Source organism: Salvia miltiorrhiza, chromosome 2 (assembly GCF_028751815.1).
Source record: "Salvia miltiorrhiza cultivar Shanhuang (shh) chromosome 2, IMPLAD_Smil_shh, whole genome shotgun sequence".
NCBI lineage: Eukaryota > Viridiplantae > Streptophyta > Magnoliopsida > Lamiales > Lamiaceae > Salvia > Salvia miltiorrhiza.
The window spans coordinates 49,392,670-49,461,614 of NC_080388.1; the positions used below are offsets into that span (position 1 = coordinate 49,392,670).

General features: G+C 38.5%; 5 protein-coding genes and 1 long non-coding RNA gene across 7 annotated transcripts; 3 read left to right on the forward strand and 3 right to left on the reverse strand.

Annotated features, from left to right (window-relative positions):
* Positions 1 to 1,625: 1,625 nt before the first annotated feature.
* On the reverse strand, positions 1,626 to 3,933 carry LOC131009655 (protein FAR1-RELATED SEQUENCE 5-like). The gene is made up of 5 exons (XM_057937067.1): positions 3,455 to 3,933; positions 3,187 to 3,291; positions 2,581 to 2,815; positions 1,951 to 2,496; positions 1,626 to 1,850 (listed from the first exon to the last, which is right to left on the reverse strand). Exons 1-5 carry the CDS (start codon positions 3,931 to 3,933, stop codon positions 1,626 to 1,628), a joined length of 1,590 nt encoding a protein of 529 aa, XP_057793050.1.
* An 11,085-nt stretch (positions 3,934 to 15,018) lies between these two features.
* LOC131011936 (probable CoA ligase CCL8) lies at positions 15,019 to 39,612 on the forward strand. 2 transcript variants are annotated; one of them, XM_057939840.1, is made up of 18 exons: positions 15,019 to 15,330; positions 29,713 to 29,882; positions 30,172 to 30,345; positions 30,624 to 30,780; positions 30,857 to 30,945; positions 31,240 to 31,308; positions 31,422 to 31,475; positions 31,593 to 31,700; positions 31,780 to 31,878; positions 31,971 to 32,063; positions 32,160 to 32,237; positions 32,315 to 32,413; positions 32,512 to 32,602; positions 32,901 to 32,963; positions 33,073 to 33,252; positions 33,357 to 33,400; positions 33,473 to 33,534; positions 39,013 to 39,612. In XM_057939840.1, the coding sequence occupies exons 2-15, from the start codon at positions 29,733 to 29,735 to the stop codon at positions 33,153 to 33,155; spliced, it is 1,407 nt and encodes a 468-aa protein (XP_057795823.1). In that variant the 5' UTR covers positions 15,019 to 15,330; positions 29,713 to 29,732; the 3' UTR covers positions 33,156 to 33,252; positions 33,357 to 33,400; positions 33,473 to 33,534; positions 39,013 to 39,612. The 2 variants fall into 2 exon arrangements, with proteins under 2 accessions (XP_057795823.1, XP_057795824.1); XM_057939841.1 differs by lacking the exon at positions 15,019 to 15,330 and adding an exon at positions 15,367 to 15,539.
* On the forward strand, positions 18,848 to 22,773 carry LOC131009656 (uncharacterized). The gene is made up of 3 exons (XM_057937068.1): positions 18,848 to 21,820; positions 21,925 to 22,369; positions 22,472 to 22,773. The coding sequence occupies exons 1-3, from the start codon at positions 18,848 to 18,850 to the stop codon at positions 22,771 to 22,773; spliced, it is 3,720 nt and encodes a 1,239-aa protein (XP_057793051.1).
* Positions 23,357 to 27,592, reverse strand: LOC131011935 (uncharacterized). Its single transcript, XM_057939839.1, has 5 exons — positions 27,082 to 27,592; positions 26,856 to 26,929; positions 24,477 to 26,739; positions 24,325 to 24,399; positions 23,357 to 24,232 (listed from the first exon to the last, which is right to left on the reverse strand). Exons 3-5 carry the CDS (start codon positions 26,388 to 26,390, stop codon positions 23,468 to 23,470), a joined length of 2,754 nt encoding a protein of 917 aa, XP_057795822.1. The 5' UTR covers positions 26,391 to 26,739; positions 26,856 to 26,929; positions 27,082 to 27,592; the 3' UTR covers positions 23,357 to 23,467.
* On the reverse strand, positions 35,526 to 40,958 carry LOC131011937 (cytochrome c-type biogenesis CcmH-like mitochondrial protein). Its single transcript, XM_057939842.1, has 4 exons — positions 40,880 to 40,958; positions 36,285 to 36,451; positions 35,950 to 36,081; positions 35,526 to 35,858 (listed from the first exon to the last, which is right to left on the reverse strand). The coding sequence occupies exons 2-4, from the start codon at positions 36,423 to 36,425 to the stop codon at positions 35,673 to 35,675; spliced, it is 459 nt and encodes a 152-aa protein (XP_057795825.1). The 5' UTR covers positions 36,426 to 36,451; positions 40,880 to 40,958; the 3' UTR covers positions 35,526 to 35,672.
* A 16,276-nt stretch (positions 40,959 to 57,234) lies between these two features.
* Positions 57,235 to 58,102, forward strand: LOC131011938 (uncharacterized). The gene is made up of 2 exons (XR_009097141.1): positions 57,235 to 57,313; positions 57,826 to 58,102. It is a non-coding gene; the product is annotated as an uncharacterized LOC131011938 (long non-coding RNA).
* The last annotated feature ends 10,843 nt before the right edge of the window (positions 58,103 to 68,945 follow it).

A 68,945-nucleotide genomic window follows, 5' to 3' on the forward strand; every position in this document is an offset into this window, starting at 1 on the left:
ACGTCTTCTGGTTCTGTAGACTGATTGTGTACGACCTAATGACATGTCTGATGATGAGCGGCAATATAAATTCAATGACATCATGAGATCTTAATTAAAATTAAACAGTGAAAATCCATTAAATCTCATAGATATGGTTAGTACTTAATACATGTTGAACTTAATAGTTAAAAAAATAAACTGTACAAATTTTATATGATTGATCATGGTTTTATTGTGTGCAGTTTTTCTTTCTTGTGTATGCTGAAGGGTTATACTTTGCAATATCCGTTGATACAAAGAAGAAACGAATTTTTGTGCTGGATAGTACAGTAGACTTAGCTGGCAACAACGATTCAAACAAATATGATAAAGTTTCCAGCAGAATAGTAAGGCTTATTGAAATATACTTACTTCTTGATTTTTGTGTATAATGCCCTATATTAATTCCCGCAAATTTGTATGTTTCAGGTTTTGCATTTAACACGTTATATGAAAGGCTTAAAGGAGCAATACAAGGCGAACACAGTATCCAAATCAAAGATGCACATTGTGAAGATGAAGTGGACTGACAAGTTGAACTTCGAGCATACTGGGGTTTACCTCATGAGGAATCTCGAAACCTTCATGGGTGACACTACAACAGATTGGAGATGCATGTCTATAGTTTCGACCAAGAAGCAACTTCATAGGCTGCGTATACGCTATTGTGCTGCTATATTAAGTTGGTCCGGGAATAACATACATGACAGGATCACAAATGAGACGTCAGATAATTACGAAAAAGTTTGCAAGAAAAATGGAATAAATGTCGAATTGTTGTTGCTTGGTTAAGAAAAAAACATTACGAAACAGGATTAACAATTTTATTTCCCTGAGCTTTAAACTATCAACAATTTAATTCTAATGTCTTTTGGTGTGGATATTTTTGATATTATATCTCAGTACTTGACACGAAATTATTGTTCATTTTCTGTAAAATTATTATTCTATTAGTTATAACTGATTGTAACTATCTCTTTTTTAACGTTGGAAACTATATACCACAAATGATGCGGTATAAAATTTAACTTGTATTAAAAACTAATACTTATTTAGCGGATCTTTGGATTTTTTAGTGTTCAAAAAACTCATGGTCATTAAAAATACTAGTTATGCTTTTAATTAATTATTAATTTGGCTATAATTAAAATTAAGGTTGTACTGAATATGAACAAATATATTCATGTTGCTTCCAGCGGTGAAAACAAAAAATTCTAATACAACATCAAAATTAAACTATAACATCAAATCATTTAAATAAGTTCATAAGATATATAATGTGAGTTCATTAAATTATGAGCGATACTTAAATAATATTCGTCTTCTTTGAACAACATACCAAATTAAACTATAACATCAAATCATTTTAAAAAGTTCCATCTGAAATATATAAATAATCCAAATAAAGGTCCAGAAAAAAACTATGAACTAATAACTTTTTATTTGGTCGTCCATTTGACATATATTAATAATCTAAATAAAGGTCGACAAAAAACATAGAGACTAAACGATTTATGAATCGTTACAAATTTTTCCAAAAAGCATGAACACGTTCTGGATTAAACATAAAAACAAAGAGTAAGAACACAGAAGGAACACCTTCACTAAGAACATGCATCCTTAGTTGGACAATTCCTTGAATCGTGATGCCCTTTGGTGTTACATTTCCTGCAAAGTCTTAAAGGTCTATCTGCAAGAAGAAATGCCTTTTCTTTATCAGACTTCCTTCGACCACCAGCCCCGCTGCCCTTTGTCTTTGCCACATCAGGTGGTAAAACTGTTGGACTTTCAATCGGCGCTGAACCATAAAACTGACTAAATCTCCTCTCCTTCGAATTCAATGAATTGTTGCTACAACCAAGTTGGGCAAATTTTTGTTTAAGTTCCATTAGATCAGAGTAAAATTGTTTGGCCAACTATTGGTCATACCTGTAAAAATCCAATAATTTCGCCAACAACCTTCAGAAATCGAAAATCACCAGATGGTGGAAATTCAGAGCTCATGTTTGGCTGTACAAACTGATCTTCACCCGGGTAAATTACGCTATACTTGCACCAACGCTTGACAATATACTTTTGAGGAATCTTATCAAACTTCATATTTTTCAAAACAAGAAAGATATGCTTGCAAATCGTACCTTTACGGATGAACAATTTACAATTGCACACCAGGTAGTCTTCATCATGTATGTGACGAACAATGAATTCCCCGTCTAGGTTATCCTCAACCTCGTATATTTTGTCATCGCCATCCATATATATCTTGCGAAACTCGCATCCAATCAATGAGGCTTGAATCTCCTCTTGAACCTCTTTGAACACTGAATTCGTGTAGACAGCTGCAGCATGTTCCTCAAGCTTGAGCTTGGTATGAATCCTAGGGGAACGAGTCTTATCCGCCAAAGTCAACTTATGATAATTGTGACGTTGAGCATCGACGACACTAGCAATAGTTAGTATATAGCAACACAAGGTCTGAATTTTTGTTCAGGAATCGTTTGAAGAGCTGTTTTCACTCTCAGATAACGAGGTGGTTCGAAACAAACCGCTCATATTTACGTCTATGAAATATGCCGGAATCCAGTACATGCGATCCTCATACATGTCAGAAAGCCATCTATTAGAAGCAAGATCGTATTCCTCTATCATATCTTTCCAGTTTTCTTCGAATACCTCAGGGTCATCATGATCAGACCAAACTATTTTGTCATACTTGGATCTGAAATTAGAATCGTCCCTCAGTCTCAAAGGCAGTTTCTCCGTAACCTTAATGTTTGTGTGCCACATGCAAAACCTGAAACATTGATAATATCGACGTAAATATACAGTACACGTGCATGGTTAATGTTTTAATAAAGAATAACATTTGATTATTTAATCAAACGATGAGTATGGAGTTCAACAAAACATGAATAAAGTTCAATCTTATTGTTTCGGGGACATGTACCATTGAATATCACGCACTTATTATTACAATGAGTATGGAGTTCAACAAAACATGAAGAAAGTTCATTACATATGAGACCTCAAAAATCTTACTATTACAATACCTGTGACGTGTCTCTTTTCCATGTTGCCGCAACTGCTTTCTTCAGTCTCGGGTCTTGATCTGTTATTAACACACGAGGTGCATGTCCCATAATCTCTAGAAATTTTTCTAGATACCATGAGTAGGAGTCCATATCTTCACGGGATATCAGAACCGCGCCAAATGAGATGCATTTACCGTAGTTGTCTATCCCAGTGAATGCAGTGAATATAAGTTTGTACCTATAAACAAATGATAGCTGAGCTTAATAAGTACGAATAGATTCGGTGCGTAGCCATAAAAACTTGTGATCTAACTAACAATATAACCTTCTAAACACACATAAATATAAAAAATGAAAATAAAATTAAGATTATAATCAACTGTCTAATATGATCTATTTACCTATTTGTGCAGTAAGTAGCATCAAATGAAAGAGCTTCACCAAATAACTTATAGTTCTTAACTGCGAGTTCATCGATCCAAATCAAACGTCGCATTTTTTGTTGTTCATCAATATCATGAAAATATCTGAAACCTAATCCCAACTCCTGTTTGTTGAAAAATGCTTCCAACAACATGTGTGCATCCGAGTCCTTTAAGTTTACTTTCAAGTCTCGAACGTAATTCTTGAAGTCATTGCTAGTACATCCCACCTCTTCATAACTGCCGACTATTTCTCTGTACATTCGAAAAGTACGCATCAGACCAATATTCGCCTTTATACCAGACACAATGAGCATCTGAGGAATTTTCCCAACTTCCCTATTGCTAGGCATCAAATGACGAGTGGGACCAGGAACCATCAAATGGGTGTGACCTTCCATAAAGAACCGTATATAGTAACGTCCACCGGTTGTAATTTGGAGCTTCACTTTGGCCATACAATTAGCGCGGCAAGATGTAGTGCCCAATCGCACTTCAAAACCACATGCCTTTGCATAATTCTTGTAAAACGCAACGCCTTCATCTAAGGTATCGAACGTTTTTCCAACATGTGGTTTGATGGACTCGTTGCATGGAGGGAAGTGATGTTCAGAATTCGTAATCGTTGAATATTTTGAAAATTTCGAGTAAGGTTCATTACAGAAGCGAAAAAAATCAACAAAATAGGAAAAAAGTTCGACAAAGTTATGAATGATAAATGAAAAATGCACATAAAATTATTGTCATTCACGATTCTGAGACATGCAAAAAACAACTAAAAAAAAACATAAGTGATGGATCGATAATATCCGTGTTCCTTCAACAACACAACAAATTAAACTACAACATCAAACAAAATAGGAATGTTATATATCATGTTGATCTTCTCTAAACATACCTTGACTATCCATTGAATCTCCAGTATTACAATTGGATTCTAACATGATACTGAGAAATCTCTTGAAAGCAAAGTGTGATTAACAAATCTGTTGCGGCGACGGTATTGAAACATGTTAATACCTAGGTTTTACATAAAGTGATTAAAAGATATACTCTTAATCCATAACTTCCAAAAATACAAAAATTATATCCCATCAAATTAGCTACGTAAATTGTATTGTGAATATTCAAAAGTCTATAGTACCCTTAAACTAAATATAAACGACAGATGGATTGAATGCCTTGAAACCGTTGGATCTTAATATTTCAAAGGCTATGATTAATTCTCACTTCTCAAATTATTTGTACTTCACAATTGAACTCTTGCCTATATATATATATATATATATATATATATATATAGGGAAAAGTTCTATAGAAACACAAAGTTAGACAGAGAAAGGAGACGAAATATCGTGCGTTGATTTGTAGAACATATGTTATCATTGATGGATGTTTATTGAACATGAACCAGTTGAATGTAGAACATGACTAGTTGACTGTCTGGATCGAAGAAGAAGGGGACGACGGCAATTCTCACCGTTCGCCGAGGGAGATGGGGTCATTGATGGTGATAATCGAGAAGGCGCCAGAGGCTGCTGCCCGTTCTGATGAGAGAGCGAAGGAGATGGAGGCGGTGGAAGACGGGAGGGCGGCGGTGACAGTGAGCCTAGGGGCTGAGCAGAGTAGTTCATCAGAATAAGAATAACGAACCTGCCCTTGAACATGCGTCATTGACGATGAGGTTGGTCCTGCGAGACAACATTCGCCGGAGAGGAGGAAGGGGCCGGGGCGGTAGAATTGGGGATATAAGGTTTTACAGAGGGAGAAGAAGATAGAGACGATGGAGAGGAGGAAGGGAATGTGAGATATAGAGAGAGAGAGAGAGAGAGAGAGAGAGACGAAGGAGAGAGAATGAGTAATTTTAGGGATTGCAAATCTTTCCAAATTTTGTTCATAGTGTTTTTACCTTGTTAACCTTTTGAACGAATTATACATTAAATTAAGCCAACAAATGATTAAATTAATTATAATAACTTTTAATCTGGTTCCTTGATCGAATCTCATCTAACGAACTAGAATCTGTCTCCTTTCTCTATATAGGGGACTGTTTCTATTGAATTGAACCCTATATATATATTTGAGCAAATAAATAGAAGAAAATATTTTCCGGATTTTAGAAATTGTCATGGATGATTATACGATTTTCTATATTCTCTATTTTTATTTTTCTTATGTCCTTATTTTAATCATTTTTATCCATATATTCTTCAATCCTATATCTAATTTATAGTAGTCTATGACTACTAGAGAATATATATATATATATATATATATATATATATATATATAGATTGCATATTTTTTAAGTGCACAGTTTCTTTTGTTGACTAAATCCTAACCATTAGATCTAATATTTAAAAGGTCAAGATTAGGTTCCTAGTTCTCATTTTAACATAGGTTTTTATTAGAACCTCTTCCTATATATATATATAGGGAGAGGTTCAAATAAGAACCACTAAATAAAATTAGAACAGAGAACCATTTTAAACCGTTCGATCATCAAGATCTACGGTGGATGCATCATCTTGGTGGATGAATGCAGATCCTGGGTTCGAATCCTGAAGGGAGCAAAAAATTTATTATTTTCGAATGCATTAAATTTAATAGCGAATGCATTAATTTATATAGTAGATGCATTGATTTTAATGGTTCTTATGTTCTCACGATAAGTGTGGTTCTCACTATAACCGCACCCTATATATATCTATATATAGAATGGCTAAAATAAGAGCATTTCTGAAGATATAAAATAAGAATCATTTTCAGCCCTTAGATCATCAAGATCTACGGTTGATTCGTAATCATGTTGGATGGATTTATAGTCCTGAGTTCGAATCCCAAAGGTAGCAAAAATTTATTTTTCACAATTCATACCTTTATACAACGAATTCAAACGTGTTCTACATAAAATTCATACATTAAAAATTGCTCTTATTTCTTATTTTAAGATGTTATCTCACGGTAGCCCATCCCTATATATATATATATATAAGGATTAGATATAACGGTAAATATTTCTTTAAACCTCAAATTATGTTCACACAATCAATTATATCTTGAACTATTGAAAAATATTTTTTAAGACTTAAACTATCGATTTTGTATTAATTGTACCCTTCGTCCATTTTTCACTCTTTAAATTTTCAATTAATAAAGCATATAATGATGTTGTTTTATGGAGTATAAAGCATGTTAAAAAATGATTGATTTTGAATAATCATAGCATCCGGCGAGCCACGTCAAATTTTCAGAGCAAAAAAAAATAGACGAGTGGTGCAATTGATACAAAATTAATAATTCAAGGTTTGTAAAAAATAATCTATAATTAAGGATATAATTGATAGTGTAAAAATAATTTGAGGTTTAAAGTAATACTAGCATTTGCACACCGTGCAATGCACGGGAAACTTTGTACTTTTATATTTATATAAAATTGATATCAACTCAATTATCATATTTATAAATATAATTAAAAAATAGTTTTAACTTAATATATTTGAAATGTATATTGAAAAAAATAAAAAAATTACAATAATAAAAATTGATATAATGAAAAGAAAAAAAATTACAATATACTCCCTCTGTCCCATGAAGCAAGATCAAGTTTTCTTTTTGGTCTGTCCCACAAAGCAAGACCAGTTTGTAAAAGTAGCAAAAAATTTACTCTTTATTCACCTTTTTCACTTTTTCACTTTTTCACATACCACACTTAACACACAAAATACAAATTTCTTAATTCTCGTGCCGAAAAGAACTTGATCTTGCTTCATGGGACGGAGGGAGTATATTGCATATTGCATTCAATCCAGAAGTACTTCTTAAGGATAGAGATATTTTGGAGTAACTAACGAGATGATTATTCGTGTAAATTTTGTCGAGATTATTAACCAATTAGTGATTTATATTTTATTTATTTATATACTGATGAGGACTGAAATATGCACCAGCGCTGTGCTAAACATAAGGAGAATATTTCTAGTTATATTTGTTATTGTGGTTATTTCTAATATTTGATACAGGATTGCCCTGACTCTCGGCTTGGCTCAGCTCGGCCCCGCTCGGCCCCGCTTTCCAGCTCTGATGGTTCAATTTCAAGATGTAGATTAGAATAATGGGGCTTGGGCTTGATTCATTGGGCTAATGGGCTTTAGGGGTCTAATGGGCCCAATGGCCTTAAGTTTATGTTCATGCTTATAAATAGGGCCTTGAGGCATAGATTAAGGGGGGATAGTCATTATTTTAGCTCACAACTTGTAAAATGTACAACTCTCTCTCGATTATAGTGGAAAACGCCGTCTGTGGGAAAGGATCGGAGCTGCGTCGTGAGTTCCGACGAGCTTACATAAAAAATTGGGAGAGTTATTGTTCATCGCCAGTTACTGTTCATCGAAGTCAAATTACTGTTCATCGTTTCAATTTCAAAGAAAAAAAAAGATGGGAAAAATTATTTGGCCGGCTGATTTCTTTCCTAAGATCCGGCGACAATGGAGGCTGATGTTCTGGTTTCCAGATCCCGGCACAGGGATGCCCGATTTTGCGATTCCAGTTTTTAGATCGGGATATGGGTTTATGTTCTTTGATTCATCAGATTTTCAAGCAACCATATGGCTTTCGGTCCTATTCATCTCCAAGAGAAAGGAAAAGAAAAGAGAAGGGGAATTTCTACACAAAATCAGAAGCTCGATTCATCACTCCCTCTGGATCTAAATCTCAGAAAACTCCATCGCCGATCTCAGCTCCACCGTTGGTTGCAGGGTCTCCATTTCTCAAGCAGCATGTTGCACCCTGCCGCCGCCGTCGCTGCACTCATCTCTAGCTTCCGGCCTTCAAGAGGGTCCGATCGAAAATCCAGTCGCAGCCCAACGATCGCTGCCCCAACAACAATCGAAGCTCGCCGTTTTCCTTCACCATCTCCAATTCAGATCCAAGCGAAGCTAAGTTATTTATCTCTCTCCGAATTCAGTCCCTCTATGAGCTAATTAGGGAAAAGATGAACTAGTCTTGGAAAGTGTTGTATGCGGGCATATAGGTTCTCTCAAATGCTTGTGAGACTAAAACGATTATTACATGTTTTTCTTGATTTGAAGAAGGGGCTCCAGAACATTGTTTTCAGTTTATGATGTTAATCGTTGATATTTATGAGGAATACTTATGATCTCTGGGGAATTTTGTGTGTTGCTTAATTGCTCAAATTCAAGGGATTTTATATGTATTAATGGTGGGATGGATTTTCGGGTTTATGGTTTGATTATTATGCTTTTATTCACTCTATTAGAGCTCAAAGAAGTAGGGAACATTGCAGGATTGTTCAAGTATCAAGTAATTCTTGGGGTTGGTTGTAATTTGCTGAGTTCGTGCCTTTATTTTTTCCCATGAAATTGACTCAGAAATACGAGAATTATTTATTTTGGTCCTTCACTTCTCGCCCGATATTTTGGGAATCTTCGTGGGAACATATGTTTCCAATTCATTCTATCTCAGGGGTGGAAAATCGGGTACCCGCGGGTACCCTACCCGCAAAATGCGGGTACCCGCGGGACGAAAACCGCCGAAAATGGCACCCTCACCCGACCCTCTTCCCCGATGCGGGTACCCGAATACCCGCAGCGGATACCCGCTGCGGGTATGAGGGTACCCTCACAGTCCCGCGATTTTTTTTTTAATTGTAATTTTGCGGGTTTTTGGTCCCGCTGGAGGGTATTTTGTCCCGCGAGAGGGTATTTCGTCCCGCATTTCACAAAAAAAATTGAAGGTTATAACAGTGAAGCAAATCTTCAACAGAGAATTGAAGATTATAATTTAATCTAGATTGTAGAAGGCTAGAAGCAGACAAGCACTCTAACAGGGAGCATCGAGAAGATACAAGAGAGAGAACAGAGATGATACATGGGATGAATTAGTGTGTAATGATGTCACAAACCACTTCATTATTTGTTTACAAGAGGGAGACTTGATAGCAATTACACTGCAGGCGCTTAATTAACCAAAGAACTGATGCTTTCATCTTTTTTATTTTCCTCATTTCAATATCCATGCATAACGACATTCTGCACATAGTGAAAGACCAGGCAAAGTGAAGTAATTCTATATCTCAAATTAGTAAATTTCGTCCACTTCTACAAACTATTACAAGGAGAATTGTCCTTTGTATGAAGATGACAGAACTCAAACCAACTGAAATGGCTTCTTTCACATTACCTGGTAAATTTAAATTCAGAAAAAATAAAGGATTTCCTCATGAATAAGCAATAAATAAGCCATTTCTCTCATTGCCATTTCTTAATTAAAATAATTCTTCACTCATTCCTGCATCTTAAATAATTCAAGTAAACTGAGAAATTACCTTAGTTCTGCGTTCTGCCGGAGACGGGAAGAGGCGGGCAGCGCCGGTGGGCGGTGGTGGCGACCGCGCGAAGGAAGAAAGCGTCGAGGGGGTGGCGACGTGCGAGCGCGAGGCAACGGAGACGGGCGGGCGCGATGCAGCGTACTCTCAGGCGCAGCCGCGCAGCAGTCAGCACAGCAGCGTACTCTCAGCGGCGGCGACGGGCCGGCGCGGGGCAGCGGCGCCGGCGGCGAAGTCGAGAAGGGAGAGAGTCGAGAGCCAATTTCAGGTCAGCAGGAGGCAGCGGCCAGGCCCAGCAGGAACGAAATAGACTAAAACTTAGGGCTAGGAGAGTTTTGGGGGTTTAATTCCTAAAATCCTAAATAAAATTATTAATTTTAATTTTATAATGTTAAATCTGCGGGTAATGCGGGTATCCGCGGGTATACCCGAGGGTACCCTCTACCCGCAATTTTTGAGGATACGATACCCGCACCCGACCCTCCACCCGAATTTTGCGGGTATCGGGTACCCGATACCCGCGCGGGTATCGGGACGGGTGAGGGTATACCCGATACCCGCAACCCGATTTTCCACCCCTACTCCATATAAGATGTATTTAAGAACAGTCTCAGGAACTCATTTATTGTTGTAGTGCTTTTGCTAATTATCTAAGCATGATAGGGATTTGGGAAATATTCTATTTCTTTACTTGGGCAAAACCATGACTTATATGGTCTTTGATGGGATTTATGTAATCACAACATCATCTTGGAAGCTGTACAACTTCTGCATATGTGCTTAGACTTGAAATATGATATTATTAATAAACGAAGTTGCACACCTTCTGCATATGTGCTAGGGCTTGAAATGCAACTTGAATTATGTTACTTGAGAATTGTAGTTATGCTAACTTTCTCACAATCATCACAAGCATGAGCACAAAAACACACACACCTGACATGTTCATGCAGAGCATTGCACACGTCACCAGAGAGGGAGTAGGGTGTATACCCATAATCCACAATTTACAAATTCAAAATTGCTGCTTAGCAAGACAAGGGAGAAACAAATTCAAAATTGCTGCTTAGCAAGTCAAGGGAAAAACAAATATCAAGGGCAGATCAGAGGTCACTATTTAACCGTAAGCCACGAAAGTTGGTTGCGCCATCCGGGCCCTCCATGCTCCGTGCAGGGTGTTCTCTTAACTGTAAGCCACGAAAGTTGGTTGTGCCATCCGGGCCCTCCATGCTCCGTGCAGGGTGTTCTCTTAACCGTAAGCCACGAAAGTTGGTTGTGCCATCCGGGCCCTCCATGCTCCGTGCAGGGTGTTCTCCTAACCGTAAGCCACGAAAGTTGGTTGCGCCATCCGGGCCCTCCATGCTCCGTGCAGGGTGTTCTCCTAACCGTAAGCTACGAAAGTTGGTTGCGCCATCCGGGCCCTCCATGCTCCGTGCAGGGTGTTCTCCTAGCCGTAAGCCACGAAAGTTGGTTGCGCCATCCGGGCCCTCCATGCTCCGTGCAGGGTGTTCTCCTAGCCGTAAGCCACGAAAGTTGGTTGCGCCATCCGGGCCCTCCATGCTCCGTGCAGGGTGTTCTCTTAACCGTAAGCCACGAAAGTTGGTTGTGCCATCCGGGCCCTCCATGCTCCGTGCAGGGTGTTCTTTTAATCGTAAGCCGCGAAAGTTGGTTGCACCCCTCGGGTCCTCCATGCTCCGCGCAGAGGGTTACTGTTTAATCGTAAGCCGCGAAAGTTGGTTGCACCCCCCGGGTCTTCCATGCTCCGCGCAGAGTATTCAAGCTTGGATGGGAAGCAGCAAAGGAATGCATACAAAGGAGGGAAGCAGCAGAGGAATGCTCTGCCACCGTCCGTGACCCCAATGCTCTGCCACCGTCCGTGATCCCAATGCTCTGCCGCCGTCCGTGATTCTTATGCTCTGCCACCGTCCGTGACCCCAATGCTCTGCCACTGTCCGTGACCCCAATGCTCTGCCACCGTCCGTGATCCCAATGCTCTGCCGCCGTCCGTGATTCCTATGCTCTGCCACCGTCCGTGACCTCAATGCTCTGCCACCGTCCGTGACTCCAATGCTCTGCCACCGTCCGTGATCCCAATGCTCTGCCGCCGTCCGTGATTCCTATGCTCTGCCACCGTCCGTGATCCCAATGCTCTGTCGGGATTTCAATCCTCTGCCGGGATTTCAATCCTCTGTCGGGATTTCAATCCTCTGCCGGGATTTCAATCCTCTGTCGGGATTTCAATGCTCTGCCATGATTTCAATGCTCTGCCGGGATTTCAATCCTTAGCCGGGATTTCAATGCTCTGCCGGGATTTCAATGCTCTGTCGGGATTTCAATCCTCTGCCGGGATTTCAATGCTCTGCCGGGATTTCAATGCTCTGCCATGATTTCAATGCTCTGCCGGGATTTCAATCCTCAGCCGGGATTTCAATGCTCTGCCGGGATTTCAATCCTCTGTCGGGATTTCAATGCTCTGCCATGATTTCAATGCTCTGCCAGGATTTCAATCCTCTGCCGGGATTTCAATGCTCTGCCGGGATTTCAATCATCTGCCGGGATTTCAAATTTCTGCTGGGATTTCAATCCTCTGCCGGGATTTCAATGCTCTGCCGGGATTTCAATCCTCTGTCGGGATTTCAATGCTCTGCCATGATTTCAATGCTCTGCCGGGATTTCAATCATCTGCCGGGATTTCAATGCTCTTCCGGGATTTCAATCCTCTGTCTGGATTTCAATGCTCTGCCGGGATTTCAATCCTCTGTCGGGATTTCAATCCTCTGCCGGGATTTCAATGCTCTGCCGGGATTTCAATCCTCTGTCGGGATTTCAATGCTCTGCCATGATTTCAATGCTCTGCCGGGATTTCAATCCTCTGTCGGGATTTCAATCCTCTGTCGGGATTTCAATGCTCTGCCGGGATTTCAGTCCCCTGCCAGGATTTCAATGCTCTGCCGGGATTTCAATCCCCTGCCGGGATGTCAATCCTTTGCCGCTGGTTTTCTTACACGTGGATTATCTATTGGTCCTCTCACGCGCTGGATTTCTTACGCGCTCAACAACAGGGTATATTGTTCAGACTCGACAAATATTTATGATGGGATTTCTCACATGATCAGAGTATCGTATTTCTCAACTTCAACATGGGTCTTCCTATGTCATTCGGGTATTCTTGCAATGGTCTTCTGATTCATCCAACACAAAGCATTTATATTGTTTATCTATGCCAAATATTCAATATGGGGTATTCTCAGCGCTGGTCTTCTTATGCGCCCAAAGAAATGGAAATTATTTATCTTTGTCAACATTCAACAAACAAGAAGGAAATCTAACTTGGAACTACAGTTCCAAAGTCAAGGGGAAAATGCTTATCTTTGATTTTTTACAATATTAAAACTCTTATGTCTTCATGATTTGCAGGGATTAAGGAAAACAGCACAGCGCTGGCTTTAACAAGACTTCGCTGGCTGAACACGAAGAATACCGATTCAACCAGACCAGGGGGGGAGTAGCTGATGAGGACTGAAATATGCACCAACGCTGTGCTAAACATAACGGGAATATTTCTAGTTATATTTGTTATTGTGGTTATTTCTAATATTTGATACAGGATTGCCCTGACTCTCGGCTTGGCTCAGCTCAGCCCCGCTCGGCCCCGCTTTCCAGCTCTGATGGTTCAATTTCAAGATGTAGATTAGAATAATGGGGCTTGGGCTTGATTCATTGGGCTAATGGGCTTTAGGGGTCTAATGGGCCCAATGGCCTTAAGTTTATGTTCATGCTTATAAATAGGGCCTTGAGGCATAGATTAAGGGGGGATAGTCATTATTTTAGCTCACAACTTGTAAAATGTACAACTCTCTCTCGATTATAGTGGAAAACCCCCGTGGACGTAGGTCTTCTCGACCGAACCACGTAAATCCGGTGTCGTTTATTGCTTTCTAGTTTACCGTATTATTTCTCGTTTCACCATATACATATTTTATAAATTTAAATAAATTCAAGAAATTAATTGGTATTACACACACACACACACTAACACACACACACATATATATATATATATATATATATGGGTTTGGGATGATAATAATATTAATATCATCACATATATAATTAAAAAATGGAATACTCCTATGTAGCATCACCATATTTTTGCATTTTTATCTTATCTTATTTCTAAAAAAAAATAAAAATATATTTATTAATTCTTATTTATCTAAATCTTCTCATCCCACATTGATTTTTTTATTAAAATTTATCAATTGAAATACTAAATAAATTGATATAATATAATTTGAATCTCGTATCAATTTTTTTAAGCCTTAGACGAGATGATTCTCAAAACTTAGTTATGGTCTTTCAAACTTCAAACAAGATGATGCTTACTAGCCAGTTTTATTCTTTCAAACTCCAAACGAAATGATGCTTGAAATTCAGTTATTCTATTTTAAGCTCCAAGTGAGATGATGCACATAACTATGTTATGGTTTTTCAAGCTCCATACAAGATGATGTTTAGAAGTTAGTTATAGTATTTTAAACTCCAAATGAGATGATGCACATAATCATATTATGGTTTTTCAAGCTTCATACAATATGATATTTAAAAGTTAGTTATGATCTTATAAGCTTCAGATTGTATAATCTCACAAATCAGTCCTGGTCTTTCAAGCTCCTAATGAAAATAATGTTTAGAAGTAAGTTATGATATTTAAAGTATCAAATAGTTATGTTCAAACGATTGATGCATAAAAGTCAGATATATTGTTTCAGGGTCCAGACGAGACGAGATAATCCTCAAAAGTTTGGCGTTCAAAAGTTAAATATTGTCTTTCGAGTTCTTGATGATCCTCTGATCTTATAGAGTTGAGATGGGATGATGCTTATATGGCATACGAGATCTTAAATTAATTTTTATCTGTCAATATAAAAAAAATTGTACAAAATTTATATAAAAGAGTATTTCTATTATTCTAGCAAAAAATGAACATTTAATTGACGAATATAGTTGAAATTAATATAACGTAAACTCTATTACATCAAGTTAAATTAATTAAAAATAATTTAAATAATTTAAATCAAAATTTAATGTCTCGTCGAATTTCGACGGGTTATACACTAGTTAACCGAGTAAAATTTACTGCTTTTCGACCTAAAGCCAAAGCCCTCACAAACTGCCACTTCAAAACCTCATTTTCGAAAACGCAAGCTTTCCCCTTCACGAAATCAAGGACCCGTCACCAAAGATTCAAGATTGAAGAAGCCCACGTAGCCGTCGGCAAGAATGGAGTGGGACGCCATGTACTATTAAAATACTTAAATGATATTTTCCTTAATATTCAGACCACCTAATTAGATGGGCGTATTTAAGACAACCAACCACATGGTCCGATTGAGCGCCAGCTCTTGCCCTTGCTCTGCCTAATCACCTGTCCGATTCTTGCATTCTTTGACTTCTTTTCCTCTTAAAGTTTCAAACTTTTCCTCTCAGGCTCGCTTGCTTTCTTCTGGTAATCCTTCTTTGCCTTTTATCTAGCCTTTTCTTGATAGTGGATGACATTTGATCAGTGATAGTTGTGCCTCAAAAGCATAATTGAGAATTGAGAGGATTATTTCATTCTTGATTGTTTCAGCCCTTTTTGTGTTGTGGGATTTTGTTTCTCTGGTTGAGGGAGTTGAGATAGGTGCTGCTTGGAGTTGCAAGGGATTTCAGATATAGGTGGATGTTGTTGTAGCTTTTGATTCATGCAGTGAGAATTTTGCATTTAGAGGTGTAGGCAATTAAATTTATAGCCTATTAAATCATGCCATGTGGAAATTATAAATTAAATATGAAATTATGTATTTTATTTTATATTTTGGAATTAAATTAAATATTATTCCAAGATTAAATTAATATATAATTAATATTTGATTATGTGGATTTATTGACCAATCAGAAATTGACATGTGGAAAATCTACATAAAATATTAAGTATTTTATGTAGATAAATACAAATATTGAGAAGCCAATCAAATCGCGCCACCACAGCCCTAAAAGCCCAAAATGACAGGCCAAAACCCACAGTCCACTCCATTCTTCACCTATAAATATGGGTCATTTGTGGAGTCAGAAAACACACACAGAAATTATTTGAGAGCTCAAACATTGAAGGAGTAATTCTCTACGACGAAGTCATCTCCAACAATCAAGGCATTCTGCAAAGAAGATCAAAGAGTTCTTCACCAAATTCATCCAAATCAACGTTTGATTCAGAAATAAGGTGGAAGCCCTCTGAATTATCGTTACCAAATCAAATTCAAGTCAATATTCAAGTTCAAGGAGACCAAGAAATTATATTTCCCTCCAAGGATTTGAAGAAGTTAAAGAGGAGAATCAGAGGATTAAAGTAGAGAATCGCAACCCGCAACAAATTCATTTCAATCCATATATTTTGGATTTGTACACATTTTTGTATTTCATTAAATTGAATACAATAAAATTTGTGTTTACAAATTTTGGAACGCCCAGTGGGACTTCTCTACCTCTCATCTCTCCTCTTCACCAACAAGAACTCAAGCAAATTCAAATGGAGAACAAAGCTTCAAGTGCTGCTCTAGACATCACTTTGGAGAATATTGGTGTTATCACGCGAGGGAAAGCTAGGCAATTGGAGGAGATTTCCAAGTCTGCTTCAGCAATGGAGAATCATTCAACCGCGAGTTACTCCCTTGAAGCTCCCGTCATGGTGACAAACGCTTCTACTCTGGAAGAACAAATTGCTGGCCTAGCTAAGCTTGTCGAAAACATGAACAAGCATATAATGGAGCAAGACGTTAAGATTTCAAAGCTCATCTCAGAGAAAGGAGAATGAAGTCGAATACATGAAGAAAAGGATGAGGAGAGCGATGATTCAGAGTCATTTGAGAAGCACCGTGAAGAAAAGACACCTCATAAAAACATTGAAGTCTCTTCCGATGGCTTCATTCAGATTGATCAACTCAAGGAGTTCATTGAAGGAACAATGAAGGCTAGTGGCAGCTCCAAGTCAACCATGACCTACTCTAAGCCTTATACTAAAAGAATTGATCAATTAAAGATGCCTCTTGGTTATCAACCTCCCAAGTTTCAACAATTCGATGGAAAGGGCAATCCTAGACAGCATGTGGCTCATTTTGTTGAAACGTGCAATAACGCTGGCACCTATGGAGATCATTTGGTCAAGCAATTTGTTCGTTCACTTAAGGGAAATGCTTTTGATTGGTATACAGACTTAGAGTCAAGCTCGATTGATAGTTGGGAACAACTGGAGCACGAATTCCTCAACCGCTTTTACAGCACTAGAAGAACTGTCAGCATGGTGGAACTTACCAGTTCTCGTCAATTCAAAGAAGAGCCGGTGATTGACTACATCAATAGGTGGAGAAACCTTTGCCTCAACTGCAAGGATCGATTGTCAGAATCGTCTGCCATTGAAATATGCATTCAAGGGATGCATTGGGGATTACAATACATATTGCGAGGAATTCAGCCAAGAACATTCGAAGAGTTAGCCACTAGAGCTCATGACATGGAATTGAGTATGGCGGCAAGCGGAATTGAAGGACCACCACTTCAAGAGTCCCGCAAATTCAAGGACAAGCAGGAATTCAAGAAGGGAGCTAAGTCTTTTGATAAGGCCCCGAAGAAAGAGTCAATGGCAGTAAAAGCAACCTCTGTCAAATTCTTGAGAAATGATGACAACAAAAATGACAAGCAGAAAATTCCTCAAGACGTGGGGCACAGAAAGCTTACTTTGAAAGAAATGCAGCAAAAACAATATCCTTTTCTAGACTCTGACGTCTCCGGGATATTTGATGACCTACTTAGAGAAGGACTTATTGAATTGCCAGAGATGAAACGGCCGAATGAGGCTGGACAGACAGATGATCTGAAGTACTGTAAATATCATCGACTGGTTGGACATCCCATACATGATTGCTTCATATTCAAGGATAAAGTTATGCAATTGGATCGACAAGGAAAGATATCGCTTGAGGAGGACAACACCACCGCAAATCTTGTCACCGTTGAGTCTAACAATATGGTGGAATATGTGGAAGTCTTGCATGACTCGGTATGCCAAGAGAAAGATCGAGTTGAATCAAATGTTGTTGAAGAGAATGTCTTCGCGATAACATTCTCCGATGAAGATTTGGAACTTGGTGCTGAACCTCACAATAGGCCATTATTTGTAAGTTGTTACACTCATGAGCAAAAAGTAAACAGGATACTCATCGATGGAGGGTCTGCGGTCAATATCTTGCCCTTAAGGACACTTAATGAGTTGGGAATTCAAGTGGGCGAGCTTTCAAGTAGTCGGTTGATGATCCAAGGATTCAACTACGAAGGACAAAGAGCTCTGGGCAGTATAAGGTTAGACTTATTGATTGAAGATATGAACTCAACCGCATTGTTCCAAGTAATTGACGCCAAAGACGTCTTACAACATGCTCCTTGGTCGACCATGGTTGCACGAAAATGGCGTAATCCCTTCAACATTGCATCAATGTTTCAAGTATTGTCGAGATGGCGCAATGAAGAAGATAATTGGTGATCATAAGCCCTTTACAGAAGCTGAATCATATTTGGCCGATGCGAAGTACTATATGAAAAAGGCAAAAGTTGTGAATGATGTCCAAATTGAGAGTTTGAAAAGGCCAGAAGATAGCCATGAGAACAAGCCAGAACTACCCATCACCAAATCTTTAGAAGGACTTACCATGCCATTGACTAAGATTGATGTTGTAAAGCCAATGCCTCCACCACTGGAAGGATTTGTTCGACCAAAACAAAGCGCTGCAATTGAGTATGGAGAACTATCTGATTGTGAAATCACAAAGTGTTTCGGTCCAAAAGCATATGGACTCCTTGTTAAAGCTGGATATGACCCATAGAAAGGCTCCAAGTCAGAATCTCCTACAAAAACCACAAGTAAGAAAGAGCATGATGGTAACACTAGCGAAAGGATGTTGAAAAAGAATGTTCCAGTTGGTTAAAACACGAAGATGGGATTGGGATTCACTCATCAAAACCCCATTCGCATTGCCATCAAAAGAGCAACTACAAACCATATTGTCGAGGGGGAAGTGCCAATTCAGCGAGTATCTGCCTTCAAGAGGCTTCACTATGAAGAGGTCCCGCGAACATCGGTTTTCAAGAGGCTAGGCAAAAAGATGAAGCATGGTGCACCAAAAGGAAATGATGAGTTGCAAATGACTCAAAAGTTACGAAGTCTTGTGCCTTCTCGTATGAAAAGATGCACCACATTGTCGGTTTCTTGTGGAAGAGAATTGAAAGCCAAGATGAAAACTGTTATCTTTACAAAGACAGTCGAAGATGACGAAGATAGAGAGAGTGTGGACTCTTCCAAAACAAGGACTCTTGAGGATGATGAAGATAGAGAGAGTGTGGACTCTTCTAAAACAAGGACTCTTGAGGATGATGAAGATAGGGAAAGTGTGGCATCATCCTATTACATTACCAACATTGCTTCTCTCATGGTTCAAGACAAATCAATCAGGGATGGCATAATTAGATCGAGTGACGTGAAGGGCATAATTCGTGTGAAACGAATGGATGAAACGATAAAGACATGCATAGCCTTTGAAGACCCCAAGCAAAGAAGTGAAGTCGTCTCGTCAAATTATATCACCCTAAGTGAAGAGGTGAACATGGAAGAAGAAGACGCTGAGATGGCTCCTCAGCAGTTTGAAGAAGGCGTTAAGTCCACCATTGATGAGCTAAAAGAGATTAACTTGGGTACCATTGATGAGCCACGACCCACTTTCATTAGTGCATTATTGACAAAAGATGAGGAATGCGCATATGTTGAATTGCTTAAAGAATTTAAAGACATATTTGCATGGTCATACAAAGAAATGCCAGGGTTAAGTCCAAAGATAGTTGTACATCATTTGGCTGTCAAAAGGGATTCACGTCCCGTCAAGCAGACGCAACGACGATTTCGACCCGAGTTGGTGCCGTTAATTGAAGCCGAAGTGAACAAGCTCATTACTGCCGGATTTATCAGAGAAGTCAAGTACCCAACATGGATCTCTAGCATTGTACCAGTACGAAAGAAGAATGGACAGATTAGAGTGTGTGTCGACTTTAGAGATCTAAATGAAGCATGTCCTAAAGACGATTTTCCTCTACCAATTGCTGAGTTAATGATTGATGCGACCACGGGACATGAGGCACTATCTTTTATGGATGGATCATCGGGCTATAATCAAATTCTTATGTCGCCAGAAGATGAAGAATTAACGGCGTTCCGCACTCCCAAAGGAATTTATTGCTACAAAGTTATGCCGTTTGGATTGAAAAATGCTGGTGCCACATACCAAAGAGCCATGCAAAAAATCTTTGATGACATCCTTCACAAAAATATTGAGTGCTATGTGGATGACGTGGTAATGAAGTCTAGAAGACGAAATGACCATTTGCAAGATCTGAGAATAGTCTTTGAGCGGTTGAGGAAGTATCAACTCAAAATGAATCCCTTAAAATGCGCATTTGGAGTGAAGTCTGGAAAATTTCTTGGTTTCATCGTCCGCCACCAAGGCATAGAGATTGAGCAAGCAAAGATCAATGCGATATTGAAAATGCCTGAACCGCGAAACATCCATGACTTGAAAAGTCTTCAAGAAAAATTGGCGTACTTGCGAAGATTCATCTCAAATCTAGCCGGGCGATGTCAACCATTCAGTCGAATCATGAAGAAGGGCATACCCTTTGAGTGGAATGAGTCATGCAGCACTGCTTTCAATAACATCAAAGCATACTTGATGAAACCTCCTGTTCTGGCCGCACCTGTAATAGGACGTCCTTTAATCCTGTATATCGCTGCTCAAGAACGCTCCATGGATGCACTACTCGCACAAGACAATGAAAGCGGGAAAGAAAATGCTCTGTACTACTTAAGTAGGACGATGACACCAAATGAGTTGAACTATTCGCCAATTGAGAAGTTATGTTTGGCTTTGATATTCTCCATCCAAAAACTTAAGCATTACTTCCAAGCTCATACGGTGCGGCTCATCTCCAAGGCAAACCCGTTAAAGTACGTCATGTCGAGACCAGTCTTGTTCGATAGACTTGCAAGATGGTATCTCCAGTTGCAACAATTTGAAATTGTCTACGTCCCTCAAAAAGCGGTAAAGGGGCAAGTATTGGCTGACTTTTTGGCAGATCATCCAATCCCCGCAGAATGGGAATTAACTGACGATCTCCCAGATGAAGACGCACTTGCAATTGAAATCTCCCCACCTTGGACAATGTACTTTGATGGAGCATCTCACCAGGATGGAGCTGGTGCAGGAGTTGTGTTCGTGTCACCAGAAAGACAAGTGTTGCCATATTCTTTCACCTTGACCGAAAATTGTTCAAACAATGTAGCAGAATACCAAGCGCTCATCCTTGGTTTGGAAATGGCAATGGATGCGAAGCAGCTACACTTGAGGGTTTATGGAGACTCCAAATTGGTAGTGAATCAAATCCTTGGATTATATGAAGTCAAGAAACCGAATATGCTCCCATATGTCAAATATGCCCAAAAACTCATTGGACAATTGGGGGATGTCGAACTTGAGCACGTCCCGAGAAGTGAGAATAAACAAGCTGACGCATTGGCGAAACTTGCCTCTACAATAGCCATGGTTGGAGGAGAAGTTGCTATACCAGTTTGCGAAAGTTGGGTCATACCACCTGTCTTCGAAGATGAGGATTGTGAAGAAAATGAAACCAACGCTGTTGAAGTCTTCGAGATAGAAGAAGAAGAAGATTGGCGCCAATTGTTGGTAGATTACCTGAAATACGACAAGTTGCCAAGTGATCCACATAGAAAAGTTGATATTCGGCGACGCGCCACTCGTTTCATATTCTTTAAAGGAACACTTTATAGGAGGTCATTTGATGGAGTCTTCCTAAGGTGCTTAAGCAATGAAGAAGCTGTTAAAGCTATGGAAAAGCGCATTCTGGTATCTGTGGCGCTCACCAATCGGGACCTAAATTACACTTCCGAATCAAAAGAATGGGTTACTATTGGCCAACCATGGTGAAAGACTGCTTGGATTTTGCGCAGAGGTGCCAAGCTTGTCAATTCCATGCAAACCTTATTCACCAGCCACCTGAGCCACTACATCCTACAGTCGCGTCTTGGCCATTTGATGCTTGGGGCATGGATGTTGTTGGCCCGTTGACGAAATCATCAGGGGGACACTTATACATTCTGGTTGCGACTGATTACTTCTCTAAGTGGGCTGAAGCACTACCCCTAAAAGAAGTAAAGAAAGAAACTGTTGCTGATTTCATCAAGACCCGCATCATCTATCGCTACGGAGTTCCCCGATATATCATTACTGATAATGGAACGCCTTTCAGCAATACGTTGATAAATAAACTTTGTGAGAAATTTGGGTTCAAACAGCGAAAGTCATCTATGTATAATGCGCCTGCCAATGGATTAGCGGAAGCTTTCAACAATACCTTGTGCAATTTGTTGAAGAAGGTGGTTGCGAAGACAAAGCGTGATTGGCACGAAAGGATTGGAGAAGCATTATAGGCGTACAGAACAACTCATAGAACTCCAACACAAGCCACTCCTTATTCATTGGTGTATGGTGTGGAAGCTGTCATTCCTCTCGAACAGCAGATTCCCTCGCTAAGGATTGCCATACAAGAAGGCTTGACCGAAGAAGAAAATGCTCGTCTACGCTTGGGAGAGTTAGAAGCATTGGATGAGAAAAGACTGGAAGCTCAACAAAGATTGGAGTGCTATCAAGCTCGATTGTCAAAGGCTTTCAACAAGAAGGTACGACCACGCTCTTTTCAAATTGGAGATTTGGTCCTTGCAGTAAGAAGGCCGATTATCACCACTCGTCGGGTCAGAAACAAGTTTGTATCAAGATGGGATGGCCCATATGTCGTCTAAGAAGTCTACACCAATGGGGCATATAAGCTGCTTTCGGAAGACAATGTGAGAGTTGGACCCATAAATGAGATGTTCTTGAAGCGCTACTATCCCTAAAAAAAAGAAGAAAAAAAAAGAAAAAAAAAAAGAAAAAGATAGCTCCATGACGCATGAGCCTAAACTGCATGTTACTCCTGGCCCATATGAGTATAAACTATGTACGGCATCCACCAAAGAAAGTGTATGTGGTTAAACTGCTAAACTTCTCCCACCAAAAGGTAAATTATGTGGTTAAACTATTATATGCCCCACTTTGTCTATATAGTGGTAAAATAAATAGTCACTCCTGGCCCGCAAGAGTATAAACTGTGTACGCCCCCCCTCCCTCCAATCAAAATTCAAGTTGATCTTTGAACTACGTTTTGACTTGATCCATTTCAAAAGGGTACGTAGGCAGCTTAGATATTACTAAGTTCAGTCATAATTTGGAGTTATCTTTTCAAGTGGATTGTTATCATTCAAGCTTAGATTCAATGATTATGATTAATTATTTAGATCAATGAAATGATACAAGAAGAAATATGCATAAACTTTGAGAAGATCATGAAGAAAGCAAATGTGGCAAATACTTTATTGCATAAGTGTTTACTACGACGAAACAACCAAATGAAAGTGCAAAAAAAAAAAAAAAAAAGTAGCGATAAACCAAACAAAGCTAGGCAAATGGGTCTTGATCTTCCAATGATTTTTGAGCAACCATCAAGAGACGCTCTGAATCCTTCTCTTTCTTCACTATCTCATCATCAATAAGAGGGGAATTCTTGTACTTTTCAATTGCTCCATTAAGTCCCGTGATCTCATCTCGAGTTGTTTGAAGCACTTCACTATGATCCCTCAAAGACTTGGTCAACGCATCTTTCCGCTCCTCTAGCTCGGCAAGCTCCTTCTTAATATCTTTGACTTGAGCAATCTCTTCATTTTCTTTAACCCGAGCATCATGAAGGCGAGCCTTGTTGTTGCGAAATTGTTGCCCCGAACTCGCCCCAAACTCATGAGATGCCGACCTTGCCGTGTCATATGTAGCAGCTCGGATAAAAAGTGTGTCGATACTAGCTTCAAGATGAGAAAGATCAAAGTCTTGTGACAACCCCTTCATACGAGAAATGCCAACTCGTACCTCCTCCTCAATAGATGATAAGTGTTGTGTTGGCGTCCTTATTATCTTGTCACGGAGAACACCCCAAATATTTTTGAGACATAGTCTGATTTGAGTATCAAAAATACTCGTGCTATTGAATTCAGAGATAGCTCCAATCTTAGCCCCAATCTTAGCTCCAACCTTGGCTCCAACTTTAGTCGCGGGTGCAGCACTTGCTTTCTCATTGAGAACAGGATTTGCATTCAAATGATCACCCTCAATAGACTCAAAGTTATCCTGCGAACTTTCCTCGGCATCAACGTCAAAAGCCTCTTCACGTGCCTGGAAGAGCAAAATATGTATATGTCAATCCAAAGAGGGAACAACAAAAAAATAAATGTCAACATGTGAGCAAGGAAATGATGGATAAATACCTCATCCACAACAAAAGAAGGATTGCGATGATCGTCTTGGGCTTCCGCTACAACCTCAAGAACCTCGTCATGCGTCTAAAAAAATGAAATGTGTCAAAAAAAATAAAGAAGAGGGATTGCTAACATATAACAAATAAATGGTTAAGAAATACCTTTGTCACAGTGGCACTCGAATCATGATGATCACCTTGAGAATGTTCATTAGCAAATTCCACGGGCTTGACACGTTTCTTCTTCCAATGACGCTCATCGCTGCTACTATTGACGTCATCCAAGGGAGCCGCATCCACTTTACGTTTTTCCTTGGGAGGGGCAAGTTGGTCGGTCTTGTCTCGATCCTTTGAGACACCACTCGTCTTTGGCGGAGCATGTATCACGTTTTCTTCAAATGAGCGTTTATACACTTGACTCCACCAATCTTTGTAATCCACACTCAAATGCTTTTTCGCGGTCGAAGGCACGCAAGGGAGAAGAGCTTTGGACATAGACTTACGCAGCACAGTTGTATCCCAATATTTAAGACCATCTTCCAAGGAAGCTTTTCGGAAATTATGAGAAAGCACACCCGGCCTTACTTGGTAGAACCCAAATTGGCGACTAAAGCGATGTGGACTATAAGGCTCAACAACAAAACCATCTTCTAATCTCCGAGTTAGATAGTTGGAACGGACAGCCATGAAGTAGCAAAACTCGGACTCCTTTGCATTCTCATCATCAACGAAAGAGATGTCTTTGTCCCAACTATACATCGTGCAACTCCATGCAACTTGATCACCTTTATGAATTTGCTTGCGAGCTTTCACATCGTCATAAAATCTCGCACCTCCTTCTCCCGAGTATTGAACCATCTTGGGAGTGCAAGAGTCTCGTTCAAGTGGAAAATGGGTCTTGAAGTAATAAGCCATCCATGCGTAGACGAAATGGGCGGGAAAAGCTGCTCGAAGTCGAAAAGGCTCCACGGAATCTGAAATTTTATTTAAACCTCGAAAGATGCTAGCCAAGACGGGAACAGTGAGAGCCACCTTTTGTTGAGTTGCCATGATGCACGCCATTTTAAATGTGCTTGGCCTAATCAATGTAGCGTCACCTTCGGGAAGAACGAAAGAGCAAAGCCAACAAGCAAGATACGCCGCCAAGTAAGTCTCGTCCCAATAACTCTCGTCAATCCTAAGCCTCGAAAATAAACCCTTCTCGACGGACGACCATGGTTCGTGAGCTCGAAACTCGCCGGTAGGATTGTGTGTGGCTTTAGACCGCACCGACTTCTTCTCCTTGCGTGGTGGAGGTGGTTGATACCTTGACTTCTTCTTGGACCAAAACTTGATCCACTCCTCAATTGTGACCGAGCATCTTGGAGCTTTCCCATTGTCATTCCCGATAGCATGGTAGGCGTGGAGAAGATGCTTGCAGCTTATAGGAACAAATCGATCCCCATCCTGAGTGGCACCAAGAAGCTCCTTCGTGCAAGGTACCACCTCATCATAAAGTCGACCAATGGCGGGAAGGCCGGACAAGAATTGCAGATCCCACAAAGAAATGGACAGCTCGCCGCTCGACGTTAACAATGTGTTGGTTGTCGGACACCAAGCTTCACAAAACGCCTTCATCACTTCGGTGTTGCGATCATAGGTGAAGAGAGAAGCGTACACAGGGTCGTAAATCCCGGCAGTTCGAAGCTCGCTTGCAAATCGGCTAAGGACATCTTCACTCCACTCCCAATATCCTTTGCTATAGCGAAACTCTCCAAAAAATTGCATGTTATCCCTCCACTTGGCATTCCCTTCGGCGATCCGTCGACCCAAAGTCAATAAGGGAGTCACCTCGAAAGTCGGTTGATGATGAGCCGCCTCCAAAGTCCAAGCCACAGTTGTTTTGGTCAGCCTAACCTCCCGGGTCCACATAGCTTTGTATAAAGGATTTGCAAATTTAGGCCATCTCCTAGCATAATGACCAATCAATGGTTTGTGCACTTTGAGTCGCGTTCCGTTGCCAGTTGATTGCTCCTTGTTGTCCAAAACCACCAAATAATCTTGATTGGAGACACGAACATCCGTGAAGTAAACCATAATAAAACTCCAAACAAAGCTCCACAATTGATGGGTGCAAAGCTCCAAAAGCGCCAAGCAAAACTCCTTGATTGATGGGTGCAAAACTCCAAAAGCGCCTTGATTGATGGATGCAAAGTCTCCAAAGCTCCAAGCAAAACTCCTCAATTGATGGGTGCAAAGCTCCAAAAGCGTCAAGCAAAACTCCTTGATTGATGGATGCAAAGTCTCCAAAGCTCCAAGCAAAACTTCTCAATTGATGGGTGCAAAGCTCCAAAGCTCCAAGCAAAACTCCTCAATTGATGGATGCAAAAGCTCCAAAGATGCCAAGCAAAGCTCCCTAAATTGACGCGTGCAAAGTCTCCAACTCCTACAAAAAAAAAAATCAAGGTAAAAGAAAAGAATTTCTTCTCTCTAACATTCTGCCAAACATGTAGTGTGCATAACATCAAAGCTAAATTCTTGCAACTATGAAGGGTAGCTTACCTCAAATGCCAAGAAGAGAAATTAAAGGAAAACCAAGGTTTTGCAGCAGCAATCTCAAGCTTCCCTTTACGTCTCTGCAACAAAAAAGAAGAGACAATTAGCAAGAGACAATCTCAAGAAAGTGAAAAAAAAAAATCGTAGGATTTTCTCACAGACAATTCATCGAACACCTGGAGGATAGAATGCATAAACTGATTTCCTTAGAGCTTTGAAGAATAGAACTCACCAGAAATTCAAAATCAAAGAATAATAAACTGTTGCTTGAACGAAGAAAAAACGACGATATGCAAGCAGCTTTTGTGATCGAAACTGACGTCGGCCGAATAGCACCTCCACCAATTTCTACAGTACCTACAAATCAGTTTAGATGCAAGAAACGAAGAATGGTTGATCACCGATGAAGAAATATGCCAGCTATTTATAAGACCGCAATTAAGTGTTTGAGTCAGACAAGGAAACTTGAACAAATAAGAAGTCCTTGTGCACCAAACTGCTGTGGATTTAGATATACAAATATATCTCATACTTGAAGAAGGCGTTAATACAGTTCTTATAAATTCTCCCAAGATCACGTCTGATGGTTATCTAGACAAAAAGATAGATATCAAATTCAAAATAACTTCCCATTCAAGCATCTGATATGCGAAAACTTCATAAAGAATTCCTACAAATTATTTATATTGTGGGCTTCTCAGAGTGGAATTCAATTAAAAAGAGAATTGATAATCAATTTGGCCATTAAATGTCATGAGCCTGCGTGATTTATGTAAAAAGTTCATGTTGGATTATGCCACTATTGGGCTAGCAAAATCAAATATGGGGCCCATCTAAGAACTTAATAATTTTGATGGATTTGTTTGTGCCATATTCAAAATTAAAGGCGTATAATTCATATATATATATATATATATATATATATATATATTTAAACTCCTAAATATGAGTATAAACTATTTACAAAGTCAAATTCAAATTCAAATTCAAGAACTCCTAAATATGAGTATAAACTATTTACAAAGTCAAATTCAAATTCAAATTCAAGAACTCTTTAATATGAGTTTAAACTATTAAATAAGTTCGAGACTCGTCCATTTCCAAAGACAAGATGTCTATGAACAAGTCTCGATGGGGCAATTTGTAGGCAATCAAATTTATAGCCTATTAAATCATGCCATGTGGAAATTATAAATTAAATATGAAATTATGTATTTTATTTTATATTTTGGAATTAAATTAAATATTATTCCAAGATTAAATAAATATATAATTAATATTTGATTATGTGGATTTATTGACCAATTAGAAATTGACATGTGGAAAATCTACATAAAATATTAAGTATTTTATGTAGATAAATACAAATATTGAGAAGCCAATCAAATCGCGCCACCTCAGCCCTAAAAGCCCAAAATGACAGGCCAAAGCCCACAGCCCACTCCATTCTTCACCTATAAATATGGGTCATTTGTGGAGTCAGAAAACACACACATAAATTATTTGAGAGCTCAAACATTGAAGGAGTAATTCTCTACGACGAAGTCATCTCCAACAATCAAGGCATTCGGCAAAGAAGATCAAAGAGTTCTTCACCAAATTCATCCAAATCAACGTTTGATTCAGAAATAAGGTGGAAGCCCTCTGAATTATCGTTACCAAATCAAATTCAAGTCAATATTCAAGTTCAAGGAGACTAAGAAATTATATTTCCCTCCAAGGATTTGAAGAAGTTTAAAGGCATTCTGCAAAGAAGATCAAAGAGTTCTTCACCAAATTCATCCAAATCAACGTTTGATTCAGAAATAAGGTAGAAGCCCTCTGAATTATCGTTACCAAATCAAATTCAAGTCAATATTCTCAAACATTGAAGGAGTAATTCTCTACGACGAAGTCATCTCCAACAATCAAGGCATTCGGCAAAGAAGATCAAAGAGTTCTTCACCAAATTCATCCAAATCAACGTTTGATTCAGAAATAAGGTGGAAGCCCTCTGAATTATCGTTACCAAATCAAATTCAAGTCAATATTCAAGTTCAAGGAGACTAAGAAATTATATTTCCCTCCAAGGATTTGAAGAAGTTTAAAGGCATTCTGCAAAGAAGATCAAAGAGTTCTTCACCAAATTCATCCAAATCAACGTTTGATTCAGAAATAAGGTAGAAGCCCTCTGAATTATCGTTACCAAATCAAATTCAAGTCAATATTCAAGTTCAAGGAGACTAAGAAATTATATTTCCCTCCAAGGATTTGAAGAAGTTTAAAGAGGAGAATCAGAGGATTAAAGTAGAGAATCGCAACCCGCAACAAATTCATTTCAATCCATATATTTTGGATTTGTACACATTTTTGTATTTCATTAAATTGAATACTTTACAAGAGGTCTTGAATTGATTTGCATGTCTTTTATTCTTCTTCTTTTTTGAAAGGGCTTTGTAATCTCTGATCACCTACCGCTTCTTGGTTGTGAGTTTATGATATGTAAGAACTTGAAGAAATGTAGAGTTGGCTAGAATCCTGTGTCATGATTAGTTGGCAATTCATGATTAGTTGGCTAGCTTGAGCTTGAATTGATTTAGAGAATTATGAATAGACAAATTTGTGGTTGTTCAGCTTAGTCAGGGTTACCTTTCATGAACACTTTATTCAATAAACTAATGGATTCTAATATGGGATAAGGATGGTTTAGTACAAAGATAAGTCACTTCATGTTGCTGTCTACATTCTTGACAAATTGCTATTCTTTATCTTCAATGTGGATTTTTGATAAGCATCTCTTATAAGTTTCTTGAATTGTTTGGTGAAGTATCTGAGGTGTTTGAACTTAAGATTTTTGTCTCATTTTTCCGCTCTTAATTTGCAGATACACGTAATAGTATAGTCATGGAGCTGGTCAAGAAAGTTTCCCATAGAGGATCTACAGCTCCAGATAGTATTGCAATAAGATCTGATCAAAAAAGCCATACTTATCATCAGCTGGTTGAATCTGCTAAGAACATATCTAACTTGTTATCCAGTGCTGATTTAAAAACTGTGAGTAGAAATGTATTTTCTGCCTCGTACACTCAGTCCTTAGGCTGCGGATTTTGCCGAATTCGGTAATATATGCATCTTTCATGGTTTTTCTGTAAAGGTCACTTTCTTTGCATTTGATGAATAAATGGTAAAAGTTCTACTTATAATGGAAGTAACATTCTGAATACAGCCTTTCAGATGTGTTTGGGGAATTATTATCAGAATCCTATAATTCGGTTCTTTTTCTTCTTGATGTGGGGAGTTTGTGAAATGACTATGATACCATGTATAAGTGCTTATTTTGTAGGTCAATAGCCCTGGGAAAAACAACCATTTTGCTGGAGCTAGGGTTGGAATTGTTGCTAAACCTTCTCCCGAGTTTGTTGCTGGAGTGCTTGGAACATGGTTCAGTGGAGGTGTTGCGGTTCCCCTTGCACTCAGCTACCCGGAAGCAGAGCTTCTGCATGTGATGAATGATGCGGTTCGTCTATCTTCATCATGTATTCTAATATGTTGCTAGCTCTGCCCACTTTCTAGATTGGCGTTCTAAAAGTTAGATATTTCCAGCGCTGAAGTATACAATTCTTGACCTTGTGTACTTTTATGCATATATTTAGCTCTGGGCCACATTTACTAGAGGGTTGTAATAGCATTGTGGTCATCGTTCTTTAATCAAATTTGTTGCCAAAGACTAAACAAAATTACATGATATTTAGTGTACATATGATCAGTAATATTCTGGATCTTGTGTTGATATAGGATATTACCATGATTCTGAGTACTGAAGATCATCACGAACTAATGAAAGCTGTTGCAGCCAAGACGTCTTCTCAATTATCTCTCCTTCCTCCTGTTTCATCAACTGGAGTTGATCGCACAAATTCACAGGAAACTGAAGTTTCTCAGGCGATTAGTGGTGTGTTTGCCTTCATATGGATTTATTCTGCCTGCTATTTAGTGAACTCAGTGATTTATTTGGTGCCTTACCATAGGAGATGATCCTGCGTTGATCATTTATACAAGTGGCACGACAGGAAAGCCTAAAGGAGTTGTGCACACACACGAAGGTATATTAGCACAGGTATTGCTTGCACCCCGTGTTTCCCTCTTGGGAAATCAATTTGGTATGCTATTATCGATCCTTGAACATATTGGTATGTAGTGCTCTCTCATGCCCGCAAATTCCTGTTTCACTGGAGTTTATCATGATAACCGTCATAATTTTATTATCACATACTTCTTTTTTTCTTTTCCAGAACTTGCCATCTTCCAATCATATCCATCTTAATAAGTTGGAAAATACTTGAAGTTGAATTTTTGTATCCCGTTTTACATTTACAACACATAGAACTTCTGGTTGTCGCTGTGATTTCAGGTCCAAATGCTATCAGATGCTTGGGGATACACATCCGACGATCAATTCTTGCACTGCCTTCCACTACATCATATCCATTAATGCGTTTTTCCTTCCATTAGTTTGATGTTCCATTTATCAGCTAGTTATTGTTAAGTGTTATGCTTTCCAAGTGTTCCTTGTTGGTCTTAACTTCTTTTATACATGTGCACGGACTGTTTAACGCGCTGCTTGCTCCTCTGTATGCTGGTTCATTGGTAACACCCTTGAAATTCCATCAGTATAAATTTTGAGGCCTCTTTTTTGCTGATTCCATCATATAATGCAATTTCTGTTGGTTGATGCCTTATGTATTTTATGCTCTTCTTTAAAAGGTTGAATTCATGCCGAAATTCAGTGTAAGGGGAATCTGGCAGAGATGGCGAGAATCTCACCCAGATGACCAAACGAAAGCTGAAGATGCTATAACTGTGTTCACCGGAGTAAGTTGAGCCTTTTACAGCATCAAGTAGAAAATTGTCGCTCTGATAATGCTATATTAGCTGCCTTTGACTTCTCTAGGTTCCAACTATGTACACACGTTTAATACAAGGGTATGAATCGATGGATCCCGAACTACAAACTGCTTCTGCTACAGCTGCAAGAAAGTTGCGTCTCATGGTAGGCCAATTTTTCCCTTTTGATGTGAAACCATGAAAAAAATAAGTAGTAAAACCAGTAATTGAACTCATTGTGTTTTTCTTGATTGACAGATGTGTGGCTCGTCTGCTCTCCCTCTTCCAGTTATGCAACAGTGGGAATCTATCACCGGGCACCGCCTTCTGGAACGGTACGGCATGACAGAGGTCAGTGCTATCTACACAATCACTTCTTGAGGTTGATTATAATTGAGGATCCTGATGAACAACTCCTTATTTACATTGATGTCTTAAAATTTCTAGTTTGTCATGGCACTATCGAATCCCCTACATGGCAAGCGGAAGGGGGCTACAGTCGGCAAGCCTCTTCCCGGTGTGCAGGTTAGCAGTCTTGAGTGTGATGCTTTGCTTATTTCTTTAAAATAAACAACATACTCAAAATGCATTTGTTGTGATAGGCCAAGATCCTTGCAGAAGATGGTAGTACAGACGCTGAGGTTGGCGAGCTTTACATTAAAAGTCCTTCATTGTTCAAGGAATATTGGAAGCTGCCCGAGGTATTATGAACTACTCACGAGTATTACAAAATATGTAACAGGGCCTAGATAAAAGAGGACCCGTTTTCTCATTCGAATTCTTTGTGAGATGTTTCCAGGTGACTAAGGAGTCGTTTATTGATGGTGGTTTCTTCAAAACTGGAGATGCTGCCAGAATCGATGAAGATGGATACTATGTCATCTTGGGACGTAAGCATGTTAAACTTCTCAAAGCTTTCAATTCTAAGGGTTTGTACTATGATATGACTTAACATGCATCCATGGTTGCTGTGAATACTGAAACAGGGCTCAGATAATGAGTCGCCTTTCTTTTCTTTTCTTTTTTGGAAATTGCAACATAGAAGTTGCACTTACATTCTTCATCTTTTACAAGCTTAGCAGTGCATTCTTTAAATTTATTCTATGCAGAAATTAATTGCCAAATCAATAAATTGCTTACAATCTTGTGGTAGAAGTGATTACCTAATTATGGTGTTTCATAATTCAGGTACTAATGCTGATATTATGAAGGTTGGTGGCTACAAATTATCTGCTCGCAGTTCTTTTAGAGGTTTGTTTCTCATCTTTTTTCTTGAAGACTGACGTGTTGCAGTAATTTCCAGAATGCTCTTCTCAACTCAGATTTATCGCTTGGCACTTAATCAACTCTACTGGTGCAGCATCCAACTATTTCAGAGTGTTGTGTGTTGGGGTTGCCCGACAAAGCCTATGGGGAAGCTGTAACGGCTATAGTTATACCTGATTCAGAGATTAAAAGAAAACGAGACAAGGAGTTGAAGCCGGCTCTATCTCTTGAAGAACTGTCCACATGGGCAAAAGAGAAACTTGCACCGTATAAGGTATCATTCGATCACATGATAAATAGAGCACTCTTGTATCTTTTGATAAACGTCTTAAGCTAAAAGGGATCGTTGTGTGCTTATGACTGCTGCTGGTTTTACAGATAAAGGGATCGTCCGTCCACCGCCGCCGGCCAGCCACCTGCAGGTATTATTTCTCTCTCTTTGTCTTTATCTCACTTATTCACATCTCATTTTATTAATTTCTTTAAAATTTCAGTTGAACGACGTCGCGCCGCTGCCGACACCGCCATCGCCACCGCTCCGCCGCCGACCACTACCGTACGCTTTCGTTTTCGTTATTTGATTTATTTATTAATTATTTTGTTAGATTAAAATTAATATTAATTAGATTAATTTTAATTAATTTATAATATTTGAAGTATGATTAATTAATTTAAAATTTGTTTTTTAATATTATTTTGTTAGAATCTAATTAATGTTAATTTGATTAATTTTAATTAATTTATAATATGTGAAGTATGATTAATTTTAATTAGTTAAATTAATTTTAAATTTGTTTTTACAATCTAATTAATAATTTGTTGGAGTTTGATTAATTATAAAGCATGATTAATTTTAAGTATGAATTTGTTAGAGATTTATTTATGTTAAATAATTTTGTTAAATGAAGTATGATTAATTGAATTTTAAGTATGCTAGTATGTGTTTATCATGAAATGATATGATATTATATATTGTGGGATAGATTTAATCAATTTCTTAAGGATCTTCTCCCTTTGGGATAGAAATTGATTATTTCTTAAGGATCTTCTCCCAACAAATGATTGTTTTAAATTTTATTACTTTATTTTTTATTGCTTTATATGTATTGTATTATTGCTTCGACATTGGGGGGCCGGGTAGACCTAGTATAAGCTTAGTAAATTAGGACCACTATGATCACTATAGCTGCTGGTAGAGTCGAGCACTTGGTAGTTAGGATAGTGGGGTTATGCTGTTGAAATTTCGTTTGATTCAAGTAATTTATGATATTTTATTTATTTATTTTCAATTAGAATTTGCAAGAATGAGTGATAATCGCATGTGGATGTATGCGGGATACAATTATCGTTCTGCATTTGAAACGGGGATGGAGAGTTTCCTTGATTATGCGATAAATCAAACGGCGTATACAGATGGAGTAGGTAACATTAGGTGCCCGTGTAAGAAGTGTAACAATGAAGCCTTTTTATCTGTACCTACAGTCAGAAAACATGTTACTAGGCGTGAATTTGTCCACAATTACACAACTTGGGTTTATCACGGGGAAGCACCGATGTGTATGGCGACAGAACATGCTGGACTTAGTAATTACCAAGTAATGGATGAGGATGATGGGTCATACAATAACTACGAAAGGATGGTGCATGATCATGCTGGATCTAGTAGTTATCAAAACTAAAATCAATTTTTAATCCTAAACTAAACGTTTGTGATATGGAAAAACAGAGAACACATGTATTTCAGCTATACCTAAAGCCACCATTCAAATCTAAATAATGAATTCTTAAGTATAGATACAGTTATAATGAAATGTAAAGGTTATGTTTTAATGCCTTTTTCTTGATTAAACCCGATCATGTTAAGGTAGATGAGAGAAAGTTTCACATTGAAAGAAATAAACCAAAATGCAGCCAAGTAGGGGTATGCTCAAGGGAAAGAAAAATGGACAGAGATAGGCTATCCAAAAACCCAGATATATCTCATGCAACAATTATTGCACCTTCAACATCAAGGGAACTCCAATTGCCATTGTAGGCGAAAATCGGTCTTTCTCGCCCTTCTACTAGCCCTCCAAGAGTATAATTGAAATTATTCCTTTCCCCCACCCCTGAACGCTCAATCAGCAAAGACACAATTTGTCCACTTCCCTAGCAGGTATTTCTAATAAATGCAACAAACGAGAGACCTTCACACAACAATCTTCTTTTCCTACTGACTCTTTCTCTATTTGAGCCATGGCAAAGAAAATAATTCCTATATTCTCTCATATGTTAGTTCAAAGCTGACTTTTTGTTGTAGTTATTTGACGTGGGATTGTACTAATTATTCTTAAGATCCCGTTCATATAATTGAACTTTGAAAGGAATATGATTTTGAATTATTAAGGAAAGATTTATGGATAATCATTTCCTTAATAATTTTCATGGCCCTTTATGTAAATTGTAATTTCAAATAAAATAAAAAGAATTCCTTATTTTACGAAAATATGTAAAATGACAAAAAAGTCCAATTATGTGCGCACATATTATGTGTATTTATCATTATTCTTTTACCATTTGTAGCCAATAAGACTCAAATATGATTAATAAAAGTACATCAACAAAGTAAGGCTTTGCTCAAACAGAGAAACCAAAGGGATTGTTGCTCTTTCTATCATCTAGTTTGCAACAGAATCCAAAGTCGACACTCTCAAGTCATCGAGGAAGCCATTTTCCCCACCATCTGGTAGAAGGTGGAGTGAGAAGCTCAAACATGGTCTCCCTCTCCTTCAGTGTTAATGGGACTCCTCGGACAAGGTCTAACGCCATAATGTGCACATTATTCTTTCGCCTGTACCTATTGAACGCCCATATCGCCACAGCGCCACCAGTAAGTGTCAGCTGTTTTCAGATTTCCATCGTCGACATTAGTGAGGCAGCTGGGCAGATGAACATAAATTACAGAAGAAGTTCATTGTATCAATCAACTAACCAGTGCCAGCCATATAGCTGCTGTTTGTATATCAAATTTTGGTGTATAAAGCACCGTCTCACCAAAATCTTCCTCCAGCTTCTTGTAGATCTCTTTGTCGTTTTTACCAGACCGAATTTCATCTCGTATTAACTTACACAGAAATGCAAGAGATATTAAAGTCAATGTCCACAAAGAATGTATATTTACAAAAGCTAGAAGTGCCTACAGCAAGTTCAAGCTATTTTTCCAAATGAAGCTCCAGATAAAAGATCACCATTTTCTCATCTTACAGACACAGTAGTATCTAAGCGAAGAAGAAGCAAAAACATGAGATGCACAGAAAGAAGAGGCACCTTGCGGAGGAGAATGGCAATGTCAGCTTGCGAGTCTTCAATAGATTGACTACCACATTCAGTGCACCGCACATTGTGGCTTATATTTCTGGCCCGTGCTTCGACCACACGATCCTTTCTCACTTCATCCTCATTCTCCATGAACCTTTCACCCCAATACAACTGCTCTGTGATATGGAAAAAACAGAGAACACATGTATTTCAGCTATACCTAAAGCCACCATTCAAATCTAAATAATGAATTCTTAAGTATAGATACAGCTAGGGCTGTCAAACCTTACGGGCCGGGCCGGCCCGGCCCAACCCAACGGGCCTAGGCAATTTTTTGGGCCGGGTCGGGCCGGCCCAAAATTTCGGCGGGCCTTGAACAATGAAGCCCAGCCCGGCCCTATACGGGCCGCCGGGCGGGTCGGGCCAAAACGGGCCAAAATTTATATTTTTTTTTCTTTTTCTTTTTAGTTCCAAAAATTAATAAATTAAATCAAATTTAAAGAAAAAAAATGAAGACAAATTCAATGAAACAAAAAGGGCCTTAAACAATCTACATCTAAATTACGTAATTGACTAAAATTAAATGTAAACAAATATGACTAAAACTAAATGTAAATAATATGAATACAAGTAAAAAACAAAAACTAATTGCAAAAACAACAAAAACTGAAAATGATTTATTCACAAATTAATTAATACAGTAATCAAATCAACTGGAATCAAATAACAACCACAAAAAATAATAAAAAATAAATAAATCTTTCAAGTAAAAATAATTTAATATTGATTGTTGATTGCTAATTTAAATCCTAAGTTAGACTTCGACTCGTCATTGTCGTCAATTGAAGAAATGGACTTAGATTGGGTTGGGTTCATTGGGATTGGCCTAGTGGAATTTGGGAGGAGATATAAATTTTTGAAATTTTCACCTTCTATACTGACGGGCCGATTTAGGCCCGAAAGCCCGGCGGGCTTTTTGGCCCGCGGGCCGATTGACCCGGCGGGCCGCATGGGCCGGGCCAGGGAGGCTCGGTTTTTTTTTGGGCCTTGGAAATCCTAGCCCAGCCCGGCCAAAACTACGGGCGGGCCGGGCCATTTTCGGCCCATTTTGACAGCCCTAGATACAGCTATAATGAAATGTAAATGTTATGTTTTAATGCCTTTTTCTTGATTAAACCCGATCATGTTAAGGTAGATGAGAGAAAGTTTCACATTGAAAGAAATAAACCAAAATGCAGCCAAGTAGGGGTATGCTCAAGGGAAAAAAATGGACAGAGATAGGCTATCCAAAAACCCAGATATATCTCATGTAGCAATTATTGCACCTTCAACATCAAGGGAACTCCAATTGCCATTGTAGGCGAAAATCGGTCTTTCTCGCCCTTCTACTAGCCCTCCAAGAGTATAATTGAAATTATTCCTTTCCCCCACCCCTGAACGCTCAGTCAGCAAAGACACAATTTGTCCACTTCCCTAGCAGGTATTTCTAATAAATGCAACAAACGAGAGACCTTCACACAACAATCTTCTTTTCCTACTGACTCTTTCTCTATTTGAGCCATGGCAAAGAAAATAATTCCTATATTCTCTCATATGTTAGTTCAAAGCTGACTTTCTGTGGTGATCTTCTAGAACTTGCCATGGTTTCTGTGTTGAGGTTGCTGTTGTGCCCAGGATTAGGAGATGATTTTAGGTCATCTTTTGTTAGCCACAATTTTTCCCAAACACTGTCCTTAACAAAAAATTTATCCTTTGTTATCCACTTTGAACCTATTTAGCTTTTATTCTTTAGCCGGATGATAGGGGGTGATGAAGTATATGGGGATCTCTGTGTGGTGAATGTTCATAATGGGTCATGAAAAAGAAGGGATGATTTTGTGTTATTATTTACTCTTATAAGCTCTAGAAAAATTGTTGAAAAAAAAAGAAAAAAAAAAGAAAAAAAAAGAATAAGAAAAGGTGTGAAGTCGAGTGTTTATTGAGAAATTTGTTAGAGAATCGACTTTGTTTGTTGGAAATAAATGGAGAGCATAAAAGAGTGTTTAGTTTTGTATTGTGATGACTAAATCCCTTGAGTTGTGTTGATTATGGTGATATAGTTGGGTGGAAGATGGAATTTATTCCATACTTGATTTGTGAAGCTATAAGGTTGGTGTTCTTAAATTATTTTAAGTCACTTAGCCTATATTTCCCTACCTTAACCAATGTCCCTACATTATAACCCGAAGAAAAAGACCTATTTGATCTTAGTCTTGGCACACTTTTAGCGATGGAGATTGTAGACGATTGGCAAGCTTATGGTAAGTGATCTACATTGTATTGAATTTCGATGAGAGTATACACGTCCGTTCCATCAAATTGAGAGTTGAGTGATACACATACCTTGTGAGATTCAATTGTTTGGAATGTCAAGGTTGATTTTGCTATAGGTTGTGTTTATTGGTGAATTTTGTGCTTGGTTATTGAGGATTTGAGAATTCTATCATTCTTTATTTTTCGGAGGCATTGATGAGCTAGATTTCTTACCCATTCGTGTTATTGATTGTGTTATTCTCATTATTCGAGGACGAACAATGGCTTAAGTTTGGGGGAGTTGATAACACTCATATTTCCATGGTTTTTAATGTTCATATGATGTTAATTTTATAGGAAATTGAGTGTTTGATAGTTGTTTTGTGCTTAAATTGCTTTATCTTGTGAAACATGATTCTTACTCGAACTTTGAAGGAAATTTCAGGTTTATTGAGTTCGAATTTGGAAAACTGTGCTGAAATAGAAGTTGTAGATTGTCTCGATACGAGTTCGTGAGCACAAACGGATCATAAATAGGAGTTCGGACGAGAAAGTTATGGCCGAAACAAAAACGTCGCGCGCAGCAGTCAAAATTCGGCGACCTAAACGGCGACCGCTGAAAATGGGCGTTTTGAAGAACAAAAACGGCGACCAAAATGGCGACCGCCAAAATCTCTGTTTCAAATTTGCACTACGAGCGTTAAATTCGGCGAGCGCCGAATTTCGCCGATTTTCAGCCCAAAAACGGCGACCAACTCGGCGATCGCCGAGTTTGGTCGCCGAAATGGGCGGTTTTGCGAGATTTTCCGTTTTTTAGAGTTTTTCTGGGTTCCAAATATTGTATTTTACCCTGACACTATAAATAGGTCTTCTTTTGACCTATTTTGGGTTCCTTTTTCAGTTCCCAACTTTTATTTTTCAATTTCATAGCTTTAGAATTTATTGCTTTCCAGTTTTTACTGCTTGGATTGGATTTCCACAAGATTGAATATTCAAGCCGCTACAATTGTTCTTATTCAATTTTTATATAATTCAGTTCTTTCAATTGTGTTCTTTTTAATTATGTTTATGTTTTATTTTACGATGTCTGGCTAGTTCGTAAATCTGAACCTAGGGTTTGTACATAGCTGATTAATTATGTGTGTATGATTTATTGATATCAATTTGCCCTCCAACTTGTGATTCATGATTCCTGGTGCTTAATTTCTTGTGAATTATTTGGCCAATAATTTACATGCGTAGTTGTTCGATTTGGAGACTTGAATGCGATAATTGTTCAGCCGATTCATGAATGCATGTTATAGTAGTAACCTTGACACTTGAATGGGATAAGTGAAACTGTAGGAAGCTATTCTTTGTGTACGCTTGGGAGTTAATTTATTCCTTGGAATCTTGAATGTAAAAGGGGGTAAATTAATCTACTTTCATAGGTGTTCGTTAGAGAAGCTTGTGAATAGTTCTGTGATCTCTCATCAGGGTTGGATTAGATTGGTAATTGAATCAATATATTAAATGATGTAGTTAATTAGTAAAAGTACATCCCTAGGGTCAGAGTTTTCTTTATATTTGATTTAGTTATCATTATTTCTCTGCTCTTTAGATTTTATTTTGTTAAATTTAGTTTTTGATTCACCTTCCTATTTATGTTGCCTGTCTACTGTTATAGTCTGTTTAGAAGATAGCTAGAATTATTTCGTTGTGTCAGTCCCTGTGGATACGATATTCGATTACTGTTTATACTACAATTACACCGTGTTAGTTGCGGTATTTTTATTGCTAATAAATTAGTGATCACTGACTCTTTCTCTATTTGAGTCATGGCAAAGGCTAGGCATTGATCTCCACACTAGATATCAGGGGCGGCTAACATATGAAATTTCTAGTGGAATTGAGCCGAGCTGAATTGAAAGAGTTGAATTTCAAGTTCATTCAATCATATAATAAGTGAATAATCAATTCAAATAAAAGACATTCTCAGTCAGATATGCTAGGCCGAATGCTTCAAAAACTGAAACATAAATTTGGAAAAAGAGTTCATTCAATCGTCTTGCAGAATGCATATCAAGCAAAGCCGACAAACAAAAATCCGTATACACCTCAAAACACTCACTAATTTGTTGTTCTTTCACAACAGAAAATCTTATTCCATGACATATACAATTCCAATTTCCTGTTAGGCCATCTCCAACCGAAACTGCTTAGCACAATTCTTTTTCGATAGATTTTCCAATAAAATCCAAAGAGAATTATAGATAGAATTTTTTTTCAACATATGAGGCAGAAGAAGAAGAATTTGAGATGCAGAAAACTACCTTTGATCTCTTCAGAAATCGACAAGAAAAAGGAGAGGGCTAAAGAGTTGTGAGCTGAAGATTACAATGAAAGGGTTTAACAATGGAGTTTTAGTTCTCAATTCTAAAACGTGGCTGGCGGAAACTCGCGTTTTCTGTGTGTTAAATTTGGGAAAATTTACACTTTCAACCATAAACTTCTCAACGTTTCACAAAAAGGTCCCGATCTATAGCTTTTTAACAAAATGAGGCCCGATAGCTAAAAACACATGACATGTAGACTATTGTCGGGTGAGCATTCGGTCCGGACCGAACCAACGGAACTGAGGATCGACGAAAAAAAAGGGTTAATTGTAGTTTATGGTCCAAACTTTGAAGTCATTTGTAAATATGCCCCGGACTTTAAAAAATATAAAAAAATAGCCTAAACTTTGAAATCATTTGCAAAAATGGCCTGAACTTTGAAATCATTTGTAAAAATGACATTAACATTAAAAAATACAAAAAAATGGCATGAACTTTGAAGTCATTTGTAAAAACGGCACGAACTATATTAATACAAAAAGTGACTCAATTTTTATCAAATGTATAAAAATGGTATGAGCTTACACTTTCGGACCATTTTTACAAATTTTCAAAATTCAAATTATTTTTGTATTTTTTTAAAATTCGTGTTATTTTTAATAATGACTTTAAAGTTTGGTTATTTTTACAAATGACTTCAAAGTTCATGTCATTTTTTGTATTTTTTAAAGTTTAAAGTTCAGACCATTTTTACAAATGACTACAAAGTTCATGCAATTTTTCTGAAGAAGAAAGTGGGCGTGTAATTTTGTTCCTAAACATAGTTCAAACAAATAGTTCCAAAACATGAATTAAATAGTCCAAAACATGAAATTAATAGTTCCAAAACAATGAAGTGCTGCTCAAGGTAGCTGACCCGTCCGCCTCATGTACTCCTCGAATTGAGCCATACGCTGCTGGAGGACCTCACGTTCTGCTCGTTCGGCCTCACGTTCTGCTCGAGAAGCCTCTCGTTCGGCCTCACGTGCTGCTTGTTCGGCCTGAAGGCGCTCTTCCAGCGTGGAGATCCGTGTCTCATACAGATGCTGAGACATCATGGAAGTGCCTGTGCTTTGAGAAGACCCCCTACTAACCTGGCTCCTACCGGCACTTCCCGTGCCGTAGAGCCGGGACCTGTCGGGCTGTACGACCTCCAAGTAGATCTCAGCCAGCCGGTCCTCTCGCCCAGTCTCAACAGCAATGCGACGAATTTCCGCCTAATTCAGACATAACAATTGAAAATTGTATTAAAATAAATACATTTCACTATGAATTACTAATATTTGATTAAACTTAAACGCTTACATCTAGTCTCTCATCCCTCGCTGACAGAAAAGTTCCAAAAAGTGAGTAAAGTTCACGTATTTATACACCAATTACCCTTTTATAATTCTAAAACCAAAACTAAAATCAACTTTTAATCCTAAACTAAACGTCTAGACCTTAACTTTCTCAACTCTAATATGTATCTACGCACGCACACAGTTTGTTCTCGTTTGCTCAATTTCTTGACGCCGCGCCGTTTCTGCTCGTCGTTCCTCTTTCTTTCGTCTCTCATCTTTGCATTAACGGTAAGTCGGTAACCCGCTGGCCCTCTCTCTCTCCGTCTCAGCTTAGTGCTCACGTCACGGCTTGCAAAAATTATCGAGTATGTGTGCGTATGTTGGCTTAACGGTAGGAGGTTAATGTATAAGACCTGAGGTCTTGGGTTGGAGTCCTTCATCACATGATCTTTAAAAATTTCTTTATTTACTTATATAATTTATTTAAAAAATAAAATAAAAATATAGTCTTTAAAATATTCGAGCAATTAGGGGTGAGCAAAACCGAATCAAAATTGTTGAATCGAATCGAACCGGTTGGTTTGGTCGGTTCGGTGCGGTTCTAAATTAAGGTATCAATATAAGTTTGGTTCTGTTTCGTTTCGGGGTGCCCAAACCCGTCGAAAATCGAACTGAACATACTATATATATTAAATGGTTAATTGTAGTTTATGGCCCGAACTTTTGAGTCATTTGTAAATATGGCCCGAACTTTAAAAAATACTCCCTCCGTCCACCAATTAAAGGCCTAGGGGAAAAAACACGGATTTTAAGAAAAAAATATATTTTTATTAGTTGAGTGGAGAAAGGATCCCACTTTTTAAGAAAAAGTGTATTTTTATTAGTTAAGTGGAGAAATGGTCCCACTTTTTTGTAAAGAATCTTTGACTTTTTTATTAAATAATGAATAAAAACTTACCAAAAATAGATAGGCCTTGTTTTTGTGGACGTCCCAAAAAGGCAAGTAGGCCTTGAATTGGTGGACGGAGGGAGTACAAAAAAATAACGTGAACTTTGAATTCATTTGTAAAAATGACTCGAACTTTAAAAATACAGAAAAATTGCATGAACTTTGTAGTCATTTGTAAAAATGGTCTGAACTTTAAACTTTAAAAAATACAAAAAATGACATGAACTTTGAAGTCATTTGTAAAAATAGCCAAACTTTAAAGTCATTTTTAAAAATAACACGAATTTAAAAAAAATACAAAAATAATTTGAATTTTGAAAATTTGTAAAAATGGTCCGAAAGTGTAAGCTCATACCATTTTTATACATTTGATAAAAATTGAGTCACTTTTTGTATTAATATAGTTCGTGCCGTTTTTACAAATGACTTCAAAGTTCATGCCATTTTTTGTATTTTTTAATGTTAATGTCATTTTTACAAATGATTTCAAAGTTCAGGCCATTTTTGCAAATGATTTCAAAGTTTAGGCTATTTTTTTATATTTTTTAAAGTCCGGGGCATATTTACAAATGACTTCAAAGTTTGGACCATAAACTACAATTAACCCTTTTTTCCGTCGATCCTCAGTTCCGTTGGTTCGGTCCGGACCGAATGCTCACCCGACAATAGTCTACATGTCATGTGTTTTTAGCTATCGGGCCTCATTTTGTTAAAAAGCTATAGGTCGGGACCTTTTTGTGAAACGTTGAGAAGTTTATGGTTGAAAGTGTAAATTTTCCCAAATTTAACTGTAACACCCCACCCATTTATATTAAGTTTAGAATAATTTTAAACTTAGATTTAAGATGATTCACGTCGGATTGAGAAAAAGAATTTATTTTAATTCCAACAAAAATAATTTACAAAAGCATTTGTAAATTTAGTTATTAAGTTTATATGCATTGCATATTTATTTAATTTAGCATTCAAGCATTTTTACGAGCTTTTAATTAGCAAACCCTGAGGAATTATTACAGTTCCAATAATTCAGTCCTGAGGGATTTTAATTATCAATCCTCACTCAACTCACTTACACTCATACCTCCCATCAGCCGCCCTACACCTATTCAAGCAGCCCAAAATTCGTGTTTTATGCCATGCTTGGCAGAGGCAATCAAATGCCCCATTTTCAGCCCCAAAGTCAGCCTTACGCCATGTTTTTAGCCCAAAAGTCAGCTAAAAACAAGCAATCACAGCTGCCCCCTTATTCACCCAATCGCAGCTGCCCTATTCACCAACCCATGCTGGAGTCAATCAAATTCCCCAACACGCCTCCTGCAAAATTTAAGTTAATATTGAAGTCATGTTCCCACTCTTCTCAATAAATCACAAGTCACCAATCTCAACATATACTCCTTCAAAGAGCTTAAGTTCAGCCAAGAACATCCGTCTAGCCCATTCTCCTTTCCAACAAGCAAGTAGGATCAAATATTCACTGAAATTTCTCACAAGGTAATCACCTGCTATTCTCTGCTTACCTCTGTTCATACATCGTGCATCAAGCTTCAAACTTGTCCAAATCATGTACAAATTCGATATATACACAACAACACATTCAAACTTTTGAAAAATGACATTCATATTATATAGGGTTAATTGCCGCTAAATTCAAAAGCTTTTAAAAAATTCGCGATATTCTCACCAACTTCAAAATCGGCGTATAAATACACGAATTGAGAATTCGTTCTTAATGTTCCCAAAATTATTAACTCCGGCGAAATGAGGTGGCAATCACTGAATATGTGTCAAATACGTGGCAATTAGGTATTACATGTCATTTTTTCATTTTTTTTAATAATCTTATTTTAATAAAATATAATAATTTATTAATAAATTAATTTACAAAAAAAAATAAAAAAATCCTACCCCCTCTCCAACCCTCGACCACCTAATCCCCCTCTACCCTCTCTCATCACCGCACCAGCACCGCGCCGCCGTCGGTCGTCTGCCCACCTCCCTTCTAATGGCTTCGTAACTTCTCCTCAGCCTGGAGGGAAACGCCACCGCGCCGTCGTCGTTCGTGGATGCGACGTCGTTTTCGTGGGATGGAAGGGCTCGGTGGCGGCGGGAGAAGAAGGAGACCAGGAGGGTGAGGTGACGCTTGGAGGTGGTCGGGGAGGTCGGAATCTCTGTGGGAATTCGATTGTGATGAGCTTGATTTTGAAGCCGGAAAAGGCAGGGGTGGAGATGATGGTGGTTAGGGTGCGATTTCGAAATCTGCAATTTGGGGCCTAGGGCACGAGCGGCGGTGAGCGGCCCGGTTTTATGAGGAGCAACGGCGGCGAGGAGGCCGCGAGGAGGGAGGCCACGCCGCGTAGAGGGGAGGGGCGAGTCGCTCCCCCCTTCTTCTTGTTGCTCGAATCCTTGATTTTCCATTGTTGTTGCTCGAATCGTGAGCAACGGCGGCGGGGGTGTTCTGGTCTAGCTGGGAAGCTTAGATCGAGAGAGGGGAGAGAGTAGAAAGGAGAGGGAGACCAGAGACGAGGGAGGCTGCGATTTGGGGCCTAGATTCAGGGAGGGAGGCCGCGATTCAGGGCAGGGAGGGGCTTCGCCATCCGAGCTTGAAGCTCTCGCCGGCGACCTGGAAATCACAACCCCAATTTTGCTTTTTTTTTTTATTTTTTTTTATTGTGGTTTGAAATCAAAACGACGTCGTATTGTTTTAAAAAAAACGACGCCGTTTTCTTGCACCGCCGACTATGCCACGCTGTATTTACGGTAATCCACGTCACCTTCAATTTGGGATTTTTTACTTAATTTGGGAACATTAAGAACGAATTCTCAATTCGTGTATTTATACGCCGATTTTGAAGTTGGTGAGAATATCGCGAATTTTTTAAAAGCTTTTGAATTTAGCGGCAATTAACCCTATTATATATATGCATACATATTCTGTGCATACACGCAAGTGTTTATATCAAAGTGTCAAATGAGAGAAAAGTCAGAGTCTTGAGCTTGTTTGCTTTTAAATCGGGGCTGAGATGGTGGTGAGCGGCGACGGCGGGGCGAAGCTACTGCCGTCGGCTGCCGAGTCAAGTCAGGGAAGGAGCGTTTGGCTGTGAGCCGGCAGACGGCTGTAGTGGCGTGAAGCGGCTGCTGTCAGTCTGGCCGAGTAAGTGGGAGAGAGAGAGAGAGCTTGAGGGCTGGGAATCGGCGGTGATGGCTGAATTAGGCAGGGGAAGAGGGCGGCGGCCGTGGCATCGCTGCGGTTGCCGGAGGTGAGGGCGGCGCGGCTTATAGCTGTCGTTCGCCGGAGTTCCAGAAGGAAGGCGGCCGGAATTGCGCGAAGGGGAGGGAGATGAGGCGGCGAGGCGTGGAGCCACTGACCGCGCCCTCCGGATTTGTTAACAGAGGGAGGTGCGGCGGCAGTCCGTTTCTTCTGCTGCTGCCCGACCGAAGATGGAGAAGGAGAGAGAGAGTTGGGGGCTAGGACGCCGGTGGTGGTGGCGTGAAGCCGCTGCCGTCGTCCGCTGCATTTTCAGAAGGAGGCAACGGCGGATCTATGTGAGCCGAGAGAGAGCGGGTTTCTGTTTGAGTGAGAAGAGGGGTGATAGCCGGCGGCCTTGGTGCCGTCGACCTGAGGAGGGAGATCCGAGCGTCGTCAGCGGCCGTCGCTGTTGCTCCGGCAAGCTTTGGCGGCGGCGTGAGATGAGGGAAGAAGCGAGGAACCGAAGCAGAGAGAGAGTTTCAGCGTGAGAGAAGAGGCGCAGGCGTGAGGGAGGAAAGGAAGAAAAGATAAGCTAGGTTTGGGTTGTTGGGCTTGAGAGTTGGGTTTGAGGTTGGGCCTATGATGGGCCGATTTTTAATTAAATTGCCTGGGCTCTTGATTTAATTCAGTTGGGCTCATGTTTATTTAATTATGTTGGGCCTCTGATTTTATTAAAAGATGGGCTGCATATGTTTAAGTTTGGGCTATCACCATTTAATTAAAATGGGCTGCCTTCTTATATTAATTAGACTTTATAATTAGTTTAATTAATTAATTTAAAGAATGATTTGCATAATAATATTAAATTATTATTATGTGCATATTATAAGTAAATTACTTATTATATGCTAAGCATGACATGATATTGCATTATATTTTGCAATAAAAGTATTTATGATTTAATTGGTTTTATTTATAATTCCAATTATTTAAGAAAATCGAGTAAGGATATTGTTGGTGTCCTTGACCCAAGAAAATTAGTTTTCAATCTTTATTATTAAATTTTGAGAACTCGGAGTGATGAATCAAAGAATGTCTAGCACGTCCTCTATGACTTAAGAAAATATTAAGGAGACCTATTAAGAATAGAATTTCTTGTAGGCTTTGTGGACCAAGGGGATTAGCGTTGTTTTCCCAAGACAAGTTATATGTGTATGATCTTCAGGCTTTGCCTATCCAGGTGGGCATTACTTTCATATATATCAAATGAGTTTAAATGTTACGTTCAAGCAAGTTATTTCATGATAAAATCTTTGAGTTAAAGTTATTTCAAGTATTGTCTTGCCATAAAATGTTTCAATTTTAGTATGATATCTATCTGCTTTGGCTTTGCCAATGATGCAATCGAATTCGGGTCCTGAGCAGTTGATAGCTATCCTGCCAGGGCTAGTGTACACCAGTGACCGTGAGTCATCTAGCGGGTTGGCCGGTCAAGTGACCGTGAGAGGTGGCCACCTCTCCGGCACATAGTTTCAGATATGATAGATTACAAGAGAACTTAGTCTGCAGACGAACCTTAAGAATCACAAATGAATTTAGTAAGCTTGGGCCTTTTTAGCGAAAAACCCCCTTGCTGTACTATTTATGATGGCATGACAGTTTACAGTCTTTAAGCATGTATTTTATACCTAGGCATACGTGCCCACTGAGTGCTTTTGTACTCAGCCCTGCATATGTTTTCTAAATGTGCAGGTTGAGCTGATGTGATGATGGTGCTGCAATGAGCGGAGTTTCCAGGGTTGTTAATAAATAGTTAACCTGTCTAGAATATGTCTTCATACATATGTCTGGCTACTTTCCGCTGCAAGATGTTGTTGATGTTATAGTATGTTATGTCATACTTTGAGTCTTAAGAGAATGGTTTCATATGATGTATAACTTGATTAATGATATTAATTAAGTTTTATGCTGTCTTTCATAGACTATTTTCAATTGAGTATTCATGAATAAAAATGACGAGTTTTATTAAGATGAGTAAGTTTTACGGCTATAAATGACGCCCCTTTTCTTCCCCTTCTTCTTTAACCCCATCCCTAGTCGTAGATCACTCGGCTTAACTATCCTTAGTTAGGGCGGGCTGTGACAGAGTGGTATCAGAGCGAAGGAAAGCTCTGAATTAGAAGTCTTGAGTTTAGTCTAGAATGAGTCACTAGACTAATAGTTATTAACAACCGTGAGCTCAGCGCACCATCACACCAGGCTCAACGAGGTATGTAAAATTTCAAAGTTTATTTGACGTTAAATTTTGAAGAGCATGATGTTGAGGTTATATGATGAGTTATGATGTTATACTTTGAAGATGCATAGTTTGAGTTTGAGGATTACAACATGATTAATAATGAGTTATTATGTTGTAAAAGCATATGTTGACGTTACATGATGAATCATGAGAGCGTTTATATCATATGATGTTATATGATTGAGGATGCATAATTATGAGTTATGATGTGATGTATTTGAGATGTTTTGTGATGAGAATTGTTTGAGCAGTTGTGATAAGTCACAATGATTTAGATGAAGGAATCTAATGTCATTGTTAAGAGAGATTTTCTACTCAGTAGAAGGATGAAATGAGAACTTAGAGCTAAAGCTTGAGAGAATTAGCAATTGCTTTAAGTACTTGTTTGTATGAGTTATGAGTTTGAGTTATGAGCTTGAGTATAATAGCATGATTAATGATGAGTTATTAACATGCTGCAATGAGATATTGTACGATATGTTTGAGATGTTTTATGACGCGAGTTTTGCTCACGCAACCTTAATGGTACTTAAGGAGGTATCATGAGCCATAGTCTTTGGAGATGGCTTTGAGAGAGAATTGTTGAGTTGTCTTACTGAATCACGATGATTTAGATTAAGGGATCTAATATCATTGTTTAGAGAGATTCCCTACTGAGTAAAGATGGGACGAGATGAGAATTTAGATGTTTTGAGCTTGAGTTTAAGATAACAGTACTACTTAGTAGGAGTTTTGCTAAGTTATGTTTTGTTTATTTCTGTTGCTGGAGCCAAGTAGAGTTAGTTCCTAGAGTCACCTTTAAGTTCTCCTTATAGGTTGGCCAGGACTGTTGGCACTGCACGAAAGTGGACTGTTGTGAGATCGAACTCAGGAAACATCGGATACGAGGATGAGGCGTACAGTATGTGGTACAGAGATACCCTAGCATATTTTCAAACACATGTTCATAGACTATGAAAGGATGAAAGCCTTATGGTTGTTACTAGACTGGATGGCATCGTGCACCTAGTCCCCTTGCTACCAATCGAGTGGTAGGATTGAGCAAGGAAGAAAGCCTCTCAATATGATGGGACGTGTAGTCTTGAGTGCTGGACCCACAGGAGATGAGATTTATTACAGATGCCCAGATTTTCTATGCAGATCTACTGACCGGATGCCTGTTTTCTACCAGGGACTCTAGAAGAGTGTAGTAGATATCGAGTCGATCCTTGAGTATCAGTTACCAAAGATGATAAATGATAAACGATAATGAGGATGAGAAGTAGCCGAGGAGGGCTAGAGTTGATGAGGATGAGAAGAAAAGTCGATGTAGACTAGAGTTAAGGATGATCTTGAGAGTATGAGCGGTACACCCTCGTTGTTGATTAGTTTCAATTACATTGCGATGTATATAACTTACTTAGGAGATACTGGTACTTGAGCTTTTGACATGCTGATAGATAAGCATGCAAATATAGTACCCTACTGATGTTAAATAGATGGATGTTCCTAGTGTGCTAAAGTAGCAACTAGATGAGTTAACTGGTAGAAATTACCGTAAGAGGTCCAGACCGAGACATAGTACTATTAATAGTGTCGGTTTAGAAGGGACATTACGATAGATACTATGGTTTTTGTAGGGTTTATATAACCCCTTTATGTAAGTCCTCTAAAAAGAGGCATTCTACTGATGGATATATTAGGTTGACCAGAGTGGTCTTTTTGTTAGCATTTCGTGAGTGCTTATTGCCTTACAAATGAATGTTAAGGTGACCGTGAGGGTTTCCTTAAAGTTGAGTTAGTAAATTGAACTTGAGTTTCGAGGATGCTTAGAGCGTTGGTCGAATTGAGTTTTCCTTTTGTGATTTCAAAAATGCCTCAAAGATGTCATCAAGAGTGTGATGTGAAGGATAGGCGGGATAATACTCCGCCACCACCACCGCAACATGAGAGGAGAGTCGAAAAATATTGAACTTTCGAAACAAGAGTCTAGAACATAGGACCCTAAGTTTAAGCTTTTAGCTTGCTGGTGTGAACTTAAGTTTTGTTAAATATAGTATGTTGAGGGTTTAGAAGACACAGAATTTCCAAGTTCGGGATAGTATATCCCGTGTGACTGGGGAGTGATTATGTTGGACCTGGCCAGTCCGCATGATCCAAATCTCAGTAGACGTGTTTTGGGTGTATAAACCCATGTGTTTCAACTTTCGGTTGAAAAGCCAGATGAGTTCTTACTCTAGGTCATTTTTGTTCGACCTGGTAGTTATTTCATTCTACCCTCTGGTCATTCATTTGAGTCTCTTGAACAATTTGTTTTGATGTCATTCTAGGGTTGAACTCTTACAACTTTTGAGTTATCCTAGTAGATTCTTTTAATGTATAAGACTAGTGAGAGGCACGTCAGAGGACTTTAACACCCGAGCAACTGGTAAACTACACCTGAGAACAATTCAAGGCTACTCTTGAGAAATATGTACCGAGGAGTACAGTAAGCAGCGAGAGACTTATTATCGAAGTTTGATTCAAGGAAAGAAATCGATTGTAGAGTATAATTGAGAACTCTGTGAGCTATCACGTTCGCTCATCAGAAGATGGATACTGATGAAGAGATGTTTGAGTTTTAAGTGCTGGTTTAAGGCAGGACTTTAAGGTAGTATGGGCAAGATATTGGATGCACCAGTTAGAATCCTGTTTAATACAGGAGCCTTGCATTCTTTAAGTGTTTGAAGCATGTTACCTTCAAACTCGAACCAAAACGAGCTAGTCCCAAGTTGAGAGTAATCACTCCTGTAGGAAGAGCTACTACAGTTTCTCACATGATTTCTAAATTAGAGTTTGAGTTAGGACCACTAAAGATGAAAACAAGAACCTTGCACTTAATGCCTATGTGGAACGTAGACATTATTCTAAGGATGGACTGGTTAGCAGAGAACTTTGCCCCGATTGATTGTAAGAAGAGACAGATAACTTTCCAACCACCTGGGAAGGAACGGACATGTTTTCACGGCATTGATAGAAAGAAGAGAGTTCCAATCGTTTCGGCACTTCAGGCGTCGAAATTGGTAAAGAAGAAAGGAGCACAAGCTTACCTAGTTTACTTGAATGATGAAGGAGAATCAAGTAAAAAAAAAAAAAAAAAACTTTGAGGATGTAGCAGTGGTAAGGGAATATAGAGATGTATTTTCCGAGGTCTTACCAGGATTGCCACCAACAAGACAGTTGGAGTTCACTATCGACCTAGAACCTGGATCAGCACTAGTGTCGAAGGCACCCTATGGAATAGCGCCTAAGGAGCTACAAGAACTGAAGATTCAGCTACAAGAATTGCTCGAGTTAGGTTTTATTAGACCTAGTGTATCCCATGGGGAGCACCAGTCCTTTTTGTCAAAAAGAAGGATGGCACGTTGAGAATGTGTATAGATTATCGAGAGCTGAATAAATTGACACTCAAGAACAAATATCCTTTACCAAGGATAGATGACTTGTTTGATCAATTTCGAGGAGCGACTTTTTCTTGAAAGTTGACTTGAGATCATATTACCACCAGTTCAAATTTTGACAGAAGGATACACCTAAGACAGCTTTTCAAATGAGGTATGAGCACTATGAGTTCATAGTTATGCCATTCGGTTTGACGAAGGCACCAGTAGTTTCATGGATCACATGAATCGAGTGTTCCATCAATAATTGGATAAATTTATCCTAGTTTTCATAGATGATATTCTCATCTATTCGAAGAATAAGAAGAAGCGCCAAAACATTTGAGAACGATGTTGGAAACGCTAAGAGTTGAGAAGTTTTTGCCAAATTCACCAAGTGCGAGTTTTGGTTGAACGAAGTAACTTTTCTAGGACATATTGTATCATCCGAAGGAATTAAAATTGACCCCGCCAAGGTACCAGCTGTACATGAGTGGAGATCACTAACTACGCCTAACGAGATTCGCAACTTTTTAGGCTTAGCAGGATACTATCAGAGGTTTATTAAAGGATTTTCCATGATAGTAAGACCGAGAAAAGAAGTTAAGTACAATTGGAAAGAGGAGTGTAAAGAGAGTTTTTAAGAGCTTAAAGGAAATTGACTACAGCACCAGTGCTGCTAGTCTCGGAAATGGATAAAGAGTATACCATCTACACAGATGCGTCAAAGAATGAACTAGGATGTGTTTTGATGCAAGAAGGAAGAGTTATAGTCTATGCATCAACTTAGACCCCACGAGATAAATTATCCAACGCATGAATTAGAGCTTGTAGCCGTTGTGCATGCCCTGAAAATTTGGAGACATCATCTCTACGGAGTTAGATGTGAGATTTTCACGGACCACAAAACTTTGAAATATTTTTTTCAAGCATAAGGATATTAACATGAGGCAAAGGAGATGGCTCGAATTAGTAAAGGATGTTAACTGCGACATTAACTATCACCCTGGCAAGGCCAATGTAGTAGCCAATGCATTGAGCCGAAAGGTCTCGTCAAAGTAAGGATGCCTTCTCACGAGAGAGGATGAGCTTATAAAGGACTTTGACAAGATGAGGATAGAGATGATAAAACCACCAGGGACGATAGCGAGTATTGTTGCGACGATGCCTAGTTGAGAAAAATGGTGATTGAAGCACAAGGAAAGATGAGACAATGAACAAGTTACGAGAAAGGATAAGAGCATGAGATCTCAAGAGTTACCAAAAAGCATCAGACAATGCTATCTTATTTGAGGGAAGAATATGCATTTCCCGCGATGATGAACTTAAGAATACGATCATGAGTGAGACTCATGACACGCCTTGCACCGCTCACCCAGGAGGCACAAACATGTATCAGGTTGTGAAAAATAGATTTTTGTGGGACAGAATGAAATGAGACATAGCTTCGTTTGTAGAGCGATGCTTAGCTTGTCAGCAAGTGAAAGCGTTACACCAACGACCCTATGGGAAGTTAAAACCGTTGGAGATTCCCGAGTGGAAATGAGATCACATAGCGATGGATTTTGTGATAGCTTTACCGAAAAGTCAAAGAGGAAATACAGCAATTTGGGTGATTGTAGATCGACTAACAAAATCTGCACATTTCATACCGATCCTATTCGCGTATGGACCAGATAAGTTAGCACAATTGTATGTTCGTGACATTATAAGATTGCATTGAGTACCGGTGTAGATCACCTAAAAAAAAAAAAAATTACATCACGTTTTTGGATGAGTTACAGAAAGAGTTGGGTACAAGGATGAATTTTAGCATAGCAGACGATAGAAGATATGATAAGAACTACTATCCTTGATAGATGAGTAAATCGGGAGAATGCGTTGCCACTAATTGAGTTTGCCTATAAGATGTGAGACAAAGTTTCGAGATAGGAGACAAAGTTTTTCTTGAAGGTTTCACCCTCAAAGGGGATGAATAGATTGGAGTTAAAGGACAGCTTAGACCCAGAGTTATAAGTCCTTACGAGATATTGCAAAAGATAGATCCAATAGCGTATAGGTTGGCTTTGCCACCTAGCTTTGGAAATGTGCATAACGTGTTTCACGTGTCACAATTGAGAGGATATATATACATTTCGACGCAAACCATGTGGTTTACTAAGAATAAATGATCTTAGAACCAGACTTCAGTTATGAAGAGAGACCTCAGATGATGCTAGATCATAAAATTCGGCAATTGAGTAATAAGTCGATTGCATTGGATAAGGTCCAATGGAGATATGATAATTATTTGAATGAGAACGGTGAACTCGGAAGTGAGATCTGAGACCGTTAAGACGTTTTTGAAAATTTTGACTTTTTGACGATGAATAATAAAATACTGCTATTTCGTCTTTTTGTCGACTTTCAAAATCTTACGTGCATGTCATCGAGAAATATTCTTAGTTTTTTTTTATACGAGTCCAATAATGAAAGTTTTTATTTTTGGACGACGAGTGAATAGTAAACTGGGATTTCTCGATAAATGAACCGAGCTCGTTTATCAGAATTTCGAGAACGAGCCTGCGTTTTCTATATTTATATAGAATTACGAGTGTAATGAAAGTGAGTAGGAGCTGAGAGGGCGAGTAACGAAGAGTATGGGTAGTTAGTCGTTAAAACGAGACGAAACGAGATATTTAACGACTAACGGGTTAATATCCTAAAATATTTAAACCTACCCTACCCCTAACCACCCCCCAACCGCCCAGATACTTGATCACAAGGTTCAAGTTTTACGAGGCAATAATATTGTTCTCGTCATGTAGTGGAACCATCACAGGATGGAAAAGGCCACAAAAGAGATGAATGAAACAAATGATCAGTATCCCAAGCAAGAATACCAGATATGCAATTCCGAGGACGGAATTTTTATAAGGAGGGAGGGATGTAACACCCCACCCATTTATATTAAGTTTAGAATAATTTTAAACTTAGATTTAAGATGATTCACGTCGGATTGAGAAAAAGAATTTATTTTAATTCCAACAAAAATAATTTACAAAAGCATTTGTAAATTTAGTTATTAAGTTTATATGCATTGCATATTTATTTAATTTAGCATTCAAGCATTTTTACGAGCTTTTAATTAGCAAACCCTGAGGAATTATTACAGTTCCAATAATTCAGTCCTGAGGGATTTTAATTATCAATCCTCACTCAACTCACTTACACTCATACCTCTCATCAGCCGCCCTACACCTATTCAAGCAGCCCAAAATTCGTGTTTTATGCCATGCTTGGCAGAGGCAATCAAATGCCCCATTTTCAGCCCCAAAGTCAGCCTTACGCCATGTTTTTAGCCCAAAAGTCAGCTAAAAACAAGCAATCACAGCTGCCCCCTTATTCACCCAATCGCAGCTGCCCTATTCACCAACCCATGCTGGAGTCAATCAAATTCCCCAACACGCCTCCTGCAAAATTTAAGTTAATATTGAAGTCATGTTCCCACTCTTCTCAATAAATCACAAGTCACCAATCTCAACATATACTCCTTCAAAGAGCTTAAGTTCAGCCAAGAACATCCGTCTAGCCCATTCTCCTTTCCAACAAGCAAGTAGGATCAAATATTCACTGAAATTTCTCACAAGGTAATCACCTGCTATTCTCTGCTTACCTCTGTTCATACATCGTGCATCAAGCTTCAAACTTGTCCAAATCATGTACAAATTCGATATATACACAACAACACATTCAAACTTTTGAAAAATGACATTCATATTATATATATGCATACATATTCTGTGCATACACGCAAGTGTTTATATCAAAGTGTCAAATGAGAGAAAAGTCAGAGTCTTGAGCTTGTTTGCTTTTAAATCGGGGCTGAGATGGTGGTGAGCGGCGACGGCGGGGCGAAGCTACTGCCGTCGGCTGCCGAGTCAAGTCAGGGAAGGAGCGTTTGGCTGTGAGCCGGCAGACGGCTGTAGTGGCGTGAAGCGGCTGCTGTCAGTCTGGCCGAGTAAGTGGGAGAGAGAGAGAGAGCTTGAGGGCTGGGAATCGGCGGTGATGGCTGAATTAGGCAGGGGAAGAGGGCGGCGGCCGTGGCATCGCTGCGGTTGCCGGAGGTGAGGGCGGCGCGGCTTATAGCTGTCGTTCGCCGGAGTTCCAGAAGGAAGGCGGCCGGAATTGCGCGAAGGGGAGGGAGATGAGGCGGCGAGGCGTGGAGCCACTGACCGCGCCCTCCGGATTTGTTAACAGAGGGAGGTGCGGCGGCAGTCCGTTTCTTCTGCTGCTGCCCGACCGAAGATGGAGAAGGAGAGAGAGAGTTGGGGGCTAGGACGCCGGTGGTGGTGGCGTGAAGCCGCTGCCGTCGTCCGCTGCATTTTCAGAAGGAGGCAACGGCGGATCTATGTGAGCCGAGAGAGAGCGGGTTTCTGTTTGAGTGAGAAGAGGGGTGATAGCCGGCGGCCTTGGTGCCGTCGACCTGAGGAGGGAGATCCGAGCGTCGTCAGCGGCCGTCGCTGTTGCTCCGGCAAGCTTTGGCGGCGGCGTGAGATGAGGGAAGAAGCGAGGAACCGAAGCAGAGAGAGAGTTTCAGCGTGAGAGAAGAGGCGCAGGCGTGAGGGAGGAAAGGAAGAAAAGATAAGCTAGGTTTGGGTTGTTGGGCTTGAGAGTTGGGTTTGAGGTTGGGCCTATGATGGGCCGATTTTTAATTAAATTGCCTGGGCTCTTGATTTAATTCAGTTGGGCTCATGTTTATTTAATTATGTTGGGCCTCTGATTTTATTAAAAGATGGGCTGCATATGTTTAAGTTTGGGCTATCACCATTTAATTAAAATGGGTTGCCTTCTTATATTAATTAGACTTTATAATTAGTTTAATTAATTAATTTAAAGAATGATTTGCATAATAATATTAAATTATTATTATGTGCATATTATAAGTAAATTACTTATTATATGCTAAGCATGACATGATATTGCATTATATTTTGCAATAAAAGTATTTATGATTTAATTGGTTTTATTTATAATTCCAATTATTTAAGAAAATCGAGTAAGGATATTGTTGGTGTCCTTGACTCAAGAAAATTAGTTTTCAATCTTTATTATTAAATTTTGAGAACTCGGAGTGATGAATCAAAGAATGTCTAGCACGTCCTCTATGACTTAAGAAAATATTAAGGAGACCTATTAAGAATAGAATTTCTTGTAGGCTTTGTGGACCAAGGGGATTAGCGTTGTTTTCCCAAGACAAGTTATATGTGTATGATCTTCAGGCTTTGCCTATCCAGGTGGGCATTACTTTCATATATATCAAATGAGTTTAAATGTTACGTTCAAGCAAGTTATTTCATGATAAAATCTTTGAGTTAAAGTTATTTCAAGTATTGTCTTGCCATAAAATGTTTCAATTTTAGTATGATATCTATCTGCTTTGGCTTTGCCAATGATGCAATCAAATTCGGGTCCTGAGCAGTTGATAGCTATCCTGCCAGGGCTAGTGTACACCAGTGACCGTGAGTCATCTAGCGGGTTGGCCGGTCAAGTGACCGTGAGAGGTGGCCACCTCTCCGGCACATAGTTTCAGATATGATAGATTACAAGAGAACTTAGTCTGCAGACGAACCTTAAGAATCACAAATGAATTTAGTAAGCTTGGGCCTTTTTAGCGAAAAACCCCCTTGCTGTACTATTTATGATGGCATGACAGTTTACAGTCTTTAAGCATGTATTTTATACCTAGGCATACGTGCCCACTGAGTGCTTTTGTACTCAGCCCTGCATATGTTTTCTAAATGTGCAGGTTGAGCTGATGTGATGATGGTGCTGCAATGAGCGGAGTTTCCAGGGTTGTTAATAAATAGTTAACCTGTCTAGAATATGTCTTCATACATATGTCTGGCTACTTTCCGCTGCAAGATGTTGTTGATGTTATAGTATGTTATGTCATACTTTGAGTCTTAAGAGAATGGTTTCATATGATGTATAACTTGATTAATGATATTAATTAAGTTTTATGCTGTCTTTCATAGACTATTTTCAATTGAGTATTCATGAATAAAAATGACGAGTTTTATTAAGATGAGTAAGTTTTACGGCTATAAATGACGCCCCTTTTCTTCCCCTTCTTCTTTAACCCCATCCCTAGTCGTAGATCACTCGGCTTAACTATCCTTAGTTAGGGCGGGCTGTGACATTAACACACAGAAAACGCGAGTTTCCGCCAGCCACATTTTAGAATTGAGAACTAAAACTCCATTGTTAAACCCTTTCATTGTAATCTTCAGCTCACAACTCTTCAGCCCTCTCTTTTTTCTTGTCGATTTCTGAAGAGATCAAAGGTAGTTTTCTGCATCTCAAATTCTTCTTCTTCTTCTGCCTCATATGTTGAAAAAAAATTCTATCTATAATTCTCTTTGGATTTTATTGGAAAATCTATCGAAAAAGAATTGTGCTAAGCAGTTTTGGTTGGAGATGGCCTAACAGGAAATCGGAATTGTATATGTCATGGAATAAGATTTTCTGTTGTGAAATAACAACAAATTAGTGAGTGTTTTGAGGTGTATACGGATTTTTGTTTGTCGGCTTTGCTTGATATGCATTCTGCAAGACGATTGAATGAACTCTTTTTCCAAATTTATGTTTCAGTTTTTGAAGCATTCGGCCTAGCATATCTGACTGAGAATGCCTTTTATTTGAATTGATTATTCACTTATTATATGATTGAATGAACTTGAAATTCAAGTCTTTCAATTCAGCTCGGCTCAATTCCACTAGAAATTTCATATGTTAGCCGCCCCTGATATCTAGTGTGGAGATCAATGCCTAGCCTTTGCCATGGCTCAAATAAAGAAAGAGTCAGTAGGAAAAGAAGATTGTTGTGTGAAGGTCTCTCGTTTGTTGCATTTATTAGAAATACCTGCTAGGGAAGTGGACAAATTGTGTCTTTGCTGACTGAGCGTTCAGGGGTGGGGGGAAAGGAATAATTTCAATTATACTCTTGGAGGGCTAGTAGAAGTGTCACAGCCCGCAATCCCTAAGGATGGCTTAACCGGGGTTATGACTCGGGAAGGGGATTAAGAAGCGGGGAAAGAAAGGGGCATTTACTTAACAATCAAACATTTTACGAAAAGAGACATTTATTATATAACACTAGGATCATAACTGATCACTTGGGCAAAAACAAGACATTCGTTCAGGAAGGCCCGTCGAAGTGGATTACCCAACAAAAGAGTATCATACTTAAAATAAAATATTAACATAATCAGAGTATCTTGCAGCGGAAATACGTGTGAATTATACATATGAAGATGTATACTCAAGGTTACATTATTATTTTATGTCAAAAGGGTACATCCGCTCAACTCCACTCCATTCCATCACCCGCTCAACCTGCACATTAGGGAAAACAACATGCAGGGCTGAGTAAAAATACTCAGTGAACATATGCCGGAAACATAACATTTTATATCATTTATTGTACTGCCAACAGTAACACACAGGGTTTTACTTGAAGGACCTGTGCTTACTAAACATTTTCTTCCATTTCATAAAGTTGGATGCGCATCCCATTTTCAGTCTATATGATCCATATCTGTTCCTTTTACGCGCCGGGAAGGAGGCCTCCTTCCACGGACGCTAAGACCGGTCGCAAGCGACACACAGTCTCCATGAGTGTACACGTTAACCCTTACTAGCAAACCTTCGTCTAGCGTAGGGTCCGAATTCGATTTCCTTTATAGTTGGCGAACCAACACAGATAGGATACATACATAAAACATAAACATTTTTGGCAGACAATCATTTCATAAACATTTCCTTTCCTTTCATAAGAACCATTCATCAATTAATCATTTCCATAAACATTTCATTTCATAATAATCATTCATCATTTGAAATATCACAGTTATATCATGTCATTCATTTCATTTCGTATAAGAGGCCTGTATCCAGGGGATCTCTATATACGTGTTTTAAGAAAGCCCACCTTATCCGTTCCCACAACGGGCGTAGAGTTACTTCCCTCTTTAGCTATCAATTCCCGTCTGGACCTTTATTGACGAAGAATCGATAAGTTTGAGAAGAAGTCGTGAAAGAAAAGAAAATAGGTCTCTGAACTAAACTATCTCCTTTAATTATTTTAGGGTTCTAGCATCCATATTAATCTTGTCTCGTTCAAAACCTTAACTCAAAACAGTTATCACATAACTAACATTTAGGTTCGAAACTATTTATTCGAACATCATCATGCACATAAATCATAACTCGTTCTACTCACGTCATCAAGTCAGACATTCCGTCATTTATTAATGAATCATATAATATCACATAGACAAATTATACAATCATAGATCATGCTTTCTCATACGTAAAACAATTTAATCCTTTTGAAATAATCCATATTAATAAGTCATTTGAAAAGAATTAATTTAAATAAGAGTTTAACTCAAAATATTTTATTTTAAAGTCCATTTGTAAAAATACTTGAAATAAAAGAACTCCATTTAAATAATTAATTTAAAGGTCAATATATAATTAAATTAATCAAGCTCAATTTAAATTAATAATTAAGAGCTCAAATAATTTAAATAGATATAAGCCCAAATTAATTAGATAAATTAAGTCTATCATGTTTTTCTTTGAATAAGGCCCAAACAATTAAATAAACACCCATCAGGATTTAAAGGCAAAATGAGCCCAACAGAAATTAAAATAAGGTGTCCAGCATTTAAAATTCGGCCTACTGATTTAATGCAAAATTCGGCCCATTCCTTTTTTTTTTCTTTAAAATTTTCGGCCCAGCCATTAGAGGTTTAAGCCCAATTAAAAAAAATAAAGCCTAATCCTAAAATATAACACACACATAACACACCAACACACACACAAGCTTCTCTCTCTCTAACTCTCGGCTCTCTCCCGGCTCTCTCTCTGCTCTACCTCTCTCACTCTGTCTCGCCGGAAGTCAGCCGCACGCCGCCGCCTTGGGTGTTCACGGCCATCGCCTGGCCGTGGAAGAGCACGGCCGCCGCCTGCCCGCCCTGATTCTCTCTCTCGGTTTCTAGATCTCTAGATCGGAACAGGGCATGCGCCCTCTCTGCCGGAGTCCAAGCCAGGCCGCCGTCTCTTCGTCCTCCATCGCCGCCGTTCGTCGTCGGATTCGCTGTGAGGAGCCGAGCACCGTCTCACAAAGGTAAGCCCCCGGATCTCCCTATTCTCATTTTCTTTTTCTTTTTCCTCATCTTTTTCCCCTTTTTTAAAAAAAAATTAAAATCTGAAATCCCTCTCTTCTTTTTCCCTTTGGCAGAACGGAACCACGGCAGGTTCACCGCCGCCGCTCCGTCGCCGGCGACGAGCCACAGCGGCTGCCGCCTCCCTCTGATCTCGACTCACACACACACAGCAGGGTCAAGCCTCACATTCATTTCACAAAATAGCATAGGATTTCTTAGCACATATCATTCTCAAACTGTAATTGCTTAATCAAATCTGAATTTCTTTTCTTGCAATTTAAACACTCAATTAAAAAGTTTTAGTTCATATGTGCATATGTAAACATGTTGTGAAATATCAAAACAGTCGTGTATGAATTCCCTTGGTGGTTCTCTAAAAATTGACAACGAAAGGGTGATGATACCTTGAATAGGTGGATTTTTGTCTCTGCATAATTATGTGTATAGCATAAGTTAGAAATCTGTAGTGAAGAAAATTGAAAGAGGGAGAATTTCCTTTCATTATTACCGTAAATCTTGCTGTTGAAAATGGGCTGCAGTAGTTGAAAATGGTGGTGTGAGAATGGTGAAAGTGGCTGTGGTTTTAAAGAAAAATGGGGTGGTTTGGATGGATGAGGATCGTGTAATTTTCAGCTGACAAGTATGAACACATAATTCTTTTTCAGCTAGCTTTGTATGACTGAAGAATTTCTTCAGCATGCGTAGTAAATTCTTCAGCATGGTTAGGATTCAGCATGCTTAGGATTTATTCAAATTTAATCATTAAAATATCTAAGAAATTAATATATTAATTATATGGTTCCAAACTCATTTAAATACATTAAGACATATAAGCCTAATTCTTATTGAAGCATAAAATCCATTTGAGCTTGCTTCTAACATAAATTAAATTACTCATGGGCTTAAGTAAACAATCGATAAAAGATTCATATTTAACACTTCAGTGTTAAATTCTCCACAATAAATTAATGGACTCAAAATATATTTTGAGTGCATCATCTATTGAAAATAAAAATAAATCATCACATATATAAATTATCAAATTCATATAAGTTCGTATTTTATTAATGGATGCTGAACCCTAATTACCATAATCAATCCTTAAATCAGTAATTAAAAGTATATAATCCTTAATAAAAAGTCGGGTCATTACATACTATCCCCCTTATAAGAAATTTCGTCCCGAAATTTGTACCGCAGAAAACAACTCTGAGTACTTCACTTTCTTGTTAGACCGTAGTCTATTCTTGACCATGATATATTCATAGGTCCCTTACTATCGGTATCGACTTAGTCCTTAGTACCTGAACTTCGATCTAAGATAGATTTGGATCTTCCTTCGTAACTCAAATATTGACTAATAACAATGTTGTCCTTATGGATCATATGCTTTGAATCGTAAACATACTTCTCTATTTGCGACACATGGGATACATTACGCACATTCTCAAAGCTTAGCGCTAACGCTAACCAATAAGTTATTGGGCTCATCCTTTCTACAATCTCGTATGAGCCTATAAAACGGGGTTTAGGTTTACCCTTCACATTGAATCCAATGATTTCTCTTGATGGAGAAAATTTTATGGAAATTATCTCTCCACTTTCACATCATAGGTCAATTCGTCCTTTGTCAACATATGACTCTGTCAATCATGACCCTCTTTTATTCACTATCAAATTTTGACGAATGATTTCAATCATCTAGTCATTTCATCCCAACAAAGTGGTGATCTATATTTCCTCGCGTATAACGCCTCATTTGGCAACCTATCGATAGTCGATTGATAACTGATATTATATGTCTCACAATGAGTGGGAAAAACATGTTCTCAGCTTTCACCCCGGTTTAGCTCAATCGTCCTTAACATACCTTATTAGAAATTTCTATGTCATTTAAGCGGAACTATAACGACTAATATCTCTAAAGCATTCTTAAGGCAACTTAAACAGTTTGTAAGGAGACCTACCATTTCGAGCATGTAGGCAGGTAGCCTAAAACGCCGTTATAAACTTTTATTCATTCATCGAAGGAATCTCGAGTCATGTGGGCATTGACTGCCCCCTTTCGTGACAACCTTTGCTTAAGTCTGATGGATTCGAAAAATCCATCTCGACAACGAAATTCATTGGTTCGTTAAGGGCTCGGTTTGTCCCAAACATGACATTAAGCTTGACTTTATGAGCTCGAAGACTCAAAGTAACGATATGATATGTTGTAAAACCTTCACTTGCTAGCACGCAAGACATATTTCAACAAATGAGGTTACATCTCGTTTCATTTCTCCTAACTAGAATTTTTCTAGATCTTAATATATCTTAGTACTTCCTGGTGACAGTATATGGGTGCCATGGCTTTATCTTATTCTTAAGTTCATTGTCATGGAGATGCATATCTTCCCTTCAAAGAAGATAGCATTATCTGATTCGTCGTTGTAATTCTTGAAATTTCTTATCCTTATTCTTACTCGTAACTTCTCATCCTTCCTTCGTTCTCCTACCACAATTTTCCTCAAGCTGGGTGGTTTAATCACTTCTATCATCATCTTATCATATCTTAGACGAGACCTTCAGGCTCACTGCATCATCTACTACATTGGTCTTGTCCATGTGATGGTTAATACCAAAATCATAATCCTTTACGGGTTCAATCCCATCCTCTTTGTCTCATCAGCTACTACAATTTCCTTATCAGGTTTTAGAATCTCTAGCACTACAATTCAAAATCATCAAAACTCTTTATCATTAAACTATCATTTATACTCGACACCAATTGTTCGAGTGTCAGATACCAACATTTATGTGCGTTAATCATAACTCTCACACTCACTCCATTTAGACACATAATTGATATCAAACTCAAAATAATAAATTATATCTTAACCATTTATCATGCTCATAGTTCTCGATTAAATCTCGGACTTTGTAATTAAATACTAAATTCCAACTATAATTAATTATCATGCTTCTCTAATTTATTTATCTCATTTAAACTAATAAATCTAATCCATGCTAATTTCTCATACTTAGCCATTTTATATGCATTTCTCATGCAATTAAAAAAAAACTCAATAACTTACTAATCATGCTCATCTCATAAATACTCAAATAATTCATATAGTCTTACTAACATAGCATTAACTCATATGCATTGCTAGTTCACTTACATGACTTCACATACTCCACATATCTCAACTTAATAAATCATCGAATAGTTAGAAAATTTGTATTTAATGGAAATAAATTCCAAAAATTTAAATACAAATATTTTTAATTATTCTAAACACATTGGCATGCTCAAAATATCTCAATTAAAATCGAGCATCGCTCGTCTTTGGCCTTATGACTCACGGCCTTCATCAAATTTGAACCTTGGTGTTCAAATTAATCTAAGTAAATTATACGTGCAATATTTAATAAATATAAACTCAAATCATTCAATATGTTCCAGAAAATGCCACTTCCTTGAGCAAAACTCACACCTACTGATTTGGCATAAATTCGTTCACCCAATAGTACTTGTGTACATGGTCCCTAAATGTTCCTTATGTTCATCTTCATTCTTGAAGTCATTAAGACAAACTTATCCAGGTGAAGGTGGAATACTCTATCAATGATGCCCATGAATATATTTGGGCATTTGTTAGCCTGAATGGCACACCTACAAACTTGTAGTGGTCATAACCCATTCTAAAATTTGTCTTGAGTATACTTTCTTGTATGACTTTTAGCTAATGATACTCGATCCTAAAAATCGATCTTGGAAAACACACTTGCATCCTTGAGTTGGTCGAACAATTCATCTACCCTCGGTAAAGGCTATTCATTCTTGAGTATTAGTTTGTTCATCGTTCTATTGTCTGTGCGCCTTTTCAAAGTGCCATGTTTCTTCATAACATACAAAATGTGCGCTCCCGATGGAAATGCACTAGACATGATCAAACTTACGTCTAATAGTTTATGCAATTAGATCTTTAGGTTCTCCAATTCCTTTGGAGTCATCTTGTTCGATGCTTTTGATACATGTGTCGATCCTGGTGCTAGGTCGATGGTAAATTCTACTTGTCTATTGGGTGGCAGTCTTGGTAAGTTCTCCGGATAATCATAATGAAATTCACGTATAACTTCTACATCCTCGACTGTCCTTTCTGTTCTAGCTCCTCCGTTTAGGTATACAAGGAAAGCTTGGTAATGTTTCTTATTTATCACCTTCATGGCCTGTATATATGAAATAACTGGTATCCGCTCCTTATACTAATCTCGTGAAAACTTAAAGCGTCTATTCTTGGAGGTTTGAAGGAGATTTCTCATTCATTGCATAAATCATAGCATATAGTTCTCAGCTAACCAGTCCATTCTTAGGGTTACATCTACGTTCCATATTGGTATAACATCAAGTTATTCGCTACCACCTTAAGTGATCCTACATTCAATTAAAGGTTCATATAACTACGTGTTACTATCATCGTTCCTTCTATGGGTGAAAAGTTTCTTATGTCTTGATCACCTTGTTCAGTTTGAATTTGTGTCGGGTGATCCCCGTGCATAACTACCTCGACGTCTAGAGTTTTGCTGAGCAATTCAAAGTACGTAAACTCAACGTGGTTGGCGAATGCCATTCTTATCTCATACTTTAGGCCAGGTCGAAACTTCTTCTGGATCTTTTCATTGGTGTCCACCTATTGTGGGGCATAACGGACATGCCACAACAAATGTGGTCATACTGGGTCATAGATATCCTGTTTTGCTTTAGATTGAACATTTTCGTTTCTCTCCTCCTATCGCAGATATTGGAAAAGAAAATATATATATATATATGTAATATGTGTCCGTCTTAAAGTCTTTCTAAGACAAGTTTGCTAACCACATTCTTGAGTCATTGCTTTTCTTTTGGCCTCCCACCAAAATCTGTAAATCTAGTCAACTGGAACGCAACACATGAAGTCTTTCTTGTGCGGTACAAAGAAAATCAAAGGTTTTCTTCATCGTCTTAATCTAGAGTTTACCCTCAACTGGATTCTTGGTTTCATAGCTATAACAAGCTTTACTCGAGAAAAAGTTCATCCATCTTTCGTAATGGTTCATTTTTTTGTCCCCATCTCGTTTCTAGCTTCTCATCTACCAGACATTCTATTTTTTTAAAAAAAAACGATCATCAATACATTCCTTTTCTCATATCACATGCGTAACACTTTTTCCATGATTCCATCGTGAAATCAGCATAGACAAAATAACTCAAGTCCTTATTCTCAAACCTTACGGTTTGTACTATAAATTGTTAACAAAAGGAGTGGTCGATAATAATCAGAGGAGAAATACTAATCTCAACTAATTTAGACACAACTGAAGGTCAATTAACCATGCTATAGTTTGGGTGACTTACTAAGTCAATATACTAACGCTTCTTAGTCGTATACATCAAAAGAATCTACTAGAACAACTCAAAAGTTGCAAAGGCTCAAATCTCGAATGATATCAAAATAAAGTGTTGCAGAAAATTTGTTCAAGAGACTCAAATAAATAACCAGAGGGTAGAAAGGAGTAACTACCAGGTCGAACAAAATGACCTAGAGTGAGAACCCATCTGATTTTTTTTTTTTTTTTTTTTTTTTTTTTTTTTAAACTGAAGTTGAAATACAGGGATTTATAAACCCAAAAGACGTCTACTGAGATTTGGATCATGTGGACTGGCCAGGTCCAACATAATCACTTCCCAGTTACACGGGAAACATCATCCCGAACTTGATAATTCTGGGTCTTCTAAACCCTCAAGATACTATATATAACAAAACTTCAGCTCGCAGTAAGCTAAAAGTTCAAACTTAGGATCATTTGTTCTAGACTCATATTCTGAACATTCAGCATTCTTACATAAGTAGACATATTACAACATAGTAATGTAACAGTCAAACCATATTCTTTCTACAGCTCATCATGAAACGAAGTCAATTTGATATTCTGTCATGTGTGAACTTTCGAACGTAGAGACTATGCTTAAAACCTTCGTGGTGTAACGTCCATCTTAAAGTTGTCTCATGCCACCTTTCGTTGACTTACTATCATCGTGGCACGTATCTTTTCAGTCTATCTTTGAGTTTTAACGAAACTACAGTCTTCCGAAGGAAACCAAAACATTCGAGGTGTTCAGTCATTTTTCTCATTCAACATATCAAGCATCTAATATATAGGAATATCCTATTGATCCATCAATCTATGTTATTTTCCAATTTATGATCATGTAACTCATAGCAATCTATGTTCCTTGAAAAACGTGTCCATGTCCTTTCATTCGTACAATCGTATCAACATAATATACACAAATTGTGCCATAAAAAGGTAAAGCATCAACATTTCATTCATAACCTGCGTTTCACAATCACATCCTTGCAACTGTTTAAAACCATAACATAATTAAACATTGTAACTTCAGTTACCTTTTTCTTGATTGAGCGTGATGCAATGGAGCGTTGAGCGGTGTCATAAGATTCATTTAAGTCAAATGACTCGATCTAGACTTTACTTTGAAAGGAACTTCTAGGGTCCAGAGCAAACGAACTGCTCTGATACCACTCTGTCACAGCCCGCAATCCCTAAGGATGGCTTAACCGGGGTTATGACTCGGGAAGGGGATTAAGAAGCGGGGAAAGAAAGGGGCATTTACTTAACAATCAAACATTTTACGAAAAGAGACATTTATTATATAACACTAGGATCATAACTGATCACTTGGGCAAAAACAAGACATTCGTTCAGGAAGGCCCGTCGAAGTGGATTACCCAACAAAAGAGTATCATACTTAAAATAAAATATTAACATAATCAGAGTATCTTGCAGCGGAAATACGTGTGAATTATACATATGAAGATGTATACTCAAGGTTACATTATTATTTTATGTCAAAAGGGTACATCCGCTCAACTCCACTCCATTCCATCACCCGCTCAACCTGCACATTAGGGAAAACAACATGCAGGGCTGAGTAAAAATACTCAGTGAACATATGCCGGAAACATAACATTTTATATCATTTATTGTACTGCCAACAGTAACACACAGGGTTTTACTTGAAGGACCTGTGCTTACTAAACATTTTCTTCCATTTCATAAAGTTGGATGCGCATCCCATTTTCAGTCTATATGATCCATATCTGTTCCTTTTACGCGCCGGGAAGGAGGCCTCCTTCCACGGACGCTAAGACCGGTCGCAAGCGACATACAGTCTCCATGAGTGTACACGTTAACCCTTACTAGCAAACCTTCGTCTAGCGTAGGGTCCGAATTCGATTTCCTTTATAGTTGGCGAACCAACACAGATAGGATACATACATAAAACATAAACATTTTTGGCAGACAATCATTTCATAAACATTTCCTTTCCTTTCATAAGAACCATTCATCAATTAATCATTTCCATAAACATTTCATTTCATAATAATCATTCATCATTTGAAATATCACAGTTATATCATGTCATTCATTTCATTTCGTATAAGAGGCCTGTATCTAGGGGATCTCTATATACGTGTTTTAAGAAAGCCCACCTTATCCGTTCCCACAACGGGCGTAGAGTTACTTCCCTCTTTAGCTATCAATTCCCGTCTGGACCTTTATTGACGAAGAATCGATAAGTTTGAGAAGAAGTCGTGAAAGAAAAGAAAATAGGTCTCTGAACTAAACTATCTCCTTTAATTATTTT

Bases quoted from the DNA above. Each gene is read 5' to 3' on its own strand.
- LOC131009655 (XM_057937067.1), bottom strand. From the start codon at position 3,933: ATGGCCAAAGTGAAGCTCCAAATTACAACCGGTGGACGTTACTATATA. The intron at 3,292-3,454 runs GTAAATAGATCA...ATTTGTTTATAG, and splicing joins GCTACTTACTGCACAAATAG to GTACAAACTTATATTCACTG. The intron at 2,816-3,186 runs GTATCTAGAAAA...TCAATGTTTCAG, and splicing joins GATATGGACTCCTACTCATG to GTTTTGCATGTGGCACACAA.
- LOC131009656 (XM_057937068.1), top strand. From the start codon at position 18,848: ATGGGATTGGGATTCACTCATCAAAACCCCATTCGCATTGCCATCAAA. The intron at 21,821-21,924 runs GTATCTGTGGCG...GATTTTGCGCAG, and splicing joins CTATGGAAAAGCGCATTCTG to AGGTGCCAAGCTTGTCAATT. The intron at 22,370-22,471 runs GTGATTGGCACG...ATGGTGTGGAAG, and splicing joins GGTGGTTGCGAAGACAAAGC to CTGTCATTCCTCTCGAACAG.
- LOC131011935 (XM_057939839.1), bottom strand. From the start codon at position 26,390: ATGGTTTACTTCACGGATGTTCGTGTCTCCAATCAAGATTATTTGGTG. The intron at 24,400-24,476 runs GTATTTCTTAAC...TCATTTTTTTAG, and splicing joins CGAGTGCCACTGTGACAAAG to ACGCATGACGAGGTTCTTGA. The intron at 24,233-24,324 runs GTATTTATCCAT...TTGCTCTTCCAG, and splicing joins CTTCTTTTGTTGTGGATGAG to GCACGTGAAGAGGCTTTTGA.
- LOC131011936 (XM_057939840.1), top strand. From the start codon at position 29,733: ATGGAGCTGGTCAAGAAAGTTTCCCATAGAGGATCTACAGCTCCAGAT. The intron at 32,064-32,159 runs GTCAGTGCTATC...TAAAATTTCTAG, and splicing joins AACGGTACGGCATGACAGAG to TTTGTCATGGCACTATCGAA. The intron at 32,603-32,900 runs GTAAGCATGTTA...TTCATAATTCAG, and splicing joins ATACTATGTCATCTTGGGAC to GTACTAATGCTGATATTATG.
- LOC131011937 (XM_057939842.1), bottom strand. From the start codon at position 36,425: ATGGAGAATGAGGATGAAGTGAGAAAGGATCGTGTGGTCGAAGCACGG. The intron at 36,082-36,284 runs GTGCCTCTTCTT...TTTCTGTGTAAG, and splicing joins TTGCCATTCTCCTCCGCAAG to TTAATACGAGATGAAATTCG. The intron at 35,859-35,949 runs GTTAGTTGATTG...ATCTGAAAACAG, and splicing joins CAGCTATATGGCTGGCACTG to CTGACACTTACTGGTGGCGC.